At 34.6% G+C, this 70,010-nt stretch overlaps 1 protein-coding gene across 1 annotated transcript; it reads right to left on the bottom strand.

Annotated features, from left to right (window-relative positions):
• Positions 1-23,386: 23,386 nt before the first annotated feature.
• BMP10 (bone morphogenetic protein 10) lies at positions 23,387-39,256 on the bottom strand. The gene is made up of 2 exons (XM_003757939.3): positions 38,771-39,256; positions 23,387-25,179 (listed from the first exon to the last, which is right to left on the bottom strand). The coding sequence occupies exons 1-2, from the start codon at positions 39,102-39,104 to the stop codon at positions 24,245-24,247; spliced, it is 1,269 nt and encodes a 422-aa protein (XP_003757987.1). The 5' UTR covers positions 39,105-39,256; the 3' UTR covers positions 23,387-24,244.
• Between the last annotated feature and the right edge of the window lie 30,754 nt (positions 39,257-70,010).

Raw genomic sequence — 70,010 nt, 5'->3', positions numbered from 1 at the left:
ATTAATGCCTGTACAGATTTGATCATTCAATAAACTCCAGTGCTTCTTTCTTACCTCTAGGGGCAAATGTAAAATCATCTGATAAAGCCTTTTATAACCTCCCTTCTACCTACCTTTTCAGTTTTAATATACTTACTCTATACCAAGTACTCTTTGATCAAGTGAAAACATGGACCTCAGTCAAAGTAAAATCATGGGCATCGGTTTGCATATCTGAAAATAATGTCTGAAGTCTCTTTCAGCTCTTAAAAACATTTAAAAAATTATCCTTCTGATTTTGACATGCTGTTTTCTAAGGTTCTATAAAGCTAATATTCTATAATTTTATGACTATTATATCATCATACTCATCAGTAACAGGAAGCATATCCTCCATGGGGGAAAAGAGCTTACTATTGAGGCAGTTGGAGAGCAGAAGCAAGGGGGAGCAGATCAAGTAGCTTAATCCTTCAGTGTTTATTCAAAGACACATAAACATATAGTAGTTTTGTCATAAGGTCAGCCTTTTCCTATCTCTGCAATGTCTATGAAATATATACTTCTGTAGAAATTTCCTTTTCTAAAGCTGGATGAGTCAATTGGGAAGAATGCATTATTCATAAATCAGCTGACAACCAACCATTCATTTGGTCCTTCTTCCCATCTCTCAAATGACATGGAAAACGAAGTTCTCCAGAGCCTGCGGGGGATGTTCTTTGAGGTCCATAATATACAAGAATTGTTGTCCCTCCACTTCTCTGCAGGAAGAAATGAGTGCCTCTTTTGTTTAAACGATCTTTTGGGTATCTGAGGCTAAGCTCATTAGTGGGGTCCAGGGAAATAACTCCATGGAATCTCCATGCAATAGATCACGTAGAAAATAGAGGAGGTGGCCATATTTATATTATATTTCCTACTTCGATAAGAGTAGAGGTGAAAGGCCTAAAGCTATATATTCAATCAACAGAACCTAGCTAAAATAAATAGTTTTGGGACGCCCTGCTCCAGGGTAGTGGCCTAAAGTCTTTCCCCCTATAGAATCAATATTTGAAATCTATATCCTTAAGAGGAAATGTCTTGGACCTGTCACAAAACTGGGCTTCTATTAGGTTCTTTTCTTCTCATCTTGCTGCCAACATGGTTGAGGTCCAGTTTTTAGAATACATATACTCACACACAGATTATATATATATCTTTTGTTTTTATATCAAACCCATTTCTAAATATATGCTTTACTCTCCCCTACACAATGAGTCATCTCTTAAATAGAGAACCAAAAAAAAAAGAGAAAAAAAAACAGTTTAGAAAAACTAATAAACAAATCAATCATTTCTGACAGCAATATTCTTCACCCATAGTTCTCTATCTCAGCAAAGAAGGGAAGAAGGTGCATTTTCTCAAATTTTCCCTGGGGTCAAACTTAGTCTATAATTATATAGCATTTAGTTATCAGTAAACTTTTATTAAGTATCTACTATGTCAGATACTGTATTATAAGTTATATTTTCTGTCAAAGAGCTGGGATTGATAAAAAAAACTCCTGATTATTTGAGTTTACCCAACCTACCTGATGGAATTACAGTCATCAGAGATTCAGTAACAAAGACATACAGTGTAAGAGTTCATCCTTTTTATTTTTTAATTTATTTTAAACTTAAATAAAAAATAAGAAAAGAAAAAGAAAACATTGCCCTGTACACAGAAAAACATAAGGTAAGATTCAATATAAAATAACAAATTTCCATTTTAAGAAAACCCATATTACAAATACTATACATTGCTTTCAAATCTGTCCAGTTTTTCTCTGGTTTTTTGTAGTTTTTCTTTTGGTCTCATATATAAATATATAGATATAGATAGATGTATAGATATATAGATATAGATAGATGTACATATACACAAAAACATACATACATATGTGTTCACCCCTTTTAAACATTAAAGGCTTTGATTCTTTTACATCCTGATTAATTAGTGAAAAGGGCTCTCTTTTTTTCTCTCCCTTCCATTTTTTTCTTTTTCTCCAGTAAACCAATTCATACAGTAATGCTAAGTTCAGTGTTCAGTGAATAGCTACAGAATTAGGTTGAATTTCAGAGAAGAACATGTTCAGAGATTCCAGTGACTTGCCCAGCAGAGATGTTGTACTCAGGAGCAGTAGTGTAAGGATACAAGAAAAAAAAAATTAGTGTCCTGCAGTGCTAGTGATATGAGTTGTCTTAGCCATGTGTGTTTCCTAAATGCATGATTCTCTACAAATATATTCTATATGGTTGACTATTGAGAGTATGTCTATGGCTAGGGTTTGTGAGCTACAGCTTGAAGGGGTAGACTTATATGATATCTTGAACATGGGGACAGTCATCCTCTGGAAGCCCCAATCTGTAGCATAATTTGTAAAAATAGCCTAAAAATAAATTTGTAAACAATAGTCTGTTGTTTTTTTTTCTATTTACAGTATTATAGTCAATGTGTTTATTCTTTTCTTGATTCTGCTTAGTTCGTTCTGTATCATTTCATACAAAATTTTCTATACTATTATGAATTCTTCCTACTTTTTATTTGTATGGCATAGTAATATTGCATTATATCCATATGAAGCAGGTGTGGTCCCTTTAAGAAACTAGTCCTTTCAGATTGATTTATTCCTTTCTGATTCCCAACCCCTCCTCGCTGATGCATTAACAATTCAGGAAGCTAGGACCTTTGATTCACAAATCCTGGTCAAAAGCACCCCTTTGAATTCCAATAGGAGATCAGGGGTTGTCCCAGCCCCTATGGGAATTTGGGACTCCATCCACAGGCCCCCTTTAGCTAAATCTCATAAAAGGAACCAAACTAAAATCCTCTCTTTGCAGAGGTTCCAAACATGCCAGCCCTATGCTTGGCACACCAAGGGTCTCTGCCCACTGGAATACTCTTTCCACTTCCATCCTCTCTTTACTCTCACTTATTTCCTTAACTAGACTTTAACCTTACTTCCAAGTCCCATAATAAACCTCTTTTATCAATCTAGGTTTTCAAATCTATAAATTCCTTTACAAGGGACTTTTGCACTGCCAGAAGGGAGTTCCCCAAAACTTCCTACCCTTGTGCCAAATTCTGAGGGGTACAGGGAGCTCCATTTGACTTCCTGAACCCTGAACCTGCCACTAGACCTCATTTAACTCCCTGACCACCAGAAACCCTAATTTCATTTGGGTACCCCAAATCTAAACCTCATCACATATACTATGATTTGTTTAATCATTGGTGGGCATCTACTTTGTTTACAATTGTTTCCTCTTACACATTGTAAGATCCTGAGGACAAGGGCTGCTCCCCCACCTTTTTTTTTGCCTTTGTGTCATCAAAACCTAGCTGTGGCTGACATATATTAGGACTTCAATAAATGTTTTGTTGATTGATTGGTTAATTAAGTGAATTTAGGTCTTGTGCCTCCAAATTCAGTGTTCTTTCCTCACACCATGTTGTCTTTTCTGTCCTTTACAATTATTAATATCCAAAGTCTAGTATGTCTATTATAGGGGACAGGATTATTTATCCGAATCAAATATATCCAAAGGCATCCCTGATTCCCCAGACAGAATTCTAAAAAACCCCCAAAAAACCAAAAAACAAAAGGGAAAGCAGAACAAAATAAGTTTCTTTTCCATCTGTTGCCTACTATTCAATAGAAACCCTTCTCTACCCCCCATTTCTCTCAGTCAGCATGAGAATCAGTATTTATGTTTTTTTTTTTTTTTACTAGAAACAGCTTGAGCAAAGATTTTGGCCCAGATGACAACTCTCTTGGCAGCAAATGACTATATACACTGACTCTATATTCTGACCTCTGGTTGTGTTTCATTTGCTCTTGGAAGAAAAGAAGACAACATCTGTAGACCTAAGAGGATGTAAAGCTTAGTGCTGTTTGAATGCGCACCAAGTTTATGTTCTGGAACCTAAATTGGGCCCTCACTCCTGCATAACAGTTCTTTCTCAATTATCTCTCACTGACAATGTATCATCTCTTTTTATCACATTCCTCACAGTGGTTGTTATAAATCTGTTATAAATCTGCAACTCCAGAGATCCAGTCATCAACCTGTCCAGGAAAGATGCTGCACTCTAGAGGAACAATATAAAAACACCACAAGAATAGAAAAGATATTTGGGTTTTGTGATATATCAGAGATGTGAATTATCTTGGCCGTGTGTGTGGTCCCACCATTCCCCCTCCACTCCTACCTCCACTCTCAGCAGATGACCTCACCCCACTTTACAGAGAATATTGAGACAATCTCCTTCAACTTATATACTTGATGACTCAAAACCCTTATGTCTTTACTAATTATCTGCTCCTTAGTTCTAATCTATCATTCTACATTTCACTTTTTCACCGTTAGTCTCTCAGAAATAGTCATCTCTACTGGATTTTTCTACTTCCTCATCACCTGCTTAATCTTCAACTCTAGCCATAAGGATATGACTCATAAGTCATTGGATTTAAATTAAATGACCCTTTCTTAGCCACCTTCTTCTTGACCTTCCTGCAGTATTTAAAGTTTATCATGACTTCTTCCCAAATACACTTTATTCCATTATTTTCTGTGAACTTCTCTTTTTCTGTTTTCTATTTTTTGTCTGTCCATTCTTTAAGTCTCTTTCACTGGTTCATTGTCATTCTCATTTCCCTAGTGATGCCAAGGCTCTTTTCTTAGCTCCAGCTTCTTTTTTATATTTTTTCACTTTATTACCTTATCTAATCCCTTAGCCTTAATTATCACCTCTATTCAGATGGCACACTTGAAATGTAAAAAATAGACTTTCAGGAAGGCTCCCACACTTTTAATAGATTTTCTTTGGAGGACATATGGAAGAACACAGAAAAAAATTGAACAAGATAAATAAGCATAATTGAGTTGAGATAAGGATAGATGGAAGGATTACCTATTTAAATGAGACTGTGTCTTCATTGTGATATTAAAGTAAGTATTAAATAAGCAAGAGACTATTAAGAGTTTCCTAAAAAGGAAGCCACAAATGCAAAAATGTTTGTAGCAGCTCTTTTTGTGGTAGCAAAGAACTGGAAAATAAGTAGATGCCAATTGATTGGGGAGTGTCAGAACAAGTAGTAGTATCTGAAGGTAATGGAATATTATTGTTCTATGAGAAATGATGAACAAACTGATTTTTTAAAGGCCTGGAAAGATTTACATGAACTGATGCTGAGTAAAATAAGAAGAATCAGGATACAGTGCACACAATAACAGCAAGAATATGTGATGATCAGCTATGATAAACTTGGTTCTTCTCAGTGATTCAGTGATCCAAAGCAATCCCTATAGACTTTGGACAGAAAATGCCACCTGCATACTGGAAAAAAAAAACAAACTAAGGAGACTGAATGTAAATCTGCACATGCTATATCCACTTTTTTTTTCTGTTTTTTTTTTCTTTCCCATGGTTTTTCCCTTTTGCTCTGATTTTCCTCTCCCCACATGATTCATAAAGCAAAGTGTATTAAAAATAAATAAATTTACTAAAAAAGTTTCCTCAGTTTTAATATATATTCATATTTCACACATTTATACAGACACATATATTCAGATACATTCAGTCATACAGTCACTTACACAGGCACTCATCCTTTCCTTTATTTGTATATCACAAAGGAAAGTGGAGTGCCATTATAGTTTCAGTAGAAGAGCAGCTTCTACTCTTTGTATATTGGATTGCTCAACTGATGTCCCATTTCAGAAGAAAGTTTGTTCTGGTCTAGTTCAATCAATCCACCCTTATTTGCAGTTTTTGTCTTTTTATCTTTTGGGGGTAATGTGGGAAGGTAATGAGTCATCTCAATGTGTTGTCTCAGATGTGGCCATAAAGTGAAATGGTTATATCCTGACAGGTTACATAGTACTCACCCTAGGTGGAAGTGTGTCTTTGTTGAATTTAAAAATTTTTTCCTTATCTTAGTGCTGTTTTCAGAATGTTATCTATTTCCTGGCAATTTGGATAATTTGATAGCAAGCATGAACCACATAGTTTAACTTGGGAATCTCTAGCTTAGTACCCCAGGGAATCTATGCTTGCTTCGCCTTATGCTATTTAACATTTTTATAAAGTCTTGGGTAAAGATGGAAACTGTATGCTTATCAAATTTGCAAATAACACAAAGCTAAGAAGAATATTTAATTAATTGGAAAATAGGATTTCAAATAATATTGACAGGATGAAACAATGACTTAAGTCAACTGAGATGAAATTTCACAGGAAGTAGTTCATCTGGAAAAGATGTGGGGGTTTTAGAAGATTGCTAGCTCAATATAAATTAAGAGTATTATATGGTGGCCAAGGAAGCCAATGAAGTCTCATATTGTGTTAAGAAAGGCACAGCTTCCAGGAATAGAGATAATATTTTGACTATTCTTTGCCCTAGTCAGACAACATCTGAAGTATTGAATTCAATTCAGAGTGTAGTCTTTTAGGAAGGACATTGATAAGCTGGCAACTGTTCCAAAGAGGACGACTAGAGTTAGGAAGTATCCCAAATTAATACTATATAAGTGTTGGTTGAAGGAACTGGGAAGTTGACTTAAGTTGGATGTGACTCCTGTCTTTAGTATTTGAGGGACTATCATTTAGAGAAAGAATTGGTGGTGTTCTTTTTGGATCCAGAGGGCAGAGTTAGGAGCAGTAGCTTGAGTTACAAAGAGTTAAACTAAGAACTGAAGTTAGGAAAAACTTCCTAACCATTAAAGCTGCCTAAAGGTGAAGTGGGCTTCCCAAGGAGGTAACAGCCTTTCCTTTTTTTTTTTTTAAATGGAGGTTTAAAAACCTTATTGAGGAGTTTATTTTTCATTTATGAGTTGAACTGGATGACTACTTTGGTTCATATCAAGGATCTAATTCTTTGGAATGTTTGAAGTATTGCTATTTGGAAGCATCATTGGGAGTATTATTAGACTTGTTCTGAATCCCCCTCTCTCCAAGACAGAACAATGAGCAATGTCCAGAAGTTGCAAAGTAGAATATTCTTGAGCAATGTATGGAAAATTGGGAAAAAATTTATAAATAGTTTCTCAGATAAAGATCTCATATAGCCAATATATAAGGAACTTTGTAAAATTTATAATAATACAAGTTATTCCCTAACTGAAAAATGATTAAAGGATATGAACAGGAAGGTTTCCAATGAATAAATCAAAATGAAATATATTCATATGCAAAAATGCTCTCCATTATTGATTAGAGACATTCAAATTAAAACAACTTGAAATTAGCTAAAATGATTGAAGAAGAAAATGACAAATGTTGGAAGGATGTGGAAACTAATTAGGACATTAATTCGCTGTTGAAGTGGAACTGTGAAATGATCCATTTATTTGGATATATTGTCTGAACTGAGGAATATTGGGAATTTGTTTGAGTTGAGGAAATTGAGACATAGAAGGAACTAAGAGTAAACCCAAGGCTCTGAAATTGAAGGCCAGTGTGATTTCTGCTCACTACACCATTGCTGTCTCTTGCCTTAGGAGCATCTGACCATAGCCTACTATCTTTCCACTTTTCCCAGTCACTCACTCATACTAATCCTCCTCTTCACTCTTGTGTTCATCAGTTTCTTGACCTTTCCCCGTTCTTCCATTCTATCTCCACCACTCTGGCATCACTTATCTCCCTATCAAGCCTTGGCCATGTAATCAGCCACTTCAATAGTTTTTTTAGCCACCCACCTTGGAATCCCCAAATCCCTTGACCTTCAACTATTCTCACCTTCCTAAATGTCAACTCTGGATAAGTTATAATCTCTGATTTCTCTTATTCTTCCCCTCGATTGTTGACTATTTTTGGACAAAATCATGTAACAATTTTGGCTACATTCACTATATGTGCTGTGGGATCTTAGCTGACACTCAGCAGCCCTATTATTGAACTTTAGGTATTCTCAACCACACTATAATAGTTCCAAACTTTCTCCTCACCATTCAGTCAGTCATTTATTAAGCACCTACAGTATAACAAATCACTTGACTCCCAAGGGCATACAAGGAGTCTACCTTGGGGGCGCAAACAGCAAATTACATCAGCTCAAGGTGGAGCTGGAAAGGTGACATTATTCTTGACATATTCAAGATTTCTTGAACACTCTGGATCCAGTATTCCTGGAAAATATAGCAACTCAAAAAGACGAGTTCAGGGGACCCCTTAACACCAAATTTTGGTGATAAAAATACAAAAATGAAATAATATATGGCCTTAAGAAGCTCACGTTTTATTGGGGTGATATAATATGTTCAGAAAATTAGTAAATACAGTAAATACAAATTATATACCAAATAAATTTAAAGTAGTTTTGGGAGTACATGGTACTACTGAGATTCAGGAATATTAAAAATGTCTTTAGTAGGATGAGCATTTGAGCTGGACCTTAAAGAAAGTTAACACTTCCAGGTGGCAGAGAAGAGAGAGTGGTTCAATTATGAGAAACAGCTTGTATAAAGGCACAGAGATAGAATAGTATACAGATGTTTGAGGAGCAGAAAGTAGACCAAAGAATAGGAATTCCTGTATCCTAGTTTTCTAGATGAGTGTCAGAAGTTACTGAAGTTTAGTGGAGGGGATATTTCTTAAGAGTTTGGGAACCTACTGTCTAGGATGCAGGAGGGATTGCAATTCTAGAAAAACTCAGCCTTCTCGAAACTAGGAATAATTTCTGGGTGGCTCCAAGCTCCTGGAAAGCAGAGGAGCATACTTGTAGCTCCATGAATAGAGCTAGAATATAAATAGGATGACAATATGTGCAAATAAAAGCTTCTTCAACCTCTTCTACTATCTGTGTCATTCAGACAATACAGGTCAGATGGAATAGGCATATCTTTTTAGTAATCCTAATTTTTTTTTCCTTTTAAGGAGAGTTCAAACTCTTAGGGTAGTAATAAAAATAGAGGGCTCTTTCTAGTCCCTAGGATAAAAAAGGGACTTACCAGAGCATAAGGAAATCTCCTTTTTATTAACTTCAAGTTAGTTTTCCTTCTGAGAGAAGTACAAATCTCAGGGGTGTTTTGGGGCAGCTAGGTGATTCATTGGAAACAGCACTAGGCCTGGAATCAGCAAGACCTGAGTTCAAATCCATTCTTAGACACTTACTAGCTATGTGACTCTGAGCAAGTCACTTAATCCTGTCTGCCTAAATTTCCTCATCTGTAAAATGAGCTGAAGAAGTAAATGGCAAACCACTCTGGTATCGCTCCCTAGAAAATCCCAAATGAGATCATGAAAAGTTGGATGGACATGACTGAAATGACTGAATAACAACAATATATCTCTGGGCAGGGAGGAAGGTGGGGCTTATCAGAGAAATTGGGGGAATTATTTCTTTTATTTATGGGTTAGTGTGTGATTTTGATATGTTTTCTGCATATTCGTTAGGGTAAAATGAAAAATTTCTTCTAACCCAATATATCTTATTACCTTGAAAATCACATAGAATCTTTATATAAATACATGTAGACCTAAATGCTTGCTGTATCCAAGAAAAAATCTGCTATTTCCAAAATATCCTTTAAATCAAAATGAAATGTACTAACAAGAAAGGGTTTTTGAGAAGTGTTCAATACTGGACCTGGTCTATAAACACAGAGCTTGGGACACTAGGTTATGAGTGACATATTGGCAGATCAAGTCAGTGGGTTACTCATCCAAGTAATTGGCCATTTGTCTGGAAGTCGTATTTTTTTTTAATATACTTTGTTTTCCTGTTGGGAATCATTAGATCATTTTTCACATTTCTATAAGATATACTAAGGAGGTTTTGTAGGATTAATAGGCTTAATGTATTTAGTATGATATCATTAGCAGATAGGTTCATTTGTAGAATCTTGTCATTAGTAGATAATCCTTTTATTTAGATTTTATATAGGATGTCTTCTATGACTTTGGTAAACACTTTATTGAATTAGTTTTAGAAGTACAAATACATGAGCTGAAAAGAATTTTAGAGATAATTTAGCCTAACATTTTGCATAAGAGTATATGGAAGTTGAATGGGAAGGGTGAATTGTTCAAAGTCACATAGTCTGTATTTAAGGTCATACAGCAATTAGACTGAGCCAGGTCTTCTAACTTCAGGTATAATGCTCAAATGTTTTCCTTTAAATATTATGGCCACGGTGTCTCATAAAACAAACTCATTGTCTAGGGTTAAAATTAATTATGATAATAATAACTCTAGAAATTCAAACTAGTTGCAAGCAAGAAAATAACTCTATCTTGTGCTCACATACAGTAAAGTAGCAATATAGAAAAGCTAAAAGAGTTCCTTTGTTTAGAGTAATTATGAGATAAATGCTCTTAAGTACTTTGCATTTATTTCATATTTATTCTCTATATACTTATTTATGTATTTTCTGTTTTCCCCAATAGAATGTGACCATCTTGAGTGTAAGGAATCTTTCTTTTCTTTTATGTTTTCCTTCCTTCTTCTTTCCCTCTCTTCTTCCCTCCTTCCTTCCTTCCTTCCTTCCTTCCTTCCTTCCTTCCTTCCTTCCTTCCTTCCTTCCTTCCTTCCTTTCTTCCTTCTTTCCATCCTTCCTTTTGTTCTTTTTTCCCCTCTTCCTTTTTTCCTTTCCCCCTTCCTTTCTTCTTTTTTTTCTTCCCTCAGTACTGAATATAATCCATGGGAAGTGCTTAATAAATTGATGTTCATTTATATTGCCCCCCCCAATAAATGTAAATTTCTTGGAATAAGAATGATATCATTTTTTTAAATATTTGTCTCCAGAGCTGAACCTAGTGCCTGGAAAATAGCTGGCAATTAATAATGCTTGCTTCCTTGAAAATAAATCTTAAAGTGATTTAGAAATGGGAGTTATTTTTGAGAGAAAAAAAGGTGCCTAGTGATCATTTAGTCCAGGGGTTCTTAACCATTTTTGTGTCATAATCCTCTTTGACAGTCTGGTGGAGTCTATGAACTTTCATTTCAGAAAAAAAAATTTTTTTAAGTGGGAGTACAAATGAAAGCAATTATATTGAAATAGCTATCAAAACATTAAAAAAACCCAAACAAATGAAACAAAACCAAGTTCAGGGACTGTAGGCTAACAACCTCTGCTCTATTCTAACCCTTTTCATTATGGAAAGAAGACAATACTTTAGAGCCCAGTCACAAAGTAGTTGAAGCAGAATCTGACTCTCCTGCTCCAGGGCCAGCTCTCTTTTCATTATATCAAACTATCTTGTTTGGGGAAGCTCAGTTGTAGCTTGTCCTGTCCTGGGAACAAAAGTGGAACATATTTCCTGCAAAAATTTTTGTCTTGAGTTCCAATATGTAAAACCAAGAATCGGTTTGGGTCTTTGTCTACCTGTTGAGAAAACCCCTTCTCAAAGTGTCAGCTACTGATTCAAAGCATTTATGGGAGAGAAATGGTTGCCACAACAAAACCAACCTAAATCCCAAAGCCCTAGGGATCATGGGACTGCTGTTCCTAGTCATATCCTGCTCTGGCATTGCAATCTAGTCCTGTACAGAGCCTTATTCACTTAGCTCAACACATGGCTTTTTAGCACCATCTTCATGCAGTGTTCTGCTTAACCTCAGACACACTTGGCTCCTCATTTGGAACTTCCCAAACAAATGTCATTCAGCTAAGTTTGATAGGCCCCTGCCTACTACAAAGTGCTGTTATGCTATGCCTTATACAAGTAGCTATTTGCCATGTATATATAGACCCCCCCTGAGTTTTGGCTTCCCTGTTAGTAAAATGAGTGGGTAATATCTGCATTTTGGACCTTGTTATTGTGGAGAAATCACTTTGTAAATGTAATATGGAGATGAGCTTCCACCATCATCACCATCACCACCACCACCACCACCACCATCATCCACCTCTTTTTCATGTTTTAGTGTTGAGATGGACATGATCCTATGACTATTAGTCACTAACCTGTTATTCTTGTACATTTAATCTTCTGGGGACTATTGCTTTGTTGCCTAAAATAATTACTTTTTATAATTGAATAAGAATAATGGGATACAATCTCATCTTCAGGTTCAGCGAAAGATTTTCTAACACAACTCCAGTAGCAGACAAGATGACAGTGATGAAGTATATATACCTATCCTATTCATAAGGTTTTAATTTCTTCCTCTAAAGTAATTATTTTGAAAGCTATTTATTTCATTATTTGGAAACAATTGCGTATTTTCCATTGTGGTATCTATTACAATGTTGTTCTTAAATTTTTGTAGGTTAATGCTATGCATAAGTACTTGTGAGCAATGGTTCCATCTATTATGATGCTTTGGATTCAATATAGTTTGATGAATTTTCAAAGATTTCTTATTCCTCCAATCTCTGACCAAGAGCTAGATCTTTTCCTTTTCAAGGAAATAAATATTTTACGTAAATATTTATTTAAATATTTTATTTGTGTAGTTCATTGTATTCCCTCTTACCTTCTCTAGCAAATTGCATCCTCAATTATTTCCATCCACCACCCCAAATAAATTTAACTTTCATCTATATATGTATATCATGTTTGTAGATGATTTCTAGATCTGTAGTGTTTCATACCAGATCTGATATTTTCCCTGAAGTCTAGTCCCACATCATCAATAGACTATTAGACATTTCAAACAGTATATCTCAACATGTTTAAAATTGAATTCATTATCTTTCCATCTAAATCCTTTGGTCTTTTAAAACTGTCTTAACCCATGAAAGCACTAACCTCCTTTTAGTCTTCCAACTTCAGAATCTTGCCATTATCACTGATTCCTCATTCTCTTCACATATCCAAGCAGATGCCAAATCCTGCTATTTTTACCTTGACAATGTCTCTTACATCTGATCCCTTCATTCCACTCACACAATTGCTACAAAAGTTCAGACTGCCATCACTTCTCCCTAGGTTCTCATAATAGTCTCCTAATTGCTTTTCCTGTCTCAAATCTCTCACCATTCTAGTCTATCCTATGTACAGCTACCCAAAGTAATTTTCTTTAAGCACAGATTGGAATATGTGACTCTCCTGTTTAATCAGTTCCAATAGCTTCCTATGGCATCAAGGATAAAATATAAACTATGTTGACTTTTTAAACCCCAAACAAAACTGGCACTAATTTATCTTTTCAAATTGATTAGACTTTTTCTTTCTCTCATACTCTAGGATCCAAACAAACCAGCCTTCTCTATTCCTCATGCATGACATCTCTGTGCCTTTTGCTTTGTCCATCTCATGCTTGGGTGCACTCCTTCCATTATTCTGCCTCATTTCCTTAGTACAGCTCAGCATCAACTTCCCACTTCTCACTCTCCAATTTTCTTGTATTTAACTACTTTGTTTACATTTCTGTTTATTAATTTTCTATTATGTGTGTGTGTGTGTTTATACTTTCTTCTCCTTTCAGAATGCAAATTCTCATTGAGTAGGTATTATTTGTACTTGTCTCCCCAGAACCTAGCCCAGGGCCTGGCACATAGTAAGTTTTTAATAACTAATTTAATTTTATTTTATTTAATAACTATTTCTTGATTGGTTGGAATGCCTTAAAATACTATAAAAAGGGAAGTTGTCATTTAGCTATTTTAGAATTTAGTGAACAGAACTTTTTTCTTGGTACAGGCCATAGATCAAAAATTTACTCAAAATAAGTTATGCTAGTGCTAGGTCCTCCATCTTTCCTGGAATTTGCAAGTATGTGTGTTGGGCGCGGGAGAGGGCAGGAAGGGAATACAAAAAAAGGGGAGACAAAAAGCTGACATCCATATTGGAAACACTGAATTACCAAAATATGAGCATTCCCAATTTTGTTGGCCTATACATTTCCATTGAAATGCTTGGAATCATTAAATAAATGTTAGAACTTATGGTCATACTGGGAGGGAAACTTATTTTCAACCTTTGGGTGTTGATTATCTCAGCATTGTATATTTATCAAATTTGCTTTGATAGATTATCTATTGCCTTAACCTTTTAAAAGAACTGTGCCAACTTTAAAGTGGTAAATAAATATTAGCTATTACTTTGTCTTTAAACCATTAATTTTAGAGATACAGAGTGAGTTGTGGAGGTATAAGAGGAAAGAAAGCAAAACTTTGTGAAATCAAAAGACTTGTTTTAGACACTTTTTACCTGTCAGATAGTAGATATGTTACTTTACCCCTGTGAACCTAGGATCACTCATCTAGGAAATGGGAATATTAATGCTTTTTTATTATAGCTTTTTATTTACAAGATATATGCATGGGTAATTTTCCAGCATTGACCCTTGCAAAACCTTCTGTTCCAATTTTTCCCCTTCTTCCCCCCACTCCCTCCTCTAGATGGCAGGTAGACCAATACATGTTAAATATGTTAAAGTATATGTTAAATACAATATATATATATATATATATATTCATATAGTTATTTTGCTGCACAAGAAAAATCAGACTTAGAAATAACATAACTTGAGAAGGAAATCAAAAATGCAAGTGGACAAAAACAGAGGGAGTGGAAATGCTATATTGTGGTTCACACTCATTTCCCATAGTTCTTTTGCTGGGTGTAACTGATTCTCTTTATTATTGAACAAAGGGAACTGATTTGGTTCATCTCATTGTTGAAGAGAGCCATGTCCATCAGAATTGATCATCATATAGTATTGTTGTTGAAATGTATAATGATCTGCTGGTTCTGCTCATTTCACTTAGCATCAACTCATGTAAGCCTCTCCAGGCCTTTCTGAAATCATCCTGCTGGTCATTTCTTACAGAACAATGATATTCCATAACATTCATATACCACAATTTATTCAGCCATTCTCCAACTGATGGGCGTCCATTCAGTTTCCATTTTCTTACCACCACAAAGAGAGCTGCCACAAACATTTTGGCATGTACAGGTCCCTTTCCCTTCTTTAAGATCTCTTTGGGATATAAGCCCAGTAGTAACACTGCTGGATCAAAGAGTAGGTATAGTTTGATAACTTTTTGAGCATAGTTCCAAATTGTTTTTCAGAATGGCTGGATGTGTTCACAACTCCACCAACAATGTATCTGTGTCTCAGTTTTCCCACATCCCCTCCAACATTCCGCATTATCTTTCCCTGTCATTCTAGCCAGTCTGACAGGTGTGTAGTGGTATCTCAGAGTTGTCTTAATTTGCATTTCTCTGATTAATAATGATTTGGAGCATATTTTCATATGACTAGGAACAGTTTCTATATTTTCATCTGAAAATTGTCTGTTCATATCCTTTGACCATTTATCAATTGGAGAATAGCTTGATTTCTTATAAATTAGAGTCAGTTATCTATATATTTTGGAAATGAGGCTTTTATCAGAACCTTTGACTGTAAAAATGTTTTGGGAATATTAATACTGATGACACCTGTCTAATGAGAATATAATATCTTATCATGTCAACAACCAAGACAAAATCCTACTTTTTATATAGTTCTTTCTGAGTACTCCATCCTGAATTGTTGATGTCTACTTCCCACCACTAAAATGCTTTGTATTGTCAAGATACTATTTAGGAGACACCCTGTTTTCAAGGGCTAAAACCCCACAAATAGGCTGTGCCTTGAGACTGGTGTAACCATAAAATTTGCACTCATTTTCTGGAACTGATGCTCCCTGAGCTTAGGCAAGTACCAACAGACTCACAGAGGAGCCTACTCTGAATGGACTGCTTGTCCCTAGACAATCTTGCCTCACTGCTGACGTTGTGCCTCACCACTGTTGCTACACTACACTGTTTAACTCTTTTGTCTAGCCACAAATATATAAATCAAGGTTCAGCCATACTAAAGTAGATTTTCCCCTACTAAGGGCATGGCTCTGGTATATATATCCTTGTTTACAAGCAATTTCCCTCACTTTGGAATTAAACTTTTCTTTGATTCTTGACTCTCCTATCTCCAGTCTGTTTGGCTCTGGCTACCACAGGATAGAGGCTAGTTTGATCAGCCTGACAGTATGTAGTTTGTATATATTCTCGCTATATTTATATATGTGTTTGTTATCTCCCCCAATAGAATATAAGCTTCTTGAGCATAGGAATTATTTCATTTTTGTCTTTGTATATCCTTAGTGCCTAGTTTGGTTTCTGCATATAGTAGGTAATTAATAAGTGCTTATAGATTTTGCAGTCTCTTTACAATACTACACAGGCCATCCTGACTAGTTGCCAATCAAGAAATATTAATTTATTAATTAAGGATTAGTGAAATAGTTCCCATCCTTAAGGAATTTACATGCTCTCAGGGGAGAAAACAAGCACATGTAGAGGTAAATAATGCAGCATCTTTAATAGGCAGAGCCCACTCTCCAAGATGGTGAGGAAGGTACAGCTTCTGCCCTCAGGGAGCTTTCCATCTAATAAAGGATAAAACACTAATACAGTAATGTTGATACACAATATGAAACAATCAATACATTGGAGAGGTGTTCTCCTAGAGGTCTGAGGAGGAAGTTCATTACAAACTGGAGGGAATCAATCAGAGTTTGGTTTCCTTATACAATTTCTTGAGGGTTTTATGAAAGCAGTTCTTTGTCAATCTTTAAGCATGTTATAAAAGGGAATTATTTAATATTCATAGGATGGGTAGTATCCATAAGGGTAGATAGAGCACAAGGCCTGGAGAGTGTGTACTTGGAGTTCAAGTTTGACCTCAAATATTTATTAGGTATGTGATTCTGGGTCACTTAACCCTCTTTGCCTCAGTTTCCTTATCTGTAAAATGGAGAAGGAAATGGCAAAACACTCCAGTATCTTTTCCAGAAAAACCACAAATGGGTTCACAAAGAGTTGAACAAAATTGATAACAACTCAACAATAATATTCATAATACTTCACATTAGAAGGGATGTTTAAACATCATCAAATTCAATTTCCTAATTTTACAAATGAGAAAAGTGCAACTAAGAGATGTTAAGTGACATATCTGAACTCACAAAGAAGCCAGAGGCTGGATTTAAATCTTGTCTGCTGACTTCAAACCCAGCATTCCCTCAAAATCTATGGCTTTTAAAATCTGTAGGTTCCCCCCCTTAAAACAGTCATACTGAATGAACAAGGCCTTCTGGATCCCTGATTATTTCTGTTTTGGGACCCAGCCCTAGTGAGTGAATCTTTGCTCTTTCCTGCTTCATGTCCATTTGGGGCCCTACTTTGTTTTTCACTTTTTAGATGAACAATAAAAACATGTGGTAGTTGTAGGAGAAGATGTCACAAAAGCTGGCTTCGAATAAATATTATGTTAATTAAGACAGATGGGTTGAAAGTGTAAACACAACATCTGCAGGGGGCGGGGAGGGCTGGTTTCTGTTTTCTGGTCATGTTTCTTAATTTAGTAACCCAGCATCAACACAGTTCCCATCCTGTTAGCATTGCTCACTTAGCAAACATTGAGCTAGGGTATGAGGAAGTTTAAATTACCAATGATTGAGGATGTATTTTCTAAACACATGGAACAGAAGGCTAATTGCCTGAAAGCTTGCTTTATGCTGAAGAGTAGAGTGTTGGGTTGGGTTTTTCCCAGAACATGATAAGGCAGAACAACATGGTGAAAAAATCCCTAAAGGGGATTTAGAAAGCTATTGCTGTGATCCCAGGTCTCCTACTTACTTTTCTTCTTTTGGGGACTCAGTTTCTCTATTTGTAAAGTAAGGGGGTTGGAGTAGATAGAAATAAATGTTCAACTTTAAACCTTAGAAAATGGCCCTTTTAGTTCAGGAAGCACCAAATTCTAACATAGACACTTATTAGCTGTGTAACCCTGGGAAAATCATATAAACTCAATAAATCTTACATTCCTCATCTGTAAATTAGGAATGATAATAGCAGCCACCATACCAGGTCAAATGAGGTTCAAATGAGATAACACAGTAAAACCACTCAGTGAACAATTTTCAGTGCCTCCTGAAAACCATCTCTTGGAGCCCATGTCAGGACCATCAATAGATCCTAAGATGAAGAACCACTGGGAGGCACAGGAGTCAGAGGAGCTATAGTCAAGTCTTACTTCTGGTGTTGAAAGAAATTAGGGATTCTAAAAGACAGATGTGAGAGCGATTGAGTTTCAGAAGTGAAGGCTGCTAAGGCAAAAACATAGAAGAGATGGGAATGTTCTATATGGAAGAATTTTTTTTAAGCCCATTTAACTGGACCATGAAGTGTGGATAAAGGAAGCTTGAAATTATGGATACTTGAAGTTGGAAAGTCATAATGATAATAATCATCCCCACATATAGAATATTTAGGGCTCTAAAGCCCAGTTTCTCAGACTGTGGTTTGTGACTTCAAATAAGCTCTCATAACTGAATGTGTGGGGGATGTAGCAAAATTATGATTTATTATTAGTAAATGTTTGATTTGTACATCTGTTTTATATACTTATATTCTTGGGATCATGTAAAAATTTGTCGGGTGAAAAAGGTATGTGAAAGAAAAAAATATTTAAAAAGCACATCTCTAGAAGAGGAATTCTTTCTTTCTTTCTTTTTTTATTTTTTTGCTGAGGCAATTGGGGTTAAGTGACTTGCCCAGGGTCATACAGTAGGAAATGCTAAGTGTCTGAGACTAGATTTGAACTCAGGTCCTCCTGACTTCAGGATTGTTGCTCTATCCACTGCATCAATTAGCTGCCCCTATGGGAAGAATTCTTATTCATTTTTGTGTCATGAACTTTTTGGGTAGTCTGCTAAAGTCTATACACGTCTTCTCTGAATAATATTTTAAAATACATACTTTTAAATACAGAAGATTATAAAAGAAACCAATTATTTTTAAAAACCATTATGAAAAAAAAATTAAACCAAATACTTGGACCTCAGGTTGAGAATCTTTGTTCTATAGCTTGCTCGCATTCATTACCTCACTTGATTTGGACAAGGAGAAAGAGGAAGGACAGAAATTACTATATTTACTATATGTGAACCACGTGACATAAAAGACATTTATTTCAATAGCCATTACTTATTTTATTGTTTTCCCATTCCATAAGAATGAAGAATAAATTTGCATCATGGATATTGTGCTCATATTATATTTATGATAATATTGAAAATGTTGGGCAGTCTTATATTTTTCTTCCTTTTCTTGCTTTATTTCAAAATGTGTTCATACGTACCTAAACATAATTATCAAAGATTGTGATATCTGATATTACCCAAGTTATAGAAAGAAAACTGATTTCAAAGTAAGAAGAGCTGAGTTCAAATTCTGATTTTGGTACTCTTGCTACCTGATTAAATTAGGGTAAATCAGTTCCTTTCACTGGGTCTTAGTTTGCCCATCTGTACAATGATGAGGTAAGACAAAATAAGTTCTATTTCCTCTTCCAACTCTAAAATCCTAGAGTATAAAAGAAACAAAGAAAATGTCCTGAAGAGTAACATTTCTAATCTCCAGTCCATGCAAGTGTCTGCAGACTAGAAAGCTACCAATAATGGGAAAGTAGTACATTAGGTAAAGAAGGATAGTAGCTGCCCACATAGATGGTCTCAACATTCAAGATTATCAATTATCCTGTTTCTTTAAGTTATGTTTTGCTAAGGATTTGAACTGAAACTAGTAATTGAATTTCATAGTAATATTCTCAAATGAATAAAATTAGAAATGGCTTTTAAAGTTAAATTAAGTAGCAAACAGCATTCTCTGAAATACTCTGCTTTGATATTTTTCTACTAGGTTATTTTTTCTGAATGTACACATTTGATTCATTAACATATTAAGATGTTAGTTTCTGGTTTGGTTTCATGCTAGGAGTTAGTATAAGGAAATGATTTTTTTTTTTTTTTTTAACAAAGGAGCATGAAAGTTCTGAATGAAATAGTGAATGTGTGATTCTTTCCAAAGCATATATTTGTGGCTGCTCAGCAAATAGGTATCATTACGTTATATTGATTTTTACTCCCTCAAAGTAAGTTTGGGCTAATAAAGTTGGATGTCCATGGGAAGTAGAACCATGTTTATAATTTAAAAAATGTAGAGAGTTTGCCTTAGAATTAGGAAGAACTAGATTCAAATCTACTTCTGACACATGCTAGCTATGTTATTATAAGTCATCCTTAGTGCCCAGGTAATTTCCAAAGACTATAGTTTATGGACAGATTCCATTCTGCATAAATAGAAGGAGTTTCCATATTGAAGATTCACTGTACTGATGAATTCAGAAGTTCAGCCTATAAACAAAACCAGAATGATCTGATGATCTTTAATTTCAGATTATATGTATAAAGAAAGTGGATCTCATATTTTGAAAATAAGTAATTTTCAAAGTATCAAATTCAACAAACGTTTAATAAGAATTTATTGTGTGAAGAACACAATGTATCAACTCAGGAAGACACAAAATCTAGATAAGATAGTCTGCTTTCATTGAGTTTACATTCTAGTAATTCAGCTAAGACAAACTTTTTTTTTTCTCATTGCTTGTGGTATTATATGTTGCTTTCTTCTATCTAAGGCATTAATGAGAAATTTTCTTGGTTGGAGTAAAAAAAGTAAACTAGTAGAATTTATGCCATGGAGTGTTTTGTTTTTTTTCATAGAATGTAATTAATTGTAGAAATACAAGACTAAATTGAAGTGATGGGTAATAATGTAACATGATTGATAGCCTTAACAAAAAAAAAATTAGGAAAAGTAGTATATTAATCTCTGACTGGCCAATGGTCATTAATCTTCATAATTGATCACTAATGGTCATTAATCAATAAACATTTATTGGATACTTACTATATCATAGACACTCTTAAGCTCTAGGGATACAAAAGGGATTAAAAACAGTTCTTGACCTCAAGGAGCTCAAAGAATTCCTTAAGGAGAACTATGTCTTTTTCATTCCTGTTTTTTTCCTGTTTTATTCCAGAGGGTAGAATTTGAAGTAATGGGTGAAGATTATAGGAAAGTAAAATGTGCTTTTATATAAAGAGGAACTTCTCAACAACTGACATATCCAAAAAGAGAACAGGGGCTTTGGGATGGTATGAGTGCCTTAATACTGGGATTATTGCAATAAAGGCTAGTTGACCACCTGTCAGTATCACTGTAGAGGAAATTCCTGCATTACATTTGCTATAGGACCACTTGACCTAAGAATCTAGTCTTCAACTCTTAGTAGGTTTTCTATAAATAATATTTCCAGTGAAGATGATAAATGCTGTGAGGAACAGTATATGAAGTCTTAAAGGATAAAGATGAATATATACCACTTATATACCAACATCTCAGGAGTGATGTTTTCAGTTAGTTTTTTCCTAGGGAACATATATAAGTTCTGTCCTGAGAGTAAATTAAACATGTTGGTACTCCATTTATATGATGTCACTAGATGAGTTATTTTGACTATTCAATAAAGCCCTGGGTTAATTTAGTAACATCTGAATTGACCAGCCAGTTCAGCAAGATGGGGAAGAAAGCATAAACCCCATTGGGGATTGAAAAAAATCTACTAAATATTTTTATTAGTCAGTGAACAGACTGATGGCTACTCACTCATACATTACTTTCAAGCATCAGTAATCTGCAATTTCACTGATTCTCTGCACTCATCCAGATTACAGCCCATTTTTGACTTAGTTGATGGTCCTCAAGAATTACTGTGGCTGAATAATGTATCATCCTTCAGCCAACTCAATGATAAGCCTCTTCCAAAAAACCCTAAAATGTTTGTCTTTTCTTCTCGAGGTGTATATGAGCAATTACACTGCATTACAGATAAAACAGTATGATAACATATAGGTTTGAGACCATAGCACAATCTACATTTATTTTGCTAATCTTTTTTATAACCTTCCCACTTGAGTTAACTTTGTACCATTTACAAAAAAGTCAAATATTTCAAGAAACTGACAGCATGCAAAGTAGATGGTATGTTAAGTTTGCCAAAAATATGAATCCAAAGTGAGAAAAGATGAAACTTTAGGCAACAACGTGCTATAAAGGAATCATCATTCAATGGGGAGGGTAATGTCTGAAAAGCTTTGCCTACTATCTGATGTATTCCATAAAAGTTTTTTCCGCAAGTGCGAATTACAAACAAAACAAAATAAACAATTTAGTATTCTACAGTATATTACAACAATAAATATATCAATAAATAGTGGGGAGAAGAGAAGATTTCACATGGGTGTGAGCCATTGGCGGATAGTTTTTTTTTTTTTTTTTTTTTTTTAATATGGATTCCCATGATGGTTAGGATTAGCCTTTTCAGAGACAGTTCTTTATTACTTCCAGGGAAGATAATTTTACCTTAAAAATGTACAGCGTATGAATGGATGCGTGAAGTAGGAGTTGACGGTGACCAGAGAAGGGATCATCAGGCAGTTAAACTTTCCCAAGAATCTGACAAATTTGCACCTTAGTATAAATAAAGTGAAGGGTCTATTGTTTTTCAGCTCTGACACCTTCTTATCATTTCCATTTGTTGCAGAAGAGTGGTGGAAACATGGCATGTGATACCACTACACATACGGTGGGGGTGGGTAGCAGGAACTTCACAGATATTTCCATTCAATACATATGTGGATAGCATTTTCCTTTTCTCTCTCCTGAGAAGTCCTCAAACTAACAGAAAAATAGGGAGAAACTACATTACAGTTCCCTAGAACCCTCAATTAATCATACTTTCTTGCATTTATTGTTTACCAAAAAGAGGCAGATCACATCAAAAGACTTCTAAAGATGTCCTGGGTTTAGCTAGCCATCACATAAAGTTCCCACACCTTTATGAGAGATTCTACCTTCCCTGGCTGGCCACCTTACTGGAGTGCGAGAGGTGTCTGGCACAGTTCTACAAAGTAGCCTAAAGTCTGTTCCCTCATAGCTTAACCTACATTTGAGTTTCTCCAACCTATAATGAAATGCCCAGATAAGCAGATACCAGACAGGGACTCTGCTCTCCTGGGATCATGGAAAACAAAACACATTTCCTACAGGGCCATAGCCCTGGGAATGGGTCTTGATCTTTAAACATTAGCTCCAAGTTCTTTCCTTTTTCTTTATGTTCATTAAATGCAATCTTGTCAAACCTACCCATCACTTGTTCATTGCTATTGTCTTGAGAGATTAGACACACTAAGTCAAGTGAGTTCCTTATCAAATACCACCTCCCCAATAAAAATAATTAGCATTAGCACTAGGCCCTTCTACAAGAGGAAAGAACAAAAGAATAGTGAAGAAGTTTTCATCTGAGAAAATTAAAAAAAAAACAACCCTACATTTTTTCATCAGGGATTAAATGGGTGATATAATTTTATACTGATTTTTTTCAGTTCCTATGTGAATTAGCTTGGGATAGAGTTATTAACTGTGCTCAAATATAGGAACTTTTTAGAGGTATGTGTACATCTATACAATATATATGTACATATAGATATAATTACCTTTATCTATATGTAGATATATATTATATCTGGATTTTCTTGGAGAATTCATTTAACCTCTCAGGTTTCAGTTTTCTCATCTATAAAATTGGTTTGGATTACATGGTCTCTAAGGACCCTTTCATCTGCGATATACTATCAATTTACTTCTGATGAATTTGTGTATAAATCCATATACATACCATATGCATACAGATATATTGATCACTGTAATCACACTCCTAGTGTGAAAGTGACTTTGTGTTCTTGAAGGCTGCAGAACACAAATGTTGGCAAGTACTGCCAAACTGGAAGATTTTGAATATGATATCAGTGATGAACTCTGACTGTAGTCCAAGGATCAGACTAGCTATGTGGCTGGAGACTAGAAAGCTAGACACCAAATAGTGAATTTTATTGCCCATAGCAACTAATAAAAAAAAAATCTCCTAAGGTGTGGAGGTATTTAAATTGTTTGTAAATGGAGAGAACAGATTGATGAAGTCATGGTGTCTTGAAGCATTATGGCATCTACATATATATACAAATGATTATGTATATATATGTATATACATGTGTATGTACATATTAACTTTATTTTTGTGGTTGGAGAGCCATTTGTTATGTGAGATATTGCATGGAGGATGTGTAGAAATTGTTATTTGTATGTGCCATTTTAAATTACAGGTAGATTGCCTGGAAATGGCAAATTACAAGGAAATCCTCCTCAGAAAGAAATAGGCTGAATAGCAAAATATACATTTTCTACAACCCACCAACCTACCTATTCTTCTGAGGCAGTCCCTTTCTGTTTTCTGTACATCCCTCCTTAAATAATATTATTAAATAGGCACTTCAAATGTACAAAATTTACAGTTTTTGAATATTCTATCCTTGTACATTACTCCTTTCTTTCTTATTGGCTATCTACAGCCACATTCTGATACAGCCATGCCTTCATATTTAAACTTATAGGTGACAACCCCTTTGTCCAAGTAGAGGATGGAGATGGGATCCAGTTTAGTAGGCACACAACAAGCCTTGGCAGCTTTCTGGGGATTCTTCAGGTGGACTAATGCTTGGATGATGGCATGCTTTGTGGGTGTGAGATGTTCTGCCAGAGGGTAAGAACAAACTCCCCGGCACTCATATGCTTCATATCCTGGAGGAGCTATGATCCAGGAATCCCAACCGATTTCCTTGAAATCAATATAAAGTGGTGTCTTTTTGCAATAGTTTCCCTTGGCATTTCTCCTGATCCGGGCAGTGGAGTCATAAATAATGTTGGATCTCATCTGCAAAAGAGCTTCTTCTCCAGGACCATCATGGAAATCATCAGTTTCTAGGTTGTCCAATTCCAGAAGGTCTTCATGATCTATCATTTCATCTAGTTCCTCTTTTTCTTCTTTTTTGTCACTGCTCTGGTCATCAGAAAACACAATGAGTAAAGGAACATGTTTGTTATGGTCACTGATGTCTATCTCCAGCTGATCTCTCACTGAAAGCTCAGTCTCTTCATTTCTACTCTCTATGTGGACCTCTAGTCGGTGGGTAGTAGAACCTGACTTTCGCCAGTGTCTGATGGCATCTGTGACATCAAAAGCCTCCCACTCATTCCTGGTTCCATAGATCTCTCCTGACACCAAAACCAACAATTTTCTTTCTTCTCCTTCATTTTCTTGCACTTCGAAAATGGTCACTTTTCGTTCCACTCCATCATATAACAGGTGGTTCCTCTGGGTCAAAGCGTAAAGTCTGAGTTCAGCCATGATGATCTCTTCATGGTGAGGGATGGATATGTTGAAGAGGAGTTGATATTTTTGGAGTCCATTAAAGCTCGTTGGTCGAGAAAACAGATCTAGAAAAAGACAAAAACCAGCTTTTAAATGGAAAGAATTACCTGAAAATAAAGTAGAATCATTGACCATAAATAGGATGAACATTTATAGATTATGTAGTTCTATACAGATTAAATGTATATACTTACCTCATATGTTCCTTGCACATACAACAGATATTTCAAAATATACTTATTCAGAGTGTCCTGTATATGAAGCCTTGTACTAGGTTTGGAAAATACAAGGAGAGATCTTTGTGCTGGCTTATAATTCAAGAATGGTAGGGATGACATGGGATTAGATATAGGTGAGTGATTTGAGGAAGGACAGACACATGGATAATTATAATTTAAAGGAGAATAGATAAATGGAAAGGATAAATATAGGCAAAGTTCTATGAGAAATCTGGGGTGTAATATATCTCTATCCACAGAATTAGTATTGGAGAAAGTGCAATGGAGGAGGTGGCACCTAAACTGGACCTTGAAAAGAGGGATTTCAATAAGTGAAGATATGGGTTGGAGAGCATCAGGGAGTCTTTTTCAGGCATAGAAGATTGAGAGAAAGGCATGTGGATTAGCATGAAAATGGGGAATTCGGCCGTAACATAAAGCATCAGAAGAGGAGGGGGAGGTGATAAAATTGGACATATATGTTGAAACCAGAATGTAGAGTGCCTTCAATGGAAGAGTTAAGAATTTTTGCTTTATTTGGTAGGCAATAAGAGCCATGTTCATAGCTCAGGAATATTCCTTTTGTTATACGTATCCCATCCCTATGGAATCATTTCCTATACTTTAATTTTATCATCCACGAGCTCTCATTTTGTTCTCAGTTCCCCATCCACAAAGCCAGAGCATCATTGCTCATGTGAACTTTCTGGCTTGGAGTAAATAGTCCTAATAGGGGCTAGAGGATTACATTCCCAGGAGTCATTTCATTCCTGGAGTTCTCTTCTGCCTCTGCATACTCTTGTTACATTCTCAATCAGTCCTCAAGAGTGGGCAGCAACCAAGGCCCAGTACCCTTGGCCTTTGCCTTACACCACCGCCCAGTGGAGACTGTGGGCAATGCAACTTAGCTCCCACGCTCTACTACCCCTATGGACAGAAAATCCCCACCATCTATAATTCTCTATTCCCATATTGCTCAATTACACCATACTTAGGAACAAATTATCCCTAACACCTAATTTCCTAATCTCTCCTTATTTTCAACACTATCCTCCTCTTGTTTTGGTCCAATTCTGCCCATGCTTCCACTGAGCCCCCAGGAATTCCCATTCCATGATAAATATACTATTTCTCTTCACTCTGGACCTCTTCCTTTCATATTCTTTTCATCTATTTGCTCTTAGACATCTTATTTTCTTCATATAAATTCCTGATCTTCCCCCTCCAGCACTGACTATATAGTATGACTTTTTTCATATATTTTCTAAGACACTGGAAGGCAAGTCCCAATATCCCTTGTTCCTCATTGACACTAACAATCTTTATTCTTCACTTTTCTGCTTCATTTGAAAATACTGACTATCCATTCTTCTTGGATACCCTCTCCATTCTGGGTTTTTGTGACATTATTTTCTTCTAACTCTCCTCCTACCATGTCTAATCTCTCTCTTTCCTTCTTCCTCTCCCTTTCTCTCCCCCCTCTTCCTACTCTTTTCTGTTCTTTCCAGCCTTTCTCTTTCCCTCCCTTCCCCTGTCTTCACTCTGAGGTTTTATATCATTTTCGCATCTGTCATCTTTATCTTTCAAACTAGATGTTTATGAATCACCTCAAATTCAATATAGCTCAAACTGAACTCACTTTGAAGCTCTCCTATTTTGGCATTTCCCACATTCATTCTCTTTAAGAATAGATCTAACCATGTCAATCCCCTATGCAATTAACTCTACTCGTTCCCTAAACTCCTGTTTTTGGTTTTTAATGCCCTTTATAACCTTGTTCCAATCCATCTTTCCAACCATATATGTGTATATACATGCATGCATACATATATGTGCACAATGCAACATACGTGTGTGTATGTGTGTATGTATATAGATATATACATACATACATATACACATTATATGTATATATCTACCTTTCTGCTATACAATACAGTCATACTGGTTTTCCATTTGGTGCTCCATCTCTGTGATTTTTTCCACTGGTTGTTCTCTGTGCCTAGAATACATTTTTTCCTCCCCCCCTCCCATTTCATTAAATATCATTCTTCCCTCAAGCTATAGCTCAAGAATTATCTTCTATACTAAATCTTTCCTGGTGTCATCCTTTCCTCCCCTTCTCCCTGCCAATGTTCTACCTCCTATTTTTATGTGTGCATGTTTTCTCCCCTGATGAAATGTAAGCTTTTGAGAATAAGGATTGCTTTACTTTTTGAGTACCTGTAGCCTCTAGGTTCTATTTTAGCTTCTGTCACATGAAAAAGTATTTAATAAATGTTTATTGTACCGTGAAAACTTCCCCACTCTTCCTAGTAAGCCAAAATGAAAGTAAAAGAGTCAACTTACATTCAATTCAATTTGACAGTTATTATCTACTATGTCCAAGGTATTGTACCTAAGTTACCCCAAGACCTCCAAAACATGGGCTGTTTGTTAGGTGGGAAAATCTTTGGTAATTGACATTCAACCTCATTAGAACTAGAGACTTATATCTCTCATTCCCGTGAGCACCTTAAGTTTTCTACTCTATCAAGAATATAGGCTGAAATAATCACTTAGGAATATCTAGAGTTTTCAGGGCATTTTAGGGATGAGTAAACAGATTTAGGACAGTAATTGTCTAAAGGTCACACAGTAACTGATAGGATCAGAACTTGAACCCATATCCTTTGACTTCAGTCACTAGTTTTCTCCCTACTTTAACAGTCTATGGTCTTATGATTATATGAATAAAAAAGTAATTTTAAAGGCATTGTGGGGATCCAGAGCATAGACACTAGAAGGCTCATTTCAAGAATATGGATGAATGGGATATGTCACCATGTATATCTCTCCTTTCATTGAGGCCCTTAATGTGACAAAAGCTTTGGATTGGTAATTAGGAAACCTGGGTTATGAAACCTGCTGCTTAACCTGAATGATTCAGATAATTATTTTCCCTGACTGGGTTTCTCATTTCTCCTCTGTAAAATTAGGGAATGAATCCAGAAGATCTCCAAGATCCCTTTCCACTCCAAACACGGGGAACTAAGCTCATTTGTTCCAATTCTAATATTATATGGTTCTATGTCTTTTTGTTTGTTTGTTTTTTGTTTTTGCTGAGTTAATTGGGGTTAAGTAACTTGCCCAGGATCACACAGCTAGGAAGGGTTCTATGTCTTTAAATGGGTTATTAACAGAAGCTGAACTTCCTCTGGAGCTCTTTCAAATTAAGTCTTTCTCTGATGTTCACCCTGTGTAGTGTATAGGTGACTTCCAAGTCTTTTTTTTTTTTAATTTATTTTTATTATTTTTATTTTATTTATTTTACAAATCAGGGATTGATTTAATATGTTGTTGAGAGTTTACAACTAAAAAAGTGGTGGTGAAAATGTTCATAATGCACATTAGATTTCAAAGTGAACACATTTTAAGGAAATTCTATTATTAAATGTTAATCAGTACACTCATACTTCTCTGCATGTGCCTCAAAAAATTGTTGTGAAGCTCCCATGAGACAATATATGAGATTTCTTAAATAAATTTTAAAGTTTTATGTTAATGTTAACAAATTTTAAGCTAAGTCAATTATCAAGCTATTGGGCACTTTTCAGATTTCTAGAATTACTGTTTTTCCCTGGCTTCTTATCTTTCCCTTTGGAAATACTCTTCATAATGTAATAGCCAATCTACTGTTACCCTTTCTCAAAAATCTTTTCCTGGTCCCTATACGGAAATACTGTTTATCTCATTTACTTCAGTGCCTAACACATATTAACAATCTTATCCCATGTATGAAAATCTGTATTTTCTCTTTCTATTGTTGCAATCATTAGTCTAGACTTTGGAGGAGCTACTAAAATAAAAAAATATGCCTACATGGAGCTTACTGTCTCACAAAGAGAATATACATATATGTGTATATACATATACACATGAATTTATAATATACAGACCTCCAAGTCTTTAAGGCAATGCTAGCAAAGGGCATATATGGCAGAGCCTATCAACTTGAAAGGACTGAGTCTATGATCTGAGACCTAACATAACAAATTTCACCAGAATGAAGAATGACTTCCCATTACACAGATTCTTAAAGTCTGGATATAAATGTCTCTGTACAATTATGGGGTTGGGTTAGGTGACTGCTCAAAGATAATCGCTTTTAAGTCTTCAGATGAGAAAGAACCTTATCTAATCTAACCTCTTAATTTTAGAGTGGGGCTGATAATTCTTTTTATTCTAAATGTCAATATATCCTATGTATTTTACTGTATTATATATGGCCTAGACCCCATATCAAATAGCTGTTATATAGTGAGTTAAAGTCTCAATGCCCTTATCTGATAAGTAGATTCATGATATATAGAAAGGCTACACACACACACACACACACACACACACACATATGCATACATATTTGCTTAAGTTACACTTTTGAAAACTGCTTCCCTGTCTTACCAACTCATCTATGAATTAATGACTAATATGCATCTCTTAATTTAAGATAACTCAAAGTTTACTTAATTATTTTCAGCATCAGTGAATGAGGGCTTTGGATATCTTGTACTTAACCCAAGACAGACATTCAGATCAAATTAAAACAGGAAAAATTTTGACATTACCATATTTTGAGAATATAGATGGCACAGTGGATAAAATGCTGGGCCTGGAATCAAGACGATTCATCTTCTTGAATTTGAATCTGACCTCAGAAATTTACTAATTGTGTACCCTGAGAAAACGCTTTCATTCTGCTTGCCTCAGTTTCCTCATCTGTAAAAATGAGCTAGGGGGAGGAAATGGCAAAACACTCCAGTATCTTTGCCAAGAAAGTGCCAAATGAAATCATAGAATCAGATAAGGTTGAAAAGACTAAAAAAGAACAGTATAATTTTTACAATCAGCCCCGATAAAATCGCAGAATCTAATGAATGTTATGTGGCTAACTTCAAAATAGAAATCCCTTCTATGATATAACTGACAAATATCACTTGGAGATTTCCAGTAAAGGGATTTCATTGTTTTCCAATGCAGTTTATTCTATTTTCAAATAGTTCTAATTGATTGGAATTTTTTCTTTAAATTAAAGCCTAAATCTAGCTCATGATTTATACTTATTGCTCTTTCTTCTGCTTTTTCAACCCTTAATAGAATGGGTTTTACCCTTGTTCAGAACACAGTCTTTCAAATAGTTGGAGACAATTTCTATATCCTCTATAAGTCTTCTCTCAGATAAATATCCCCAGTTTTAAAAATTTCTTTTTTTTTATTTCTTTTTATTAGATTATTTGCTTCTACTTCTATTGTTACCATCATAATAGATCTCATTCATTTCACTTTAATTTAATCCTATTTCTGCTATTTAGTACCTTTGGGATCATTGCTAAATCATTTGACCTTGGATCTTAGTTGCTTATGGCAAAGTGGAAAGAGCTCTGACTTTGGAGTGAGATAGCCTGGATCCAGATACTACCTTTGTGACTTAGCATGGGCGATCCTGGCCAAGGCAGTTATGTTCTTCAAAATTCAGTCTCCACCTCATTAAATGAGGGATTGGGCTAAATGTTTTCCAACATCCCTTCTAAAGAGCTCTAAATCTATGATTCTATTCAAGCATTTATTAAATGCCTTCATTGTATTTGGTACCGTGTAAGGCAATGGGCATAGAAAAACACGTGAAACAGACTTTATCATCAAGGACCTTGTATTCTTCTAGTTTTTGTCACCTTGTACTTAGAATACTCTATAGCCTTATATTTGGTCTATCTCCATCTAATTTGCTATTATATTCATTTTTAAGGACTTTGCTTTGATGAATATAATAATAATCTATATATATACAGGAATAATACAATTATGGATTACTTTAAGGTTCATGAAAGTCTTTCCTTATGACAACTAGGTAAGGTGTATAGTGCAAATATCCACTTTTACATTTGGTGAAACTGTGACTCAGAGAAGTGAATTGACTTGATTATATAGCTAGTGAGTATTGGTACTGGGATTAAAACTTTTTTCTTGGCAAAGATAATGGAGTATTTTTCATTTTCTTCTCCAACTCATTTTATGATGAGGAAACTGAGGCAAACGGGGTTAAGTGAGTTGCCCAGGATCACACAGTTAGTACATATCTGAGCTTGGATTTGAACTCAAAAAAATGAGTCTTCCTGAATCCAGATTCAGTAGTCTATGCATTATGGCACCACCTAACTGCCTCTAGGTCTTCTTACACTAAATCCAATTAACATTCTTCCTCTTGTGCAACATCCTTAGATGGGTCCTTCTCATTCAAAACCTTTTGTGGCTCCTTACCAGCCAATTAATAGTCCAAATACAATCACAGCCTCCTACATTATACCCTTTCAAGTTTATACCTCCCTCTTCCCTTCTCCAAATGTCTACCTATTCCCTGAACACAGTTTTTTGTATTCTCTTTTTGTTCAAGCCATTGCCCCTTCTTGAAATGCTCTTTGCTCTCCTTTCTGCCAGTTTACACAGTTAATCATCTTCAAGCTTCCATTGATATCCAATGAAATCTTCTCTGTCCCTTCCCCATGAGAGTAGCCAGTTCCTTAAATTCTTGCCACTTATTTGTCAAATCATGGATTTCACATTATTGTTACCTACCTTTCATGTCTAGCTAATTTTAGAAAAGCTCAGCATTAGAATGATCATAGAGTGACTATCACAGGATGGTAAATTTGGGTATCCATAGCATCTTTCCAGGATCATCTACCAAACTGTTATATTAAACTAATTTATGTGCCATATCCATACACATGCAAATCCAAATTTGTTGGATTGAATCATTGAAAAGAGGAGTTGTGAGTTGCACTGGTGGAGTGAATACCCACATGGACCACATTATAGTCCTGGAAGGATTTGAACATTATTTATGGTTTCCTTCTCCTTGATAGAGAAAAGTTTCTTAAAAGCAAGAACCATATAATAATTTTAGGAATTTTTGTCTCATAGTTTCACAATGGGAATAGACCTTAGAGTCCATCAATTCCAAACTCTTCATTTTATAGAAGAGGAAAATGAGGCACACAAAGAGGGAATGAAAGACTTGTCCAAGATCATACAGCTAGTATGTGTCTAAGGAGAAATTTGATCCCAGAAGTCCCTCACTCCAAGTTCCAGTGTCTTAGTCACTTATTTCTGAATTCCTATTGTATCCTGGAATTACATCTCACACAAGACATTGGCTTTGTAATCAGAAGATCTATATTTGAGTTGTAGATCTGACACCAATTAGGGGCAACACCCGGGGCAAGCCATTATTTCTCTTCCATAAGTTGAAGTTTTCTCATTTATAAAAACAGAAATGATAGTAATAATAATCCCTACCTCAGAGGGTTATAGAAAAAAACATTTTGTGAACCTTGGAGCCCCATAGAAATGAGAGCTCTGATTACTATTACTAGATATTTAACAAATAAATCTTGATTGATCAATTCCAATCCATAGGTCAAATGCTTCTACTGATTGATGAAACACCATGCCAGTGGATGTATATCAAATTCAGCATTATATAGATGAATCATAGGACCTAGCATAGAAGTAAGTTAGAGGTTATCTGACCCAGTGATTCTTCAAGGCTGTGGCAATATCATTCAGGCATTCTGTGAATTGTATGGAACTTTCACCTGTAATCATATGCATAGTCTCCTTGGAATTGTCAAGAGTTTATACTTGTTATTACATGCCTACTTAGGAGTCCACACTGTACTATGATTCTTCATGGTAAGAGATATTACTGTCCTGTGAGCAAGAAAAAGATTAAGAACTAGTAATTTAGTCCAACCCCCTTATTGTACACATGCAGAAAGTTAGATCCAGAGATGGAAAGTTACTTGGCTAAGGTCATTCTGCAAAGGAATAGTTGGCTTGGGATTTGAACTCAGGTTTTTTGAGTCCTAGCTTGAAGCTCTTTCCACTGGAGCATTCTGAGAAGTAGAGATGACTCTGCCCTGAAGTTTCCTACTGGCCATAATAACATAAATAGTGATTGTATAAGGAGGATTGAGTAAGGAATGAGTGAGGAAACTTCTTTTTGTATTAAAAAAAATCAATTTTTAATTAATTATTTAATTTAAAAGTTTTAATTAAATTAATTTTTAAAAATTAAAAATATTTGAAATTCTGTAGGTTTGCAAATAAATACTTAACAGTTTTACAAGCAACTACATACACATACACACACACACACACACACACATATATATATAGAAAGAGACAGAGAGAGAGACATAGACCATAGACACAGACACAGAGAGACAGACAGACAAAGAGAGACAGATAGACAGAGATAGAAACAGAGAGACAGAGAGAGAGAGGGAGAGAGAAAGGAAAGAAAGAAAGAGAGAGAGAGAGAGAGAGAGAGAGAGAGAGAGAGAGAGAAGAGAGAGAGAGGAAGAAAAAATTTTCAAAACTTCCTTAGGATAACATTTGTTGTATTAAGGAGATCTAAGGGCTGGGGAGAGGATTTTACTACTACTACTGCTAATAATGAAAATAATAATGATGATAATAATGTTTTATATGGCATTTTAAGGTTTGCAAAAATGCTTTTAAAATGCTTTCCTTTGATCTACATGATAACTCTTTGAGGTAGATAAATGAAATGAAAAATGAAATAAATGAAAATGAAAAAAAAATAGATGAGAAGTGATAAAAGGTTAAGAAATTTGTCAAAAGATAGTTAGGTGGCACAATGGATAAAGCCCCAGGCCTGGAGTTAGGAATACCTGACTTCAAAATTGGTCTTAGACACTTAGTAGTTGTATGGCCCTGGACAAATCATTTAACCACATTTGCCTTATTTCTTCTTCTGTTAAATGGGCTGGAAGGGAGCTAGGTGGCTCAGTGGATAGAGCACTAAACTTGGAATCAGGAAGCCTCATTTTCTATGAATTGAAATTCAGCTTCAGACACTTACTAGCTGTGTGACTCTTGAAAATTCACTTAACCCTGCTTGCCTCAGTTCCTTATCTGCAAAATAGGGTGGAAGAGGATATGGCAAATCATTCCACTCTCTTTGTCAAGAAAATTCCAAACGGGGCATGGAAAGCCAGATGTGGGTGAAACAACTTAACACAACAAAAATGTTTTCAGGAGAAAGAAATAGGAAACCATATCAGTATCATTGCCAAGAAAAACCCAAATGAAGTCACAAAGAATCAGACAAGACTGAAGTGACTGAAAAATAATAATATCTGAACTGCATTTGAACTCAGATCTTCCTGTCTTCAAATCTAGTACTTTTACCCACTCATAACTTCATAGTAACAGTACAAGTATTACAATCCCCATTTTACAGGTGAAGAAACTAAGTTTCAGATAGGAAGTGATGGGGCCTAAGTTTGCACAGCTGGTAGGTTTAGAATCTTCTACTGAAATTCAGATCTCCTCATTACACACATGCTCTGTGGTCTGTTCACTGCATCACACTGACACCCACTGCTGGTGCTTTTTCTTTCTCCCAGTACTTCCTATGGTTATAGTCTAGTAGCATCAGAATGTTCATATTCAGCTATCAGCTGTGCTCCTTATCATTCTGTCTGACTTTGGCCAAGTCTTTTCATTCCTGGGGACTCATTTGCCTCATATGTAAAAATGAGGGTGTTGATCTTTATTAATTCTGGACTCAATCAATTGGGATGGACTTTGAATATTAGATGCACCAGCTAAGTTCAGTTTTCAAGTTTTTGTTATCAATGGATAATTGCAGGATCATCAAACTCAAAATCTTGACTTCTATAATAGATTCATTTTTACATGAGTTATATACAAATTCAAACACTCAGCACGGTCAATTAAATTAACTTTGCAATTATTTCCATTGAAATAAATGAATTTAAATACATAAAATGTCATAGTAACCCAGTTTTGTTTCATAGTTGTCAAGCTAGAAGGGACCTTAGATCATTTCCTCCATTCCGCTTGTTTTACAGATAAAGAAACTGAGGAAAATGAAATGAGGGGGAAAGCTGAGATTCAAACTCATGTCCTCTGACTCCAAGTTTGGAACTATTTCTCTTACACATACCATTAAGTTCTTTGTCCATTCTTTCTGATGTGCATCGCTTCTTTTATGCTCATAATAATGTTCTCCATTTGCCTGGATTTATTCCCCCCCTCCACCTCCCCACCCCGCCCTTTGTATTATTTCAACAAATTCCTTCCAGATACCTTTGTATTCCTCACGCTTGTTCTTATTATGCTATTGCACTACATGAATATATCACAATTTATTTAATCATTCTTTCAACACTTGGACTTTGAAGCTGGTTCTACTTTCTCACTAGAATGCCATAGCTAACAATGAGAATTGTGGATGGTCAATGGGGTCTTTTTCATGCATGGACATGAATGATGGCACTCTCCAGTCTCTCAACAGATCAGGAACCCTTAGGGATAAGCATGGAGGTATGCAGCAGCAGCACTTCAGAATAAGTTTTAGACTGAGATTATTACTGAGTTTGAACTTGCCTACTTAATGTGTCTGTAGGTACAAAGGTCATTTTTCTTCTTTCACAAATCAGTGAATTTCCCCCCATTTCCCCCCTAAAGCTTTAGCAAAATTTAAAGGCAGTTAGTAAATATAATGCAATGTGTATGTGCTGTGTGTGTATGTGTGTGTATGTGTGTGTGTGTGATGTGTGTGTAATGTTTTACTAATGATAGTATGAAACTTAAGTTTTTAAAAATAAACATATGAGCTTAATAAATAAACACATTTGATTCACATATTATCTGGTTTGATGGATATATGAATAAATGTCATAGAGTCATAGATTTGGTGATGGAAAGGACCATTGAGAGATCATGGAGCACAGTGTGTAGAAGACTAACCTTGGAATAGAAGAAGAACTGGATTTAACTGACACATTCTATCTGGTAAGTTCATGGATATCTAAGCCACTTAATTCTCTCAATTTTCTAGGCACCTCTGTAGCAGGAATGTGTTGGAAATCAGCTTAAAACTACTAGACTTTTATTAAAAATCATGAAACTTTTCTTATAAATCTCTGATTGATTTTTTGTTTTGTGGATTATCTAGATTTTAGAAGGTGATGGAGAAAATATTAGCAGTGCAGATTAAAAGTAGAAGTGGGTGATATATACATTTTTGTTTTTCCCAGAGCTGGTTATGAAACATCTACCATACACTGCTGACTCCAATGTATAAATGACTACATTGGTTTTGAGAGTTTTTATATCAAGGAATTCTCTACATCAGTGAGATTCCAGACAACAATAACAATATACAATAAAAACAACAATAACAAAACTGAATAGTTACTCCTAAACTATATTGTACACATTAGGAAGAGTCCATGTAGTAGAGGATGAAAGAACCTTCAACTTGAGATCAGAAGAATCTGGCTTCAAATCTTTATTCAATGCCCTTTTACTTCTGTGACTTTCTGCAAATCTCAGCCTTCAGCTTCTCATTTACAAAATGGACTATGACATGATCTCTAAGGTCCTTTTCAATTCTAATTCTATGATCTATGAAGAAATGTGTATAAAGTGAGCAAGTTATAGCTCAATTTGGGATGGAACATTACTATCGAAAAGCATGAGATTGCTACTGAATCTAGCAGTCCGGGCAAAGTCATATTAACCGAAACTTTTGTTTCTTGTCCATTGCTTAGAAAATTCTACTAGATATGAAAATTTGTAAATAATAATAATGTTTTATACAGTTCTAAAAACTGTAAACAGAATTTGAAGGCCCTGTGATTCAGTGAATAGTTTTCGTTTCACTCTATTCCACAAATATTTACTGATTGTCTACTATATACCCAGCAAAGCCCTGTTCCTGAGGACAAACATAAAAAACCCCGCACAGCCTCTTGGAGGAATTCTGGTAAAGTGGAAAGTGAATTAGCATTTGAATGAGAACACTTGGGTTCTGTCCCAACTATGATACTTACTACCTTTTTGACCTTAGGTGAATCATTTAATTTCTGTGGCCCTCAGTTTACACATTTGTAAAATTAAAGGGTTGACTAGCTGGCCTCTGAGGATTCTTCCAGTTCTAGATAGATAATTCTATGGAGTTTTGAATAGCTTAGTAATTGGGAATACTGCATGAGCACAAATAAATAGCATATAAGGTAGATTATAATAGAGGGAAAGGAGATAACAAATTTTTATAAAAAAAATTGAGGAGGGAGTAGCTCATTCAGGATTGGATGAATCATGGAGAAGAAAGTTCTTTCTGAATTGTGTGAAAACATCTTATCCCTTTACTGGCTATTTAACAAAGTAGCCCCTTTCATTCTATGCTTTTTAATTTTTCTTAAATAAATATGCAAAATGAGACTGTTTCCTAGCAAATTGCCTGCCACATTATCCTGCTTTTCTCGATTTTTTTAAAAAAGAATTTCCATCCTATATTAAATTGACAAACTGAAGCTAATAAATAAGCTTGATTTGTCGGGAAAGCTTATAGGCAGACTGATAAGCAGGATACAGTTGGCCGATCTGTGTTTTAAGGTATCCAAACAGAAAATGGTGATCCGATTAGGAGAAAATGAGCCCATTTCAGATGCAATGCTATTGTGTCAGATAGAAAGGTCTATTGGGACATTTCTGCCAAGATCTAAATAAAAGCCCTACCAAAAAAATACTGTAAGCTCTTATTGGCATTGTAAAGACTTGCATATGCATTTATATTATATATAGACATCTATCTATCTATCTATCTATCTAATACATATAGTATGCGTTTGTAGATATGTATATATACACTGTATATATATCATACCAAAAATATACATATGTTCTCTATATTAATGTATGAATGTATATATACATAAACACACATATATATATATACACCCAATGGGCATATATATGCATACATACATATTCATATACATAATTTAATGCATATATAGATATATACAGTGCCAATAAGAGCTTATAATATTTTTATATCACTTTTATCTATATACCGTTCATACACATATATCTATTGATGTCTATAATTAATATAATTGCACATCCAAATCCATACAGTTCCAGAAAGAATTCACAGTATATTTTCATGTTTTAAAAAAATCTATATTCAGTACACACACACACACGTTAATGTTTACGTATAAGTGCACATGTGCACAATATACATGTGTATACACACATATTGACTTAATGGATAGAAAACCATCATTGGAGCCAGGAAGGTATAGGTTTGAGCTGTTTGGGCCTGTACAAGTCACAATCTTTTAGAGCGCTTGGTACCTTTCTAAAAGTCAAGTGCAGAGAAGATCTCACACCTGGGGAATTCCTTGCTCCAATAAAACTCAAGGCCTAATGGCTATCACAGTCTTATATGTGTGAATTTATACATATATAATACATAAATATATGTATATGTTATGCATAGAGTTTTTTTTAAAGTGTAGTTGAATTTATGATAACAAAAACCCAAACTTACCTTCATTTTTGAAACTTCTAATGATATTTGCAGATGGCATTGAGGTTCGATCAGTTGCAAATCTGTTATATAGTTCTAACATGTACTCTGGTGGGTCAACCTTGGCCGAATTGGGCAGGGGGATTTCAGACAGGTTCAATGTCTTCAGAAATTCATTTTTCACACTTTGTAGCAGAGTAGTAAAGTCAACACCATCTTGTTCTGAAAAAACATCATCCAGCAGAGGCAGATCTTCTTCCAGGGGAGAGTCTTCCAGGCTCATGATGGGGTTGCCAGATCCCAAGGAGGCTCCCAGACAGAGGATTACATACAGCCGGAAAACTTGGGAGCCCATGGCTTTGCTTAAGACCCCAATCCCAGTGAAGTTTAGGTGTCAGTGGTTCGAGTGATCCGAATCTTCTGGAGAGGACTTGACTTATGTCATCCGGAGTTGCCAAGTTTGGAAACTCTTTCAGAAGCATTCCCTCACTCTGTCTCTTTCCCTTCTGTTTTTCCTCTGCCCCCAAAAAAAGCCAGGTTGCAGTAATTGGACAGCAGGATCGCCTATGGGAGCCTAGCCTTCCTTATCTCTCTAGTGTAAACTTGTGCACCAGATTTTGTAGCTATCTCACAATTCCTTTTTCTTTTAATGAGCATTTTGTAAACACTTCTACATTCTGACACTGGTGAGAAGATAGGACAATTTTCTTCTTGAAAGGGCTCTGTCTTGCTTCCTTTCAAGCAGCCTCTCTCAGCGGACATGGACACTTTTTTGATCTTAAACATTTCTAGCTCACAGGGAAGAATGAGTAGTCAATCACAAAAACATGGGAGGTGTCAAAAATCAACTTATTCCTTATTTCAATACTTCCAGGAACTGTGATTTGTACATATTGACAATGAGTCTATTGATAACAGATGTTGACCCATTTATGACTTAGTAGATATTTTTTTGATGATCATCTCTTTATATACCTGTCAGGTGATGAGCTTCTCCACGATTAGCAAGGCTGGGTCTCAAGTATACTTGAAGCCATTTGGCTTGGCCAATGATGGCCAGAGCTTATGTACTTGGCCAGGGAGAGCCCGGGATCTCACTCCAAACCACAGTGAGACATTAAGAAATGGTGGATGCTATTCACCTTTTTTTAGCTCATTCTTTCAAGGATCTAGGATTTTGTTACTTTAAACCCCTTTTCTACTGGCTCAATTCCCCAATCCTTCATGCCTTAGACATTGCCCTTCATAAGTTACTTGGGTCTAAACAAAGTCAACAACACATACAAATTTATTTTTAAAAACGGTGACTCTTACACATTTCTGAAGAACCGCCAAATATCCATCATCACTGAACTAATGCAAATGTCTTCATTTTTAAAAAAAGTCAGCTAGCTTTTTAGGTATAAAAAATCAGAAGAACAATTTAAAATTAAGTAGCACTGAAACACTCACAAAGACCTGTTAGCATTACCTGCCTGTTAGTCAGTCAACAGGCATTTTTAAAGTCCTTATTATGTGACAAACACTGTGCTAAGCATTAGAGATATGAAGAAAGGCACAAGGTCCCTAAATAGGGGAGATGACCTGCAAATATCTATTTACATATAGCACATAAACAGGATAAATAGGAAGAAATCTCAGAGGGATTAAATGTCCACTACTCAACAAGAAAAGATTTCAATCTAGCCGAGGCACATGTTTACAGAATAAAAATGGAATGGGTTAGGGCTCATTCAGGGGCCCATGTCTGTAGTGGTGCTTGGGAGCGCTACTGGGATGTCATTGAACCAGTGATGCTGAACAGAGCCAGAAGTATAACTATAGGAAAGATGCTGGGCTAGAAGAAAATATCAGTTCTGATTCTGTAATTGCTCTAAAATCTTGACTGAGAAGGGGGCTACCTTAGAGAACATCTAGTCTAGATGTTCCTTATCTTTATAGATAAGGAAACTGTGAGAGGGGAAATGACTTGTAGAAAGTCATACAAGCTCTATATGTAACAATCTGGTTTTGGATTCAAATAAATGAGTTTCCACAACTCATTTGTGTCTCATATAGCAAGGTCCAAACAATAGCTTAGGGACAGTAGCTTTGGAATCAGAAGAATGGGTTTCAATTCTGCTGCAAATACTTCCTAAGGAACTCTGAACAAATTATTTAACCACATGAACCTCAGTTTCCTGATATGTAAAATGAGGGAGTTGGATGTGATAACTTTTAAGATTCTGAATTTCAGTCCTAAATCTAAAATCTTTTGAACTCCCTAAGCTTATGTAGAAAGTCCATTGGCTATAATGAAGGCAGGGGACAAAAGGAATTGCATGATTGAATTAATTTTTCTCCCTTCTCCCTCTCTGTCTCTGTCTCTGTTTCTCACTATCTCTCTCTGAGTTTCTCTCTGTCTCAGTCTCTTTTTCTATTCACATTTCCAATTCCTCTCCCTAGTTCCCAACTCTGCAGGCCTTTTTGATGTCTGTTCATAGTATTCTAGAGGGTATCTGTCCTTTGAGATAACTTACTATATCCTTAGTACTTATAGATACTGGTTCAAATGAGATTCTCTGGTGAAAGTCTCCTCAGTAGCCTTAGGCCACAATCCTGTCATTCCTATAAAAAAAAGGCTAGTCAGTTATAGATTCCCAATAGGAGGGGCTCAGAATAGACACACTCCTGGGATCCTGGACTAGTCCTGCTTGCAGTGGTGCTAACATTTTAACATAAAGCTTTTTGACAGCACACTAGCCAGGCCTTGATTATCCTGCTCTGCATCAAAACAAGCATCCAACTCTCTTCAACAAACAGAGACATGTCAACACACACTTCAACAAGCTGAATGGCAGGCATAAGCCTAAGGCCTCCACAGGGCAGATGCGTGAGGCGCTCCACTGCTAAGTGGAGCAAGCTATCTCTCTGGGTTGGGAAGAGAGAGACAGAGAGAAACAGAGACACAGAGAAACAGAGACAGGGTGACAGAGAAGCAAAGACCAAGACAAAGATAGATTCAGAGAGACAGACAAACAGAGAGACAGAAAGATAGAAAAAAGAAAAGAAAGAGTTATTGACAGCTAGAGACAGAGGAACCACAGAGAGAAATAGAGATAGAGAGACAGAATCCTAAAGATTCCTAAAGAATCCTAAAGAGAGACAAAGACAGAGAGATATTCAGTGAGAAACAGAGCCAGACACAGAGATAGAGATAGGCAGAGATGGAGATAGAGAGAAAAAGAGATATATAGAGAGACACAGGCAGAGATGGACACAGATATATACAGAAACAGAGAAAAAGAAATACTAACAGAAGTAGAAAGGAAGATACACTGATATCCCAGACTATAGAAATCATTTTTGAGTTCACAAGAAGTCAAATGCAAACTGATCTTGTGCGGTTCATTTATTCTTCATGATTTGCTGGCTCAGTGTTGGAGCAAGGCGTTGTGGTGCAGGGGTGAGAGAAGAGCCTGAAACTTAAGTAATCTGAATTCATCAAATACTTTTTAAGACCATTTCTGTGACAGATGCTGGGGATGCTCAGGCCCTTCTCTCCAGGGGTGTCAAGATTATTTCAGCCTCAGTCACATCATCTATAAGGATGATAACATGAACATTCTTTATCCCCAAGGTTTTTGTGAACAAAATGCTATGTAGGCTTTCAAATGACTATAGAAATGTAAACCTAATTTTACTATTATTCTTAGATTAAAATTTGGGTCACTTTCTGTAATATGTAGCCCAAAATTCATTTAGCAAATTTCAGCTAATTTTAAAAGGATATAATAAAAGTAGATGGCTGTATAAACATGTACATAGAGTTATCCCTTCCACATTATGATTTTTCCCATCATGGTTTCGATATATTGTGGTATGGCAAAAGAAATTACTGTAAATGGAAATTTTGGGTGAATTTTGCAGAAGCACCAGATGACGCAAAAGACCAATAGACTACAGAGAGAAAATTTAGAAACTCAGAAATACTTAACCCAAATTTAATAATAAAGTATTGTAAACATCCATAAGCAAAAAAAAAAAAAATTAAGACTTCTTCTCTGTTGTGAAGAGAAACCAAAAAATTTTACATAGATTTTCCAGATCATGGGAATACTGTGTCCCTCACTCCTGCCATGTGGAAGGGATAATTACATAAATATAAGCATGCACACACATACACACACACACACACACACACACACACACACACACATACCCTCTTCTATAAATGAGAATGATAATGGAACTAAGATAATTTACCCTTAATCCAGGTCCCATCTCTCACCTAGATTATTGCAATAGCATCCCTGCCTGAAGCCCCTGCCCTTTTCCTCTCCTCTTCCTACTTCTGATTGGTTTTATCAATATTTCCTATTTCTTACATCGTCATAACCCATGCATTGCTCCCCCTCACAAAAAAAACCACATAACAAGCAAAATAATGTGTCAGGACAATCAAGCAATATATTGAAAAGGTCCTTGAACATGTGCAGTGTATAACACTTCCTATTTCCATGAAGGGATAGGTTAGAGGTGTCCTTTCATATCTCTTCATTTGAATCCTGCTTGATCTTTATAATTTTATTAAATTTATATATTCATATGAACTTTTCTTTGCTTTACTAACTTTCTTCTGCACTAGTTCATATACATCTTCTTATACTTCTTCGCATTCATCAAATCCATTCTTTCTTACAGGACAAGAATATTCCATTACATTCATAAGCTGTTTAGCTATTCTCCAATTAGTAGGTCTCTACTTTGTTTTCAATTTTTAACCATCACAAAAAATGAAGCTATAAATGTTTTGGACTTTTATGAGATTTTTTTTTTCTTTTCAATAGATTCCTTGGGATTATAAGCCCAGGAATGTAATCTCTGATTCAAAGGCTAAAGATATTTTAATCACTTTTTCATAATTCTAAGTTGCTTTACAAAATGACCGTACCATTTCAAAGTTTCATCAACAATGTATCAATGTGCCTTTCTTTTTGCAACTCCTTCTATTGTCACTTTTTGTTATTTTTGCCAATTTATAATGTGTAAGGCAAAACTGGGGCTGTTTTGATATACATTTCTCTTATTATTGGGACTTTAGAACAATTTTGAGAACACTTTGTTCTTTATTCACATCTATCCTGGAATGACTATTAGTTTTATATACATTTATTAATTGCTTATATATATTGGATAACAAACCCTTTTCAGAGAAATTTGATACAAAGATTTTTTCCCCTTTCCACTACGTCCTTTCTTTTCTTAGGTATATTAAATTTGTGCAGAAGCTTTTCAGTTCAGTTCAGTTATCTGTTTTATCATTTGTAATTGCTCTTTTCTCTTGTTTGGCTAAGAATACAAAGCCACTCATAGTATGAAAGGCATGTGATTGGTTTCTCTTCTAGTTTTAAAGTTACATATATATTTAGAAGGTATTGTAGAGTATGGTATAAGATGATGGTATAAGCCTAATTTCTGCCAGATTGCTTTAGAGTTTTCCAAGGATTTTTTTTTTACCAAAAGTGGAGTTTTTTCTAGGTTATTTATATTTTTTTATTTGATAAAATAGTAGTTTGTCACTTGAATCTCCCTTATTTAGTCTATCCCATTGTTCTGTCATTTTTTAATGACTGTTGATTTATCATATAGCTTGAAGTTGGGAGGTGCAATTTTCCCTTCATCCTTACTTTTTTTTTTCTATCATTTCTCTTAATATTGTAGATTTTTTAAAGATCTCTATTAGGTGTGGGGAAGTACAATTAGGAATAGTAATTGCAAAAAAACAATTTTGAAGTAAGTTTCTCTGATAAGGTCTCATTTCTCAAACAAAGAGGGAACTGAATTAAATTTATTAAAAAATTAGAGCCATGCCTCAATTGATAAATGATGAAAAGATATGATCTGTGCCCAAAGGACTATAAATTCATGTATATGGCCTAACAATAGCAACTAGTAAATATGAATACCAAAAGAGATAAAAAAGGAAAATGACCTATATGCCCCCAAAATATTTGTAGCAGCTTTTCTTGGCAAAGGCATTAAAAGTATAAATTACTTTTAGAAGTTCTGTCATTTTTATTATATTGTCATGGCCTACCTACAAACACTGACTATTCCTCCAGCTATTTAAATTGTTCTTTATTTCTGTGAGAACTTTGTAATTCACCCCATATAGTCTTTAATGTGTATTAATAGATTGATCCACAGAAATTTTATGTACTAAGTAATTATTTGGAATGTGATTTCCTCTTCTATTATTGTTTCCCATGTTTTCTTATTATTATATGGAAATGCTGTTGATTTTTGAAAGTTTATTTTGTAGCCTGAAAATTTATTAAAGCTATTACTTGTTTCAATAGTATCTTTGCTGATTTCCTAGTATTTTTTAAATAAACTATCATATTATCAGCAAATAGGGATTGTTTTATCTCTTCTTTTCCTATCTTTCTACCTTTTATTTCTTTATTTCTTTTTCTTGCTTTATTGTTTTTTGGTAGCATTTCTAAAGCTATATCAATTAATAGTAAGAGATGTGGCATCCTTGCTTTACTCTTGTATTTATTGGAAAAGATTCTAGTGTATCTCCATGGCATATGATATTTTCTTTGGATTTATATAAATGCTTTTTATGATGTTAGAAAAGGTCCCTGTACGTGCATATATTTTGTTAGCACAAAGGAATGTTATACTTTGTCAAAGACCTTTCCCACATTTTTTGAGATGATTATGTGGTTTTGAATATTCTGGGGTTTTAACATGATTAATCACATTGATTGTTTTCCTAATGCCAAACCATACTTGCCATCCCTGATAAAAAAAAAAAAAAGAATCCCACTTGGTCATAATGAATAATTTCTTGGATAAATTACTGGGGTCTGTTTGACAGGGTTTTGTTTAACATTTTTAAGTCAATGTTAATGATATTGGTTTATAATTTTCTTCTGTGTTTTATCTTTCCTTGGTTTAGTCATTAGGATCATAAGTGCTTTCTCAGTTTTTCAGAACAATTCCTAAATTATGAGTACAAGTGTTCTTTAAGGTTTTGATAAAACTATCCTTTTATTCCTTATTAATTAGAAGGTTTTTTTTTCCTCTTTGGAAGATTGTTTATAGCTAGACTCTTTTCCCTTTTCTGGAATGGGTCATTTAAGTTCCCTATTAGGTCTTCTGATAATTTGGGCATTTTATATTGTTGAAGATATTTATTTTTTTTGTATTTTTTTGTGTAAATTCTATGATATGTCCTGATTATTCTTTTTAATTTTTCTTGATTTACTGTGATTTCACCTTGCTCATTTGATATTTTATTGATTCAATTTTCTGCTTTCTTTCATGAAATCAGATTGGCTAAAGTTTTTGAATTTTATTGGTCTTCTCAAATAACCAGCTTTTTGTATTATTTATCATTTCCAAGTTTTTGATTTATTTATTTGCTCTAATTTTTGTTATATCCTTTTTTGCTCATCTTAAATTTGTTTATTTCTTGACTTTCAAATTTTAAAAAATGCATATACAGTTTGTTGGTCCTCTCTTTTTCTATTTTTTTTTCTATATGATTGTGAGGATATGATTTTACTTCTGAGGACTGCTTTAACTGCAATCTAGAAATTTTTATTGGTCTTCGGGAACAAAGGGCAAACAACAAGAAAAAATTTCGGTATAGTACATCATTTAAAATTTTTAAATTGTAGTTATTGTTTCTATGGCTTTTTTTTTTACTAATTTATTATGTAGAATTTTATTGTTAATTCTCCATTTATCTTATGTCTTTTGTCTGTGAACCCTTAAATCATCACTATTTATATTGTATTATGGTCTATAAAAGATGTATTAACTATTTCTATCTTTATACATTTGCTTGCAATATTACCATATGGAAAATTTTTGTAAAATTTCTATGTGGTGCTGAAAAATATGTATATATTCTTTTGCTGTACCATTTATACAAAGCCATAAGTCTTTTAACTCTGATTTTTCCAGACAGTTTTTCAGTTATATATTTTTCCTTTTATTTATCTGTTAGACTTAACCAAAACTGAGAGAGTAATATTGAAACTCCTGTTACTATTGTGTTCCTGTCTATGTCTTCTTGTAAAATATTTGCTTTATAAATTTCCATGCTAGGGCATGAGGATTTCCCAAAATAATGTGTCTGATTCCTTTTAGCATAATATAGCCTTATAATTTATCCTTTTTTATTTATTTTTTGACTATTTCTTTTTGCTTTGTCAGATAGCATGTTTGTAAATCCTACTTTGGGGAGTTCATTCAATGCATAGTGAATTTTTTTCCTCATCCCTTCAGTTCTATTTTTGTGTATATTTTTTGTTTTATTTCTTAGGAGGAATTTATGGCCAAAAAAGAACTAGAGAACATTATGAAATGGAAAAGGGATAATTTTGACTATATTAAGTTAAAACTTTTTGTATAAACAAAACCAATGCAGTCAAGATTAGAAGAAAAGAAAAAGTTGAGAAAAAATTTTTTATTACATCTTTGATAAAAGCCTCATTGCTGAAATATAAAGACATTTGACTCAAATTTATAAGAATATAAGCCATTCCCCAATTGATAAATGGTCAAAGGATATGAACAATTTTCAGACAAAGAAATTAAAGTCATTTCCAGTCATATAAAAAATGCTTTAAATCACTATTGATTAGAGAAATACTAATTAGGGCAACTCTGAGGTACCTTCATACCTCTCAGGTTGACTAAGATAACAGAAAAAGATAATTATAAATGTTGGAGAGGATGTGGGAAAACTGGGACACTAATACGTTGTTGGTGGAGTTGTGAATCCAATTATTCTGGAGAGCAATTTGGAATTATGCCGAAAGGGCTATCAAACTGTGCACACCCTCTGACCCAGCAGTGTCTCTATTGGGTCTATATCTAAAAGAGATCATAAAAAAGGGAAAAGGACCCACATGTGCAAAAATATTTGTAGCAGCCCTTTTTTGTAGTGGCAAAGAACTAGAAAGTGCATGTCCATCAGTTGGGTATTGGGTGAATGTTATGGTATATGAATGTAATGGAATATTATTGTTCTATAAGAAATGAAGAGCAGGTTCATTCCAGAAAAGTCCAGAAAGACTGTATTCCTCACATATTCAAGGCTTCCAAGGTATCCATTCTAGGCTATCTCCTCTATGCAGCTTCTGCCACTTCCTTTTAGAGCTTGTTTTGTGGATTCCCCCTTTCCATTATGCCTTACTTTGAGAACAATGCCAATTATTAGAGATACCAGAGAGAGAAAACATTGAACTAGTAAAGCTCTCCCCTACTACATCCCTGATTAAAAAACCAACCACTGAGCTATTTCTCTTACTGTTTACCATTTTATCATGTTGCCTCAAAAATCTTCTCTGTATCCATCATAGCCCAGTTTAAATGTGAATGAATAAAATAATCCAATGAAATGAATACGAGTGACCTTTTAGATAAGAAAACCAAACTACAATCTGTTTTTTACATTAAAAAATTGTACTAGGTGAAACATATGAAATCATATCCTAGTTTCCATATGTTTTAATTACCTTCAGGGGTTTCAACCCCTCCCTTACTGATATAGGATAAGTTGACTTTTCAAGCACCATCCAATTTAATATTCCTGTCTCTCTTCACAAATCCTTTCTTTTCACCCTAGGAACATTTGCCAATGGAATCTTCTTTTTCCCAAAAGTAAAGCCTCCTTTTATTCTGCTCACTTTTAAATTCTTTTCTCCCATTCCTCTATAGATTCTTTTTTTTTTCCTCCTGAGACCCCAAGAGTCACCTTTCTTTCATAGATAGTCTTTGATTTGACCCTAGTACATTTCTTTCTATTCCCGTGTACTTTTTCATGTTGTAATATAGTTTTCCACAAAATGAATTATTAATGAAATAATACAATATAACAAATACCCTAAGACCACCTAGTCACTGTTACCTCCACCAAATTTCCATTTTCATTTCTGTCTCCTTGTATATATTTAGAAAGAAGTTTTTTATTGCTCATTTTATTGTCACTCTGTTGTTGCTTCCATCCTTGGTTGCTTCATTTATTCATTTTTGCCTTTCTATTTGGGGTGTTTGAGGGTGAATAATCTCTTAAACTATGGTTTCTTTCTAAAGCTATCTCCAACTTTTCTTTATTATTGAAAGTCTATCTTTTATTGTGTATGGTTAAGTTCCTGTTTTCAGGATATGTCACTCTGGGCTGTATCCTAAGCTTCATTGTTCTTTGGGACACAATATTTCATTTCTTCATATATTTTCTGCTGGGTACAGAATAGTCTTGCATAATCTGAATTTCCTTTCCTTGGCATTTGAAACTCTTCTTTTGTTAATTCATAGAATTTGTTATTTCTGCAATGAATTGTTAAATTAATAACTACATTAAGTTTGAAGCTTTGAGATTTTTTTTTCTGGAGGTGATCTGTGAATTCTTTTAATTGGTCCTTTATTTTACATGGTTAGAAGTTGTGGTCAATTTTATTGTTTTTCTTTCACTATGGTATTAAGGTTTTTATCCTATCATGTTCTCCAGGGAGACATGATCCTTCTAGTCATCCTGTCTTCAAGATCAGTAAGTTTTGCTTTTATAGTGAGGATATATATATATTTTAAAATCAGTTCTCTTCTTTTAAATAGTCTTTTATGCCTGTATATTTGTATTCTCAATTTTAGTGCTCTTTTGTTTGTTTGGTAGATTTACCATAGAAGATCCAAGCTTTTCTATTCTGCCCATTATTTTTGCTGTGCAGTTCATAAATTCTGCTCTCATCATTCTCATTTCTCTTCTGAAACATTCAGAATGCTGTAATTCCATGTTCCCTACACATTCCACAGGATTTTCTGTCTCATTAAGTACTGGATTATTTACCTTTTTTTTTAAAAACAGTGTTTATTTATAGATGCCTAAATTTGTTGATTAGGGCAACAGGATCATATTTCCTTCTGTTATTACTATTTTTTCCCCATTGATTTATCTGCTTAAGATAAAGTTCTTTGAATTTTCTTCTTGTGCTCTTTGATGATTTCAGTCTTCTTCTATTCCCAATTTTCCCTGTTCACTTTCTGATTCTGTCACCTCTGATGTTGATTTCCCTGGGAGCTGTATTTCAAAGAGTATGAGTTTCCTTCTACACTGGAAAATTCCCATTTGACTTTTGGATCATCAGAATTGGCCCTAGCTTGATCTATGCTGTTTCTCTCGGGCAGAGTGGAGTACTGCACTTCTCCTTTCCCCCATATACAATATACATATACAATATTTTTGAAATTTGTTGATCTGTTTCTCAGTTTTCTGCCCCATCTCAGAACTTTTCAGCACTGATACTACAAGTTGTGGTTCCCAGCAGGCTTTTGCTCCAGAAGGGTTATAGCCATATGTCTGTCACTGAGAGAAAATTTCTACAGCACAAATCTGGAATTTCCAAAGCACTTGAAAGAAGGAGGAAGGGTAACCAAGGTGTAGTTGTTTTGTTTTTTGAGCATAATTTCTGTTTCATAGCATTTTGAGAGGTTATAGGGGTCAGAGAGAATGCCTAGTTGTCCATCTTGTTGCTTATACAACTCAGGAGATGTATTCTTAACCAAACATTGAGTAGAGGAAATTATAAAAGATGAAATAGATAAGTTTATATAAAATTGAAAAGCTTCTTCACACACAAGATTAGTGCATACAGGATAAGAAGGATAGCTCTCAAACTAGAAAAAAGTCTATGTATCAAATCTCTCTGATAAGATATTCAAAATATTAAACAACTCACATATATATATGTTCATATATATATGTACACATGTATATACTTAAACATACACACATATATATTTAAACATTTTTATGACTACATAACTCATTCTTTAGTCGATCAATGGTCAAAGGATATGAGCAAGTAGTTTTCAAAAGAATAAACAATTAACAACCACATCAAAGGATATCACAAATAATTAAAAATAAGAAAAATGTAAATCAACACTATCCTGAAGTTTCACTTCAAATCCTGAAAATTGACAGAGAAAAAAAGATGAGAATAATCAACATTAAAGTATTTGTGGAAAGACAGGAATGTTAGTTCATTGATGGTAGATGTGAGTCAGTACCACTATTTTGGAAAACAATTTGGAATTATACAAACAAAATTACTAAAATGTTCATGGCTTTTGACCCAGGGATGCCATTGCCAGGCATATTTATACTCCAAAATTGCCAGATTTATATTCCAAGGAGGCTCTTGTTAAGGAGAAAGTACTCATAAACACAAAAATATTTGTAGCAGAACTTTTGTGGTAGCAAAGAATTGGAAACAAAGTAACTGCTGGTCAATTGGTGAATGATTACATAAACTATGGCATATGAATGTAATATAATATTGTGCTGTAAGAAATGACAAATGTGATACAGAGAAGCACAAGACGATCTACATAAACCGATGCAAAGTGAAGTAAGCAAAGCCAAAAAAAACAATATATACAATAATTGCAACATTGGAGTTAGAAAAAATCTTTAAAAATATAAAAAGTGAATGTTGCAAAATGATAAAGAACAAGTATGTCTTGAAAAAAGAGATGTAAGAAGACACTCCCATTCCATATCTTTGAAGAAATAGGAAGCCCATAGGTTAAGCACATAACTTCAGACTTTTTTGATTTATTGGTCAGATATTGCTGATTTCACTTTCTTTTTAATATTTAATAAAATTGCTTTTTACTATATAGAATAGCTCTCTAGGAAAGGGAGTTAGAAATTGGGGAGAATTATAGAGATATAAAAAAGCAAAATATGTGAATAAAACATTTTAAAATGAGAAAAAAACTAAACATAGGGATTTATATTTTATTACAGAGGCAAAAATTGGTTGAATTGGAGAGTCAGGTTGTCAGGTCTTTACTTAAGGCAAATTATTCTGGCAACAGTGTGTTACATAAACTTGAATGATCAAAGATTAGAATCAGAGGTGAATTAAGAGGCTGTTGCAATAACATAGACAAGACATGATGATGACCTAAATTGAGGGGTAAGCTTGAGTGGAATGAAGAGCTTGGATGAGAGAATTGCTATGGAAGCAAAAATGATAAAGTTTGCCAAACAATTGAATATTTGGAGTGAGTAGAGTGATTTGTGAAGGAAAAAGCTGAAGTTAACAATCTGCGAGACTGGAAGGAGAGTGGTGCCTTTGATAGACAGAAGATGTAGAGGGGAAAGCTTTTTTTTGTGGGAGGAAGCTAATGAGTTAAGTTTGGAACACATTGAAATTGAGATGTCTCTGGAACACCCAATTTGAAATGCCCAAGAAGAAATTGGTAATGGGGAACTGAAGCTGTGGGAAAAAGGCAGGCACTAAAAGTGGGAAACATAGCCAAAGTGAGTCGACACTTTAGAGAAGTTGATATATAGGGCAGAATAGTCAGTCAACAGCAAAGAAAGGAATATCTAAAATGATGCTGAACTTAATCAAAAAAAGATGATTGTGTGTATATGTATTTATTCTTAACTAATGATTAATTTTAACAATTTAATTTATTAATTTTAATTAATATATCATCACCACTCCCCTATAGAAGCCTCCTTTGAAACAAAACAATTCTTAACATTGTTAGAAAAGTTACTAAATTATTCATGTACACTGCCTCATCAATATTATCACTGATCATTTCCTTCAAAGAGGACAAAGACCAGAATATTTATAGCAGCACTCTTTTGTAGTAGGTGTATACTGTCAGATATGGTCAATATGTCAGTTTGTTTTACTTTACTCTTTCTCCTAATAAGCCCTATGTGTGAATTAATATATGTATTGCTCGTCAAAGGATTAGCTACCTTCCTGGAGAGGACTGAACTATCCACCAACCTGCTCTTGTGCTCATTAGAGGTGTGTGACAGCCCCATTAAACTGTAAGGCAGAAGCATCAGACAAAGAAGTAAGCCAGGGCACTCTGCCATTAAATTCAGATAAGTTAAGCTCTTTAGCACCAGGGACTGCTAAGGGTTTATTCCATGCTCTCAAAAAGATAAGCTGCCATTCACGCCTCACAAGACACTCAGATCTGGAAAGCAGCTCTGAGGAAAAGCTATAAGTTGGGAAAAAATGACTGTTACTAGGAACAAAATTTTTCCTTTCCAAACTAGTGTGGAGTCTGGCTTATAGAAAAGATGATTGTTGTTATTTTTTGAATTTTAAAGATTTAGATATATTTGGAGAAAACAAAACAAAACAAAAAAACTGGAGTAGAAACCTCATCAAATCCCACAGCTCAAAGGATTTTAAAACAGCAGATTCTACTTACAATATAATGGGATCATTTTTATTATCCTAATGTTGGGAGAGAAGACAAACACTTGATTTAGAGAGTAATTAATTATATAGTGAATATTCCAACTATGAATATTTGAATCCATGTATTGATAAATAATAATAATAACAATGATAATAATAATTCACATCTACATAGTACCTGAAAGCTTTGTAAGAGCTTTACCTCATTTGAGCTTCCTAACATTTCTGGGAGGCAGGTGCTATTATTATCCCCATTTTACAGCTGAGGACATTGAGATTCAGCAGGAGTAAGTTACTTGTCCAGGGTCAAATACCTATTTAAGTATCTGAGATGGTATTTAAATAAAGAACTTCCTAATGCCAGGTGTGACAATTTAGCCATAATGCTACACCGCTTCTCAAAATAACTAGGGCATGTATGGTGAGTGAAAGATGAATGTCTTGATCTTCCAAAGACATGGTTTTATTAAATAATGCATGCAATTGCTTTAGAGTAGAACCAGACCTCCTCAGCTTAAGCCTGATTCCTAAAAGAGAAGGAAACAAATTACTATTCATCAAAAATAATTAATAAAAGATCAATTAATTAAAAGGAAAAATATAATATTAGGCAATTTTATTTCTAATTGGATGAAAGATTAGAGACTTTCCAAGTTGAGAGAGGGAGAAAGAACAGGCACAATTCTTTGAATCGGAAAAGAGTATCTGTAAACAGCCAAAAGGATATGGAAACAATAATTAATCTCGTGGGGACCAGTTTTCAGAGAAGATATATGGATTACATGATGTGTAATTGTGAGAAAACTCTTTGAGAAAACATCTTCAAATGTCCCTGGGTCAGTCTCACTTGGGTCCTTAGTTAAAGGTCTCTAAGCAGCAGGTCCAGATTACCGGTCACTAAGGGTTAGCTTCAAATAATACGATAAAACTTTTTCCCAATTCTCGCAATTGAATAGTTTTCTTACAAGACAGAAATTGAACTAAACTCATTATTGAAAGGAAAGGAAACTGATTTTCTCTAAAATTATGTCACAAGATAGAGTCAGTGTGGTCTACTCAATTCCTATTACTACCTGCAGTTCTGATGCCCTCAATTCCCTTAAAGGTTAGGGTGGGATTCTGCTGTGTTAACTGTGTTAACAATAGGGTCACTGATAACAAAGACAGTCTTCAGAGTAGCTGGATAAACTTGCTAGTTAAACCAATAATCAACTAACAGATCACTTTTTAATTATAAAAGCAACTTTAATTCTGTTGTGCTTTTATTATTTCTACATCTCTGATTGCCTTCCCCAAAATAAACTTATGAAATATGAAGTGATATCCCAGGGTCATTAGTGATAATGATGCTACTTTACCTCTTGGTGCTTCAGTTGTAAAATGGGACTAATATTACCTACATTCCATATTATATACACACAGATACATACATATGTGTATGTATAGGTAGATATACATATACATATAAACATATATGTATGTTGTATATATTTACATACACACATACATATATGTGTGTATGTATATATATATATAAAATTTGTAATTCAGCTTCCTCAAAAGAAATCATAGTTATTAAGAATGACATTTTAAGTCATTATTGAAAAGAGCTGAATCTTAAACATTTCTAGTGGGATGTAATTAGAGAAATGGCATCAGATCCCCATACACAATTACTCTTTAGGAAAAAGGCAGCATTTAATTCATCATCAGATCTACTATTCAGTGACTTGATTATGGCCCCCAAATATCAACATATATCAGACTGCATCTGGAAGAGGCTGTAGAGACTGTATCATTTAGAAAGCAAAAAGCAGTGCCCAGTATGCTTCCTTCCATCCTTTTCCACTCACACTTAAAGCACTCAAAGAGAATACAACAGATTGTGACAGAGACAGAGAAATGTCATTTTATCATGAAATTATTCACCCAATGTCAGTCTGCCAGAATCTCCTCAGAATCGAACATATGACATGACCACAAAATGAACTTGATGAAATCTGGTTTAAATGCCAGTATCTTCAAGAACCTTTCTGACATTTCAGTTACAAATAATTGAAAATCTTTTTTTACAAAAAAATTTCAACTCTTTCATAATCAACTACTTTATATTAAGAAAAAAGGCATTGTTATAATGGCTGAAAAATGTTTCTTCTTGGATTATGTAGCAACAGGGTCAGTTTATATTTTAACTATTTATATATTATATTTATTTAACTATAATTTAAATATATTTATATATTTTAACTTCCCACATGTAAACAGTAGATACCTGTGTTCATATACCTTATTTGTCTCTTCATGGTGATAAATAAAACCATGATAAAGTGTATCACAAGGATCAGCCAGAACAGTAATACATTGAAAGTGTCAAAAACAAAACAAAACAAAACAGACAAACCCTACAGATCATAGCAACAAGAATGCCTTTAGTAGCAGAGTGCCAAAATTTAAATTCTTGCCTTCAAACAAAAGAAATCCCTTCTTGAGGGAAGTCATGGCCCATCTTAAGAGGCACAGTGAGTAACAGAACGTTCAAAAAAGACAGTGTTGGAGATTCTGTTCTTGGGTAGCCATCTTTGGTGTTTAGATTTTCCACAAGATTTAGAGATTTACCAGTCCTTATATAGCTGTGCAATGGATTGTAACTCTGGAACTAAGTTTCATCCATATGATTAGAGTTTATCTATTACAGGGTTGGTGCATCATGACATAGTCTTGGGAACCTACCAACTCAATATTTTTCATAGCTTTTTTTTCACCAAAGTTAGATCCCTTCTTACTGGAAAACTCTCAATGTCCACACAAAAAGAGCAACAATAAACACTTTTTTTCTACACGTGTCCTTTCCTTTTTTTTTTTGTAAGTAGGTAAATTGTAAGTGACTTGCCCAGGGTTACACAGTGTTAAGTGTGAAGTCCAATTTAAACTTAGGTTTTCCTGACTCCAGGGTTGGTGCTCTTTCCACCATACCACGCAGCTTCTCCTTTCCTTTTTCCTTGATGTATTTAGGGTACAGACCTAGTAGTGACACCACTGGGTCAAAAAGTATGCATGGGCCTGTTGGATGTAGTTTTAAATAGTTCACCAGAATGGTTAAATCAGTTCACAACTCCACCAATAACGCATTGGTATTCTTATTTTTCCAAATTCCCTCCAACATATTTTTCTTTTCTGTACTATTAGTCAATGTGATAAATGTGAGATGGTATCTCAGAGTTGTATTAATTTGCATTTCTCTAATCTATAGTGATTTAGAGCATTTTTATATGATTGTAGATAGCTTTGATTTCTTCTGAAAACTGCTTGTTCATATACTTTCACCAATTATCACTTGAGGAATCACTTTTGACTTTTGTTTTCCTTCTAATATTGGCTCTTTTGTTCTTGGTTGTGCAAAACTTTTAAATTTGATGTTATCAAAATTCATTTTATGTCCTGTAATGCTCTCTGTCTTTTATTTGGTAATAAATTGTTACCTTATTTATAAATCTGACAGGTGAAATTCTCTATACTTGCCTAATTTGCTTATGATATTATCCTCTAGTCTAAATCATGTACCCAGTTTGACCTTTTCTAGTATCCTATGTGAAATACTGGTCTACTATTTTATTTGCTATGCTACTATAATGGGGATGATAATATTTCCACTCATTACTTCATAGAGTTGATGTAAATATTAATGATACTCTGACTGGGAAACACTTTGCAAACCTTAAAGCTAATATTATCATGGGAGAATCCAAATATAGGATTTGGGTTTTTTAAAATTTGTTTTTCCCCCCAATTTGCTATGTGGCTTAGGAAAGATTCTCATAATTTCACCATTGTGCCTTCTTTAATATTTGAAAGAAATGCTATGAAAAATCTAAAAAAAATTGGGTTGGAATAAATGTAACCCAGGTTTGTCTAGGAATGGCCAATCCTTCTAAGATGGAGGCTCTTCAGGAGCCTTTGGAGCATGTCCAGATTGTTTAACATGGGGGTCTCTGTTGTGCCTGCTCTAAGGATTGATATAGCCTCCTTTGATTGTTTGCCCTTGTCTTTAAAACTGTAGAGCTTGAGATGAGTGCTGTCTTTTTCAGCTGTAATTTTCAGTTTCTTCCAGAGGATGAATATTCTAGTTCATCCATGGCTTGGAGGCCATCAATTGCATGGCTAACTATATTACAACTTTCCTTGCTCTCCCAATTTTAACCTAGTTCTGAGAAATGGATCTAGGGGTATGTGTTTCTGGTTTTGTTGTTTGATTTTCACAGTGTCAGGTACTAGAAGTTATCCTTACTGGATGACAGTTCAAGTGGTGGAGAACTTAGAGCCAGAATGCAGGTGAGATATTGAAATCAGTTGGACCAAGTTGGAAATCCTGGGAAATCAGCCTGCCTGGGATTCGGCTTTAATCAGCATTTTGGACTTGAATCTAGGACTGTGCTGTATAGAAACTAAGCAGAGACCCAAGGTTGTGCAAGAGGGGAGTGACAACATTATACCTCCGACCTAGGGTAGAAAGTTTGCATATTTGTGAGAATATTTTTTGATGTAAATATATCATGGTAATTAATCCAACTGTCAAGGAACTGGATCACGGGAATTCCATGCTCTATAATAGAGGGAACAAAATTGTGGGGCTGGAGCCACTGGCAGAAAGAAATGGTACCCTAATTCCATTAAGGGTACTAAAAAAGGTGGGGGAGGAGTGAAATGAAGTATTCTTAACCTTTAGGTGGTAGGGACCAGGGTAGTCTACATTTCATAAGGAAATATGCTTCACATAAGTTACATGAGTTGGAAGCATTCTCTATTCCAAAGGGCTTATGGTTTTTCCATAGTAATTTGAGTGAAGACAAAGTTAGGCTGGAGCCAAAGGGGCAGAATATAAAAGGATGCAAAGATATATTCAACATAAGGGAAGCATCTTCATTCTGCAGCCTGGAATACTCTCACCCCAATGCTCAAAGTGACAAACTCAAGCAGGTAAATATCCTATAGGTTAACACCACTTCTTCCCTCGACTTCTTATTATTTTTAAACATCTCCAACTGGAACAAATTAATTCAGTTGTAAGTTTGTCACCCTAAGCAAGTACCTAATTTCATGGTGTAGGTAACTCTCTATTGGGAAGGGAATTTTCACACTAATGAAATCATATAGTTCTGTCACATACACACACACACACATATACACATATGCAAAAGTGAGAGAAATGGTCTTGAATGAACAATAATCATTGTTTCTATCCTAGAATCATAATATTTTGGAAGGTCCTTGGATATCATCTTGTGTAATGTTTCATTCAATATAGGAATATAGAAATTATGAAGAGTGAAAAAAGAAGGCTTTTCTATATCATTTGTAAGCTACTTTTGTGACTGTGCTCTCCACTTTACAAACCCAGAAGGCTGCATACCGCAAAGGGTTCCTTGAAGGAAGTCTACCATATCAGAGCAATAGATAGCTTAAGTATGTTTTGATCTGACTGTTGCTTAGCACCAAACATGTCTTTGTTCAATCAAAGTCTGTCTATCCCTGGGGTCACTAAATGCTTCACATGAAATAGAATAGACTGGGATTGATAGAGCTAGAATCTTTAGTTTGGGGGCAATGTCATTTCCAAAAATCCATTTGTAGAATCAGCCTTATTATTTTGAAACAGAAGGAAACTTTCTTTTAAAGAACTTCAGCAAAAATTTAAAAAGATATTTTACCACAGAAGACTCCTGCAGAAAAATTACATATACTCCTATCCACATTCTTCCCTTCTCTCCCACTGTGTGTTTGTGTGAAGATCTGCCTCTGATATACTGATTATATCAACTTGGGAAGTCACTTAAAATCTCAGTAACTCAAGACAACTCTCTACGAGTAATATAATATATATATATATATATATATATATATATATTATATATGTATTCCTGAGCAGGTCCCAATCTGTTTTATTAGAATAAATTTCCTCACTGGGAATCCATTACATTAATGAGGTCACAAGTCTGATAAAATAGGTGTATATTTGTATGTATATATGTTTATGTATATGTATATGATACATGAGGTATTGAGCATATATCCACACATATGACATATGTGTATGTGTTTTTGTATATACATGTATATGTATGTATATGCATATGTATTGATATGTCATAGAAGGTGGGAATTTTGCTCAAGTACTCTTCACAAATAGACTATATTTAAATGATTCAAGAAGATAAACTAACTTTCTAGTTGTTATGTCCTATATTAGATTTAAACTTGAGTGCAGTTCCAATAGTATATCAGATTCTAGGAGACCAAAGCTACCTATCCAGTTTTTCACAGTTCTTTCAAAATAATTAATGATTTCCCCATTGAGGCTGAGTGTGTTCAGCACACAATTGTTAATTCCCCTAGGAATTTTGTGAGTTTAGGATTGATAACAGTCCTTCAATGGAATTCTCATTAAGGATAGCTACAAAATTCTTTAAATAGTCAACTAGACAGCTAGGGGGAGATAGGCCAGCCAATCATGGAGCAAAGTTGGAAATTTTTGTTAAGAGATTTCTGTCAGTCATCTTGCTTCTGTCAGTGTCACCAGGGTTGTTATCCATCGACTTATCAAAGATGCAACACTCAAATGAATCCATGAATGATGATGGGGAGAATTCCAAAGAAACTATGCATGTTCAAAGCTTTCTTCTGATCCATAGAATGGTCACTCACAGACACAAACAAATATATTCATTAGATGCTTGATAAATAGAATACTTTCAGGAAAATCTGAAAAATACTTTTAATTAAAACAAGAGAATCTTTATTTTTGTTCAGAATTGAAAAGTAAACAAATTACCTTAAGAAGGAACTGCAATAAATAAATAGATAGATAAATAAATAAATACATAATCTTAAAAAGGAACAGCAATAATTAAATAAAATTTTATATGGTGTGCCTAAAATTAATGAGAAACAATATTTGTAAATTCATAAGTAAAAGTATTCTTTCCCCCTTTTTTTTGTTGAAAGCAGCATAATGGGTCACTTCAGAGGTAAGCAATGGCATAATAAGTCATTGAAATCTTATCTGCTCCGAACTTGTATATGGAACTATACCTAGTATAAAAAAAATCCAAACATTATTATCAATAATAGTTAATCAGTATTTAAATAGAGGTAAGCAGTTAGGTGGCATAATGGACAGAATGCTAGGCCTAGAGTCAGGAAGACTCATTTTTGTGAATTAAAATTTGGCCTCTGACACTTATTAGTTGTATAACCATGTAAAATGGGCTGGAGAAGGAAATGGCAAACCACTCCAATATCTTTGCTAAGAAAACCTCAAATGGGTCCCAAAGTAAGTATCAGATATGATTGAACAATAGCAAGAACAACAAATCTAAAACTAATTCAGCAAAGAGGGTATATGAATTCAGAGGGATGTTAGCTTCCCCAAATTTCCTAGAATATTAGCATTATTGGATTTTGTGCTGGGAGGGACTTTTTTCAATTATCTCCACTCTCCATGATATTACAAAGATTACTGGCAACTGCACAATCTTCACGTCTTCCAGTTCTTTCAGTAATCTGGGTTATAGCTTACTCAGTCTTGATAATAAATAATATTGCATGATTATTTCTTTCTGGTTGTCAAAAAATTTCTGGGACTTGGTAATTGATTCAAGCCTTCTTTATACCAATAGTATACAATAGTAGGATGTCAGATGTCTATCAGCTATTCCCAGTTGTGGCTACAGGGATGGTGCAATATTTTGACTCATTTTGGACTTTTCCTTAAAATAGTCAGGAGCATATATTTAAAACCGTCAGTAAGCATCATATGCAGTGGGGAAAAACTGGAACCTTTCCCAGTAAGATCAGGAGTGAAACAAGATTGCCCACTCTCACCATTATTATTCAATATTGTATTAGAAATGCTAGCCTTGGCAATAAGAGTTGAGAAAGAGATTAAAGGAATTAGAATAGGTAATAAGGAAATCAAATATCACTCTGTGCAGATGATATGATGGTATACTTAGAGAATCCCAGAGATTCTACTAAAAGCTATTAGAAATAATTCATAACTTTAGCAAAGTTGCAGGATACAGAATAAATCCCCATAAATCCTCAGCATTTTTATACATTACCAACAAACTAGAACAGCAAGAGATACAAAGAGAAATTCCATTCAAAATAACTGTCAATAGCATAAAATATTTGAGAATCTATCTACCAAAGGAAAGTCAGGAGTTATATGAGCAAAATTACAAAACACTTTCCACACAAATAAAGTCAGATTTAAATAACTGGAAAAATATTAAGTGCTCCTGGATAGGCCGAGTGAATATAATAAAGATGGCAATACTCCCTAAACTAATCTATTTATTTAGTGCTGTACCAATCAGACTCCCAAGAAAATATTTCAATGACCTAGAAAAAATAATAACAAAATTCATATGGAAGAACAAAAGGTCGATAATCTCAAGGGAATTAATGAAAAAAAAAATCAAATGAAAGTGGCCTAGCTGTACCTGATCTAAAACTATATTATAAAGCAGCAGTCACCAAAACCATTTGATATTGGCTAAGAAATAGATTAGTTGATCAGTGGAATAGGTTAGGTTCACAAGACAAAATAGTCAACTATAGCAATGTAGTGTTTGACAAACCCAAAGATCCTAACTTTTGAGATAAGAATTCATTATTTGACAAAAACTGCTGGGAAAATTGGAAATTAGTATGGAAGAAATTAGGCATGGACCCATACTTAACACCGTACACCAAGATAAGATCACAATGAGCCCATGATTTAGGCATAAAAAATGAGATTATAAATAAATTAGAGGAACATAGAATAGTTTGCCCTTTAGACTTGTGGAGGAGGAAGCAATTTGTGACCAAAAATGAACTAATGATCATTATTGATCACAAAATAGAAAATTTTGATTATATCAAATTAAAGTCTTTGTACAAACAAAATTAATGCAAATAAGATTAGAAGGGAAGCAACAAACTGGGAAAACATTTTCACAGTTAAAGTTTCTGATAAAAATCTCATTTCCAAAATATATAGAGAATTGACTCTAATTTATAAGAAATCAAGTCATTCTCCAATTGATAAATAGTCAAAGAATATGAGCAGACAATTTTCAGATGATGACATTGAAACTATTTCCACTCATATGAAAGAATGTTCCAAATCACTATTGATCAGAGAAATGCAAATTAAGACAACTCTGAGAAACCACTACACATCTGTCAGATTGGCTAAGATGACAGGAAAAAATAATGAGGAATGTTTGAGGGGATGCAGAAAAACTGGGACATTGATGCATTGTTGGTGGAGTTGTGAACGAATCCAACCATTCTGGAGAGCAATCTGGAATTATGCCCCCAAAGTTATCAAATTGTGCATACCCTTTGATCTAGTAGTGCTACTACTGGGCTTATACCCCAAAGAGATACTAAAGAAGGGAAAGGGACCTGTATGTGCCAAAATGTTTGTGGCAGCCCTTTTTGTGGTGGCTAGAAACTGAAAAATGAATGGATGCCTATCAATTGGAGAATAGTTGGGTAAATTGTGGTATATGAATGTTATGGAATATTATTGTTCTGTAAGAAATGACCAGCAGGATGAATACAGAGAGGCTTGGAGAGACTTACATGAACTGATGCTGAGTGAAATGAGCAGAACCAGGAGATCATTATATACCTCAACAACGATACTGTATGAGGATGTATTCTGATGGAAATGGATTTCTTTGACAAAGAGAAGATCTAACTCAGTTTCAATTGATCAATGATGGACAGAAGCAGCTATACCCAAAGAACACTGGGAAATGAGTGTAAACTGTTTGCATTTTTGTTGTTCTTCCCGGGTTATTTTTACCTTCTGAATCCAATTCTTCCTGTGCAACAAGAGAACTGTTCGGTTCTGCACACATATATTGTACCTAGGATATACTGTGACATATTTAACATGTATAGGACTGCTTGCCATCTGGGGGAGTGGGTGGAGCGAGGGAGGGAGGGGAAAAGTCAGAACGGAAGTGAGTACAAGGGATAATGTTGTAAAAAATTACCTAGGCATGGGTTCTGTCAATAAATTATAATTATTTAAAAATAAATAAATAAATATTTTGACTCATTTTTTGATCCTCTGCTTTTTTTGTGATACTCTTTAAACTGGTTTTTGAATATAACTCTTTGCTTGTGATATGTATCAGCCTGATCACACCCTGAAATGGTAGTGCTCCATATCTTACTGCTCACACTACCATTAGAAGAATATTGGTGTTAAAAATATAGATCTTTGTTTCATTTGGCATCATTAAAATTTTTTGCTATTTCACAAAGGCAAACTGGCCTGCCATCTTTCTTCTGTTCACTTCTGGGTTTGCTCATCATCTCATTTTCTTGCTCAGGCAGGTAATCAGGGAGGTGATCATTCACAATCATTCATCACTCTTTTCCTAGTCTCTGACCCCATTCCTCTTTTCTTTTCCTTCCCTTCCTCTAGCAACTCCTAAGGTGGTGGGGGAATTAAATGAGACAAACGGTTTTGATGTGATTTCACTTTTGTGAAGGCAATGGGAGGGATGTGTGCTCCTCTGACACTAGTTTGATTTAACAGGGTCTGATTTTGACTAGATTAAATTGAGCTAGTTTTTCTCATCTTTAGTTGGGTTTCCATCATGTAAGTCCTGAATTTTATGTTGTACATTGATATTTCATTGTTTTATATGCTTTGTTTTTAATTTTCATTATATTACTAAGTAAAATGAAACTATTTAAATTATTTATTTCATCTTTCGTTATTTTAATAATTTTGAATGGACATGCTTATATTTGTGCAATTTTACATGTATATGACTTGTAAAATATATATGATAAATTTTATATGTGTGATTTTTAATATTTAAATATTTATTTTGGTTTCTGATTTTTTGTATACATTTTAAAACAATTTTTATGAGGATGTGCATTTTTCTTTTTTTAAACCTTTTTCTTTTCAAAACATGTGCATAGATAATTTTCTGCATTCACCCTTGTAAAACTTTGCGTTCCGAAACTTTTTTCTCTTGCTTTCCTCTACTTCCTTTTCTAGATGGTAAATAATCCAATATATATTAAAGATGTGCAATTCTTCTATACATACTTTCACAATTATCATGCTGCACAAAATCAAATTAAAAAGGAAAAAAATGAGAAAGAAAACAAAATGCAAACAAATAACAATAAAAAGTGAAGATACTATTTTGTGATCCATACTCAGTCCCCACAATCCTCTCTCTGAGTGTAGATGACTCTGTTATTACAAGACCATTGGAACTGGCTCGAATTACCTCGCAGTTGAAAAGAGCCACGTCCATCAGAATTGATCTTCATATAATCTTGCTATTGCCATATATAATGATATCCTGGTTCTATTCACTTTACTTAGCATCAGTTGATGTAAGTCTCTCTGAAATCACCATGCTGATTTTTTCTTATAGAACAACAATATTCCACAACATTCATATACCATAACTTATTTAGCCATTCTTCAACTTATGAGCATCCACTCAGCTTCCATTTCCTTGCCGCTACAAAAGGGCTGCTACAAACATTTTTGCACACAAAAGTTCTTTTCCCTTTTTTATGAGCTTTTGGGAATACAGGCCCAGTAGAAACACTGCTGATCAAAGGGTATGGGTGCACATTTTTAAAAGTTTAAAGGCCTCTGGTCTGAATGATGGACATTTGTCAATCACTTCATCTACTTGCTTTTTCCTAAGTGGAGAGTTAGAGCAAAGTTTTTTGAATGATTGTGGATCTCAACTGGGAAGCTCTAAACTGGAAACTGAAGGAAAATGTTATCTATCTCCATGGACAGAAATGATAAATAGAAGTTATACATGGCATGGTTTTACATATATTTATATATCTATGTCAAATGGTGACATTCCCTGGTGTAGAGTGAAAAGGAAGGGAGGGAGGAGGGAAACATTTTAAAACTTAAAATGTAAGAAAAAATTAAATTAAATTAAAAAGAAAAACAAGTATAAGCATTGAAGACATATCAAGTTGATTCTGCTTAGCAAAGCTTCCCTATCTCTGAGTTGTTCTTTGTGGTCTGTCAACCAAGCATTAGTATGAAGCTTGAGCTCCTGGGTACTCTTGCACTAGGAGACCATGAAGTGATAGTTTGAGCTTTTTAAAAATTAACCCAGAGCCCTGGGTTAATCAAATTTTTAAGGGTAGTTTTAATACCTTTTAAGAAAAAGCTAGTTTAATTTTCATGAAGGTGAATAAGGTAAAATATTCTTAACACTACAAGTGGTTTGTTATCTGTGGACAAGGCTAACTTAGTTTAGAAAAACTTATCCCTAAGTTGGAGCAAGAATTTTTTGGCCAGAGAAATTCTCTGTTTTTAGTCCTCTTTTCTTGCATATTTTTTTTTTATAATTGGACACCAGCTTTTGTACCCTTTTAAAAAGCCAGTTAATACATTTATTGAGCTATAAAATATTAAGCTTAATGACTCAGAGAGAATGAGGAAAACTGATTTTCCAACATTGTTCAATATCAATTCGGGTTTTGAGAGAAACCTTAATGTACCTATACATCCACTTAGGAATGGGTAATTTACCCAGCTACCTGTGTGGTGTAAGGGCAAACCAACTGTGTCATGAAGCTGTTCTTTTTCTCTTTTATTTGAATTTATAGAATAAAACAAGCATTTTCACAATATAGCATAATAAAAAGGATGAAATTGCAAATCTGTTATACATAACTAGCTATTCCTTTTAAATATATAATAAAAAATTTAATTTATTCTGTTTTGTTTTCTTGCTACCCTAGAAATGGCTGCCAGTAGTCACAAAGATATATAGATACACACACATAGGTATGTATATGCGTGTAAAATTATTTTATATATATTTCTACTTCTAAGTTTTCTTTCTGAATACAGAAAGCAACTTTCTTCATATGTTCTTTATAGTTATTTTAGATCTTTGTAATAGCCAAAATGGCATTCTCTCAATCATTCTTTTTTAAAATAATAGCTTTTTTTCAAAATATATACAAAGATAGTTTTAAACATTCACCCTTGCAAAACCTTGTGTTCCAAATTTTCTCTTCCTTCCCTCTACCCCTCCCCTAGACAGCAAGTAATCCAATATTTATTAAACATGTGCAATTATTCTATACATATCTTCACATTTGCCATGCTGCATAAGAAAAACCCAATTAAAAAGGAAAAAAGAGAGAAAAAACAAGCAAATAATATTCGCTTACATTTATATACCATAACTTATTCACCCATTCTCCAATTGATGGACATCTTCTCAGTTTCTCAGTTCCTTGCCACTAAAAGAGGGCTATTAGAAACATTTTGGCACATGTGGGCCCTTTCCCCTTTTTTATGATCTCTTTAAGATACAGACCCAATAGAGACCCTGCTGAATTAAAGGGTATGCATAATTTGTTAGCCCTCTGGGCATGGTTCCAAATTGCTCTCCAGAATGGTTAGATCAGTTCACAACTCCACCAACAATATATTAGTGTCCCAGTTTTCCCACATCACCTCCAACATTTATCATTATATCAATGTCATTCTTAAAACAATATTACTGTTACTATGTACAATATTCTCTTGGTTCTGTTATTTCAATTTTCAACATTTTGTGCAAGTCTTTTCATGTTTTTCCAAGATCATTGAACTCATAATTTTTACATCACAATAATATATATATTATTGTGTATATGTAACATATACACAATAATACATAATAAAATCACTATATATCATGACTTGTTCAGTCATTCCTCAATTTATGATCATCTCTGCAATTTCCAGTTCTTTGCTACTATAAAGAAAGCTGTTATAGATATTTTTAAAAATATAGATTCTTTGCCTTTTTTCCTACTCATCTTTGAAAATAACTTTAGTAATGTTATTGCTGGAGCAAAGGGTATAGACAGTTTAATAACTTTTGGGGCCTAATTCCACATTGCTCTCCAAAATAGTTAAATCAACCCACAATTCCACCATCAAGGAATTAGTGTCCAGTTTTTCCACATTTTCTCCAACATTTGTCACTTTACTATTCAATAATTTCAGCCAATCAGGGACCTGTAAAATGCTATCTCAAGATTGCTTTAAGTTGCATTTCTCTAATTGCTAATAATTTAGAGCATTTTAAAAATGATTATAAATTCTTTTGATTTCTTCATTTGGAAACACTAGTTCATAGTCTTTGATCATTTGTCAATTGGGAATGACTCATATTCTTATAGATTTGACAAAATTCTTTATATATTTGAGACAAGAGACCTTTATCTGAAATACAGTCAATAAATTTCCCCCCTAATTTTCTGCCTTTCCTCTAATCTTAGTTAAATTTTTTTTGGGTCAAAAGCTCTTGAATCTAATGTAATAAAAATTATCCATTTTATACCTAACTTTATTCTCTAACTCTTATTTATTCATAAGTTGTTTGTCTCTCCATCTAATATGTTCCATGTTCTTCTGAGTTTCTTGTAATATCTCTTTTTATATTTAGGTTATGTAACCACTTTGACCTTATATTAGTAAATGATGTAAGATATAGGTTTATGCCTACTTTCTGCCATACTCCTTTCCAGTTTTCCAAATAATTTTTTTTTCACTAAATAATGAATTATTATCCCCAAATCTTAGGTGTTTATACTTGTTAAATACAAGTTCATTCCATTAACATTCAAAATTATGATTACTCTTTGTGAATTTCCCTCCTTCTTATTTTTATTCACTATTTTCCTTCTCAGCTTGTCTTTTTACCCTATCTTGGTTGGCTCATCTTCTCCCCTCACCCTCTTGTTCTTTATTTTACCTAACCTGATGAAGTTGTTCTTGAGGAGAATCTGCTGAAGGTAGGGGGGGGGGGGTGAGAGGATGATAGTTGGAGAACTATAGCACAAGATGAGGATTTACAAGAAGACACAGTGATGCGTCATCAACTTGTAAATGTGCTATGTGTATCTGGGTCATCTCCTAAAAAGGGACAGAGAGAATGCTACCCTTTCAGAATGTTACATAAAGCTTTTGGTTTTGTCCCTTACAATCCACCTGGTGATAAGCTTTAATTGGAGCCATGGTCAACATTTCCAGCATTTATAAGGCAAGAACTTTAGCTGGCCTTTTGAGAGTGGTTGACATTTGGGTCTCTCAATGAGAATCCTTTCAGAATAGACCATGTAAGGGGAAAAATATAAAGCATGGCTGTCATTCCAGAGAAGACAGAAATGAGAATCCCAGATTGGAAACTAATTTTAGCCAGCCCACTGTCATGCTCTCTTGTATCTCTCCTATCTCACCGAATGGTAGCTCATGTGGCAGTCAGCTCTTCATAGCATTTATAAGCATCTCCATAATAATGGGGGAACCTTTTTGTTGTCCATTACCACTGTTGCTATTTACCCAAATGGCTAAGGTAACATCACATTGCCCCAAAAGGACAACATGGGAACAGATGTCAACATTCTGAAGCAACTGAGAAAGTAGCTGCCAGTATCCAATTGGCAGTCAGAACTTTCTAGACAATGGATAAAAATGGCAGTCCTCTGGGAATGGGAATTTATCACGGGTTGGAGCCAAATGCTTTGCACTTGGACTTTTTATCATTGGATGAATATTTGATAGTATCCTCACCAAGTATCCAGCAAAGGGGAGAAATATTTCCTGACTGAAGGCTGCCTGCATCATGTAATCAATGAAATCCAAATATGGTGCACACCAGAGCAGGAAGAGTTCACTTAAAGGTCTTGGTAGCACCTCTTACATCCTTGTTTTGTTTTGTCATTGCTGCTAGTGGGTGAGGCATTCTATTGCCCTCTGGGTCTACTTTCAATCTCTGTGAATGTCTAGACCAAAATTTCCTTCTTTGGCCATCACTTTGGATACTTATTGTTTCTCCCTAATGGAGTACACATTTCTTGAGGGTTGGATGTTTCTCACCTCAGAGCACAGCTGATAATATGACTTTAATAAACACTTGTTAATTGATTGATTCAACTTGTCCTCAGTATGTATGCTGTCCAGATCATAACATCCCAGAGGTCAGAGATTACTTCTAGCTAATCTCAATATTTTTAGCATTGAGTTTTTGCCTTTCAGAAATATGTATGTATTTTATTTTCTTCACTGATAGAAAATGGCCTACAGACATGGGAAAGAATTAGCCACTACATATGAATTTGCACTTTAATTTCTTAGCATGACAGGCAGAGTTCAACATTTCCATGAGCAAATTTAATTAATTAAACAACTACATACACACTGGGTGCTAGCCCAGTGAGAGATAAAAAGTTTATCTGACCTCAAGGGGTTTATAGTTACTAAGAAGGTAACTAAAATATACAAGCCACCTCACTTCTCTGGACCTCAAGTGCCCTTAAGTGAAAAATAAGAGAGCTAAAGTAGATATAACTTCTAAGGCACTTCCCTGCATTAAACTTATGAACCAAAGTATATCAGACTTTTACTAAAGTCCTCTAATTCCTTGTTTGGTGTGAAGGGGGACTTTATCAGTATAGTAAAGGCTAGTATAGATTCTACCAAGCAGACCAGGCTTCATTTATGGGTTTGATGATGAGGTTTCTAATCTGAGGACTAGCCTAGTTATGTTTTGAGGGGGCCATCATTAGGGCTGCTTCCGGGTGATTATTGCTACCTTTTCCCCCAAATCCTTCTTCTACCTTCAGAGAACCATTCCTTCTATTAAATAATTTAAAAAGAGAAACAGAGTTGAATAAAATTAATCAGCACACCTACTGAATCTGAATTTATCATCATCCATTTATCTATTTGTGCATATGAAATACACCAATTACATATGTGTATATATATATATATATATATATATATATTAATGTTTCCTATCCATTATCAACCATTTCTGGAAAGGAGAGAGGGAGGTATATTTTCTTATCTTTTCTTCAGGGATAAGTATGCTCATTATAAGTCAAGTTTCCATTTTAAGCTATAGCAACTCTTGAAGATCCTACCTTAAGTCATGGAT

This window comes from Sarcophilus harrisii, chromosome 2 (genome assembly GCF_902635505.1).
Source record: "Sarcophilus harrisii chromosome 2, mSarHar1.11, whole genome shotgun sequence".
NCBI classification, from domain to species: Eukaryota; Metazoa; Chordata; class Mammalia; order Dasyuromorphia; family Dasyuridae; genus Sarcophilus; species Sarcophilus harrisii.
The sequence above is the reverse complement of the archived record's forward strand: the minus strand, read 5'-3'. Positions and strand labels throughout refer to the sequence as shown.

What these genes read in the sequence shown, in the direction of transcription:
- BMP10 (XM_003757939.3), bottom strand. Translation starts at nt 39,104, where the DNA reads ATGGGCTCCCAAGTTTTCCGGCTGTATGTAATCCTCTGTCTGGGAGCC. An exon ending in TAGAAGTTTCAAAAATGAAG is followed by an intron (nt 25,180 to 38,770) that starts GTAAGTTTGGGT and finishes GTCTTTTTCTAG; the next exon opens with ATCTGTTTTCTCGACCAACG.